General features: G+C 33.8%; 1 protein-coding gene across 2 annotated transcripts; it reads left to right on the top strand.

The window, feature by feature from the left end:
* Positions 1-40,717: 40,717 nt before the first annotated feature.
* On the top strand, positions 40,718-58,010 carry LOC105785544 (protein NAP1). Of its 2 annotated transcripts, XM_012611645.2 has the most exons (25): positions 40,721-40,886; positions 41,069-41,167; positions 41,247-41,688; positions 41,779-41,853; positions 42,167-42,247; positions 42,535-42,615; positions 42,785-42,867; positions 43,364-43,448; positions 44,204-44,329; positions 44,494-44,601; positions 45,195-45,239; positions 45,317-45,459; positions 51,691-51,823; positions 52,122-52,232; positions 52,356-52,434; positions 52,901-53,094; positions 53,730-53,875; positions 54,178-54,259; positions 54,342-54,452; positions 54,712-54,837; positions 54,920-55,059; positions 55,142-55,238; positions 55,459-56,450; positions 56,841-57,053; positions 57,267-58,010. In XM_012611645.2, exons 3-25 carry the CDS (start codon positions 41,272-41,274, stop codon positions 57,757-57,759), a joined length of 4,161 nt encoding a protein of 1,386 aa, XP_012467099.1. In that variant the 5' UTR covers positions 40,721-40,886; positions 41,069-41,167; positions 41,247-41,271; the 3' UTR covers positions 57,760-58,010. The 2 variants fall into 2 exon arrangements, with proteins under 2 accessions (XP_012467100.1, XP_012467099.1); XM_012611646.2 differs by lacking the exon at positions 41,069-41,167 and having other exon boundaries at positions 40,718-40,886.
* Positions 58,011-72,089: the final 14,079 nt, after the last annotated feature.

The raw sequence follows: 72,089 nt of genomic DNA, 5'->3' as shown, positions 1-72,089 counted from the left end.
TCTATAAATAGGAAGGTTATTACTAATTAGTAAGCAAGCCTTTAGGAGCTGTAGTTAGTAGATTTAGGTTTTAATTCGTTTTATTTTCAATTTCTAAACACTTTGTTATTTTCGACTAGGTTCAATTTGAACCTAAGCCCCTTTTATTATATTATTCAACAGTTTTCTTTTATTGGTTTTTTTTTTTGCAAACATCAAGATCAGTTCTTTGTCAAGAGATTCTGCAACTCCGAGCTATTCGATTCATCTAATGGATAAATTTCTCTACTATTCTCTTATTTAATTTAGTCGTGTTCTTTGACATGTTTAAATTAAAATCAAGAGTTATAGCATCTAGATCCATGAGAAGCTAAGTCTCTAGGGAGATTAATGAGTGGATATGGGAGTAGTTACTGAAGGAATGAGGGATTCCCATAGGAATTAGCTGGTTTTAAATTATGTATGCTTAAACCCTAGGAGTGATGGCCTTAGGAAGTAATCTAGGTTAAACGAGGTCGGAAGATAAGTTTACCTAGTAAATAATAATTTATCCCGGTAGAGAAAGTAAGGTCAGGAGATAAGCGAGTATCTGTCGATTAGTTATTTAGTAGAGGTCAGGAGGTATTAATAGTTAATTAATAGTTAATTTCATCTAAACCTGAATTCTAAAGTTAATTACAACCACTAAAAAGAGTTAATCTTTTGCTTGTTATTTTGATTTAGTTGTTTATTTACTTTCTGCTATTTAGTTCAGTTTAATTTAGTTTATGATTTTTTTTTTATTATTTTTCGTAATATAGTTTTTAACTGTTACTATTTAGACTTGTTATTGTAAAAGTAGATTTCTGATTTAATTCATCATCGTTTGGGAATGATCCTCGAAATACTTCCCTATGTTTCGTTGTATACATCTATATTACAATTTGACCCGTATACTTGCAGACACTACTGATTTAATTTAATATATTTTGGTGTGGTATTGTTTAGTTAAACATTCACACATTTGGCAACGATCACCTAATATATAATCTTTTAATCCTTTCTGTTTGGTCCCATCATGAGCTTAAACATCGGGCCATTAATATTGAAGGTTAGGTAGATACATAACAAAGATTTCAAAATAAAGAAAAATAATAATTGAGATTGAAAATTAAGGAATAGTATAATATAGTAAGTATAAGATTCTTGCAAACTTGTGCTTTAATGAAAAAATCAAGTGAAGAAAATCTTTGTATTAAGCGAGAAAATCTCGAATGAACAAAAGCAAATTGAGTAAAAAGAAAAGAAAGAGAAAGAAAAATATATAGAAAAAGAAAAATATACTTATTTTTGCATAAAAGACTTGCCAAGATAATTGTACTCATGAATACTATAGTGTACCTTAGGGAATGTAGAGAAAAAGAAGGTAAGAGAAATGACTATAAGGTAGTGAGCCTGGTTGGGACATTGGGGGAGTATTAAGATATAATGTGCCAAACTATTTTCATGCTTAACCTGTTTTGTCGAGCCTATTCTTGAAATCCAAACCAACCTAAGCCGCAGAATGTTACAAGTCAAAAAGTCCTATGTGACCTATGTGATACACTGCATGGATGAAAATTGAACTAATAATTGAAATTTCTTACCACTTATATTTTTTTGAGCATAAATGTATATTTGGGTATTTGTTTCGATGGATCACTATGCTTGACATTCTTCGATTTGTTTGCTTTTTAATTTAGTGGACTAACCTATCTAACATTAGAAATCACAAGTCAATTACATATAGTGCTAGATTACGTGTTTAGTTACATTATCTGGTTTGTATTACTCTGATCCAATTAAGTATACTAAGCATGCTCGAGTACTTTATTATCTTGTGGGTTTTATTTGTCTTTTATTTTATCTTGTTTGCTTAAGGACAAGCAACGAGTGAAGTGTGGGGGTATTTGACCTGCCACAATTTGTAGTGGAAAATTAGGTACTTCTCGGCACTTAACGAGCTTGTTTTTAAATTGTTTTATGTTATTTTATTGTATTTTTTGTTTTAGTAGCTTAGATTTAATTTCTAGCAAAATAAACATTTTTACACAAAATTTTGAGTTAGTTAACCTCTTGGGCCAATACGAGCCTTAAGGTAGTTTTAATGAGTTAATTGAGTGTGTCAGACACCTATTTGTAGAGCCAAAGGCATCAGGAACAACAATCGAGTTGCAACACAAGCTTCTGGGTCATAACACAGCCGAACGAGCTCCAATTTTTATACTCGAAGTTATGTATCACGACATGCATAAGCCTGTATCACGACACAAGTCTGATGGAAAGCAAAAATTAATCAAGGGTGTTTCATTCACACAATAGATATTTAGCCTAATTAAGGCCTTGTAACTAACCTAAGTGAGCAGCTAACTTTGCCTATAAATAGTTAAGTTGATGCTAAGCTAAGGGGCAAGTAATTAGGGTAGAATTTAGGTTTTAGTTTAGAGTTAGCTTTTAATTAGGATTTTAAAAAGGTTTTTTTTTAAATAGTTTTTTATTTCTTGTTCAAACTTGGATTCGATTTGAGTCCAAGACTTGGTTATTAAGTATTTTGATATTTTTATTTCACTTCTTGCCTACCAACATCGATATCTCACCAACTGTTAAAGGATTTCGCAGAACTGAGCGCATCCAGATTATCAAACAGATCTATCTCTATTTTCCTTCATTTTAGTTTAACTTGTGTTTTTGCATGATTAAATTAATTATTAGGAAAATGGTCTCGAGATTCATGTGTAGCTAAATCCCTTAGGAAGATTAACAAATGGATGTAGGAGTAATTAACAAAAGAACGAGGGTTCCCCATAGAATTAGTTGGTTTAAATTATGTATGCTTAAACCATAAGATTGATGCCCCAAGGAAGTCATCTAGGTAAAATTATGTCGAGAGATAAGTTTGCCGAGTAAGTCATAATTTATCTTAGTTTAGAAAGCAAAGTCGAGAGATAAGTGAGTATTTATCAAGTAATTAATCAGTTAGAGGCTAAGAGGTAATAATTGGTTAGTTATTAGCTAATTCACTAAAACCCAAGTTCTAAAGTTAATTACAACCACTGAAGCGAGTTAATCTTTTGACTGTTAATCGAGATTTCTTTATTGGTTAATTTTATTCTAGTAATTTTAGTTTATTTCATAATATTCATTCTCTTTGATATTATTTATCGTAATATGATTTTTGCTGAGTACTATTTAGACTTATTATTGTAGAAGATAATTTTAGATTTAATCCATCCTCCCTTGGGTACGATCCTCGGAGTACTTCCTATACCCCGTTCTACAAAACTATATTACAATTTGACATGTATACTTGCAAACACCGCTGCTTTATTTCAATTTTTTTGCTATAGTATTTACATTCCAAAGGTTCACACGTTTAGTGGCGGTCAGTATGCCTAGGTGAGACCCAAATGGTATCTTCGGTAGTAATTCTTAGCTAGGATGAGACTGAGAGGGTATTCTTAATTAACAGTGTTAAATAACTCAATTAGGGGAAATTATTACCTTAGTTGATAATTAGGAATTCAATCAATTCTAGGCCGAGTAACTTGTATTATTGAAACTAGAAATAGGAAGTTCTGATAGTTTAACTTAGGTTTAGTTTTAATTAATTAGTTTACTGCAATCTTAATTTAGAATTTGCACTACTAATTCACAACTCAACTTGACTAATAATTGTTTTCAGATAATTGATTTAGTAATAAATTTCACCAACTTAGCAATCCCTTTAGTACGATCCTCGAAAGTTTTTTCATTGTAAACTTAACTATATTACAATTTGACATGTTTGCTTGCAGATACCACACTTCACATACATATATTTAAATGTAATATTTTAATCCCTGATGCACGCACTCTAAGGCGTGGTCAAGTTCTTAGCGCCGTTGCAGGGATTGCAGTAGTGAAGAATTGTTATTGAGTTGGTTATCTAGTAAAATAATACTAATTGAAAGACGAACGAGCCAAATTGTGTTTTGACTTTCTTTATTATTTTTAATACTTTCACTTTTAGTATTTTTGCTTATTTACCTTGTTGACAATTTAACTCAATTATGGATGATGGTGAATATAGGTGGTGTGATGAATGATACGTATACAAAGGGGGATTGAGTTGGTTGAACAGAGCCTCAAAGAACCAGTGGAGTTATGATGAAAAATATGATATTAACGAGTAGTTGGATGAACCTTTGTATGATTCGTGTGGGTATGTGATTGAGAAACAGAGCTACAACCGAGGATGGTTTAAAAGCAATCCAATTTATGACCCACAGTCTCAGTCTTACCCACAACCTCAATATAAATATCCAGAGTGGAGTGCGGATCATAGCATTTATGAAAATGAGTCCAAGATTGATCAAATTGACCATCAATGCCAATATACGTTCGAGCAAATCCAAAACCAGTTGAATTAGATGATGGAATTGCTCCAACATCAATTAGAAGTACAGACACCAATGGAAGAGGTTGTGCATGCTGTTTTCAACCCTTATGATGAGGACCACTATATTGCCATCAACCATGTCTAGTTAAATGGTGAAGTTCAGCAAGATTTTGGAATCGAAGACCATTATGAGGAGTTGCAGATGAAAGAATGTGTCTCGGACCCAATTGACATAGTGGTATATTTAAAAGTAGGAGTGGAGGTAGAAGTAACTGGTGACATTGAGGTTGAATCGTTCCTGCATGAAAATGTAAAGAGTTGATACAATTTTTGGACATAGTTGAAGAGATGCCAATCGAAAGAGTCGATGAGTTCATTCCGTTCTCATTCGATGATGGAGGCAAAGCTTGAGCAACCAGAGCTCTACAGAACATTGGGGTGAGGAAGCTTGAGGTAATAATACCCTGGAATACAATTTGGGGTTGGCTCGAATTCGACATCAAATACCTTGTAATGTGGACGTCACATTAATTGAAGATAAGCCATTACCTATGGATTTTATTAAGAAGTTTGGTTTGTATTTATCGATGGAAGAACAAACGAAGGATAAAAGTGTTGAGAACCAGTTGGAAGTTCTTTTCTGGTGGCGATACAGATCGTCTTAGTTTTTTTAAAGGACTTCTATGTTACCTTCGATTTTGTTTTAATTTTTGTCTTTCAATTTATTGTGTTTATTTATTTTATTTTTAATATTAAATTTCATGTTTTTATGTGTTTTCCACAGTAGGTACGGAGATAGTGAAGTGGCAAAACTGAAGAATTGAAGAAGTCAGAAACTGGACTCAATGTCGTGACATGCGATGTCACGACATTCAAGTCAGTTTGCTACATCACGACGAGGTAAGGTTGGATGTCGTGACTTTATCATATGGTGTCACAACAAACACTAAAGGGTTATGTTTCTTCCGAAACTCTTTATTTCGATGATCTTCTACCCATTCTCAACACCTCTTCTTTTATTTTTGTTGTACTTTTATATTAGTATGTTTCACGATATTTGTTCGTAATTTTTTCTTTTATCCTTAGGTACTTTTTTGTCCACTTGGAGCACACGGGATCCTAATGTCAGTATGACAGCAAGAATGTGAACTTTTTCAAGGAAGTTTCCTTGTTTACACTTTATGCTTTTATATTGAGGACAATGTTTGCTCTAAAGTGTGGGGGGAGCACGTAGGGTTACTTTGTGTGTTTCCTGTGTTTTGTTTGTTATTTATTTTATTTTATATACTCAAAAAAATTATTTTTTTTATTTGAGGTGCATAGTTCTTGGATTATGTTATTACTGTGAATAATTGTTTCAGAATAATGAAGTATATGTTGATTTTTGTCAAGCATGCAATTTATTATTGATATGATATGATTGGTTTAGTTTTAAGGTAGATTAAGTAATTTAAATTGCGTAATAGACCAGAAGTACCTATGTAAAATTGTTTGAGTGTGTGCCATAGGATACATAAGCATTATAAATATTTGTAGTTACATGATGGTTGAACTGATTACTATTCCTTGGTTTAATTAAAAGCACGAAAGAAATTGTTTGTTGTGGAATGCTTAGGGATGACCTAAGGCATTGTTTGAATAGCCAGTATTTAAATGACCTTACCCATATGTTATGTATCCATAGTTCCCATATTTGAGCCTAATGACTCCTTCTTGATGAACCATTAATATGGAAACTGTGAGCTAAAAATAAATTAAAACCTGAACCTTCCCCTATCTTTGGTCCTTTATTACATTATGAAATAGATGTCAAGCCATAGATATTGAGGGTTTAGGTAGAGATATCTCGAGGGTTTCAAAAGAATCAAGTGGAAAATGTAAGAAACGATAAATATAATGAGTATGGGACTCTTATAAAATTGTGCTTAAAATGAAAAATTAGTCGAGTAAATAAAATAATTGTGAGGATTAAAAGCAAATCGAAGGAAATAAAAGCATAGAATGGATTTAAAGTAGTGTGAGTGAAAAAAAAAAGGGAAATAATTAGAATGTTAGTTTAAGGTTGGTCAGCCTCAGAATTGAGGTTGAGTCAATACTGGAGCTTCAGTTAATATCGCTTTCAACTGTTCAAAACTTTGTTGACAATTTCCTGACAAGACAAAGCTAAGATTCTTCTGTAACAATTTCGTTAATGGTAATGCTATCATCGAGAAACCTTTAAAAAACTGTTTGTAATATCCAACTAGTCCCAAAAAACTACGTACCTCTATGACATTTTTCAGAGATTTCTAGTTCGCAATCGTTGAAATTTTGCTCAGATCTACATGTATACCTTTGGCTAAAATTACGTGTCCCAGAAATCCTTCTTCTCATAGCCAGAACTCACATTTATTGAATTTCGCATACAATTATTTCTCTCACAATGTCTATAGTACAGTTCTTAGATGTTTATCTTGTTCAGTTTCATTCTTCGAGTATATCAAAATGTCGTCAATAATCAAAACAACAAACCTATCCAAGTAGACTAAAAAATTTGGTTCATCAAGTCCATAAATACGACTAGAACATTGGTCAGCCCAAACAACATCACTAGAAACTCATAATGCTTGTACCGAGTCCAGAAAGCAATTTTGGGCACGTTTGGTTCTTTAACTCTTAGTTAACAGTAACTTTATCTAAGATCAATGCATACTAAAATATCATAATATTAACTAATTTGAACATTATTTAAATTCATATTTGTTACTTTATAACACCATGTGTAAAATGGATATTTTATTTCTCAAAAGCACTTTTTGACAGCAATACTAAACACTTAAATCTTAAACCAAACTTTTTAAAAATACTTCTCAAAATCACTTTTCCACAGCACTTTTTAAAAGCATTTCTCAAAAATAATGCTAAACTAGTCCTCAAAGTAATGAACAAGGTCATTCGATAGAAAGTCAAAGTTTACTTAACCGCCTCGTACAAAGCACATGTAATGACCCGATTTTAAATGGTGTAAAAATGAGATTTTGGAGTCTTATTTCCATAAATCGAGCCCATGAAGGTAAAATAGGAATATTTACAAAGTTAATATGAAAATATATTAAAGATCGGTTAAGTAATTTAACCAAGAAAATGGTTAATTAAAGCTTAGGGACTAAATTGAATAAGTCCAACCGCAATTGAGTTTTAATTTAGAAAATTCTTAGGGACCTAGATAGCAATTATCCAAAGGACCAGAATGGTTATTAAGCCATTTTTCTTGTAAAGTAAGTGGATAATGATGATAATGGTCATTATTTGATAAAGTTATAATTAAAGAAATCTAAATAAGATTAATTAAATAAGTAAACATAATTAACTAAGTTTAATTACTTCCTAATCTAACTATATATGTAATTTTAAGTGGATGGAAAGATAAATTCATTCATTTTCTTCCTGCATCATTTTCCATTAAAGAAAGAAAGAAACAATACTTAAGCTCCCTTCAACATTCAACCATCTAATTATGCAAGGTAATCAAACCATTTCTTTAAATTTTTTATAGATTTATGATCATGGGAGCTTGAATAGCTAGCCCATGTATCAATTTGTTCAATTGCTTAGTTTTTAACAAGTTGTCATTAGAGAAAAATAGATGAACTAGGCTTGAAATTGAAGAGATTAATAGATAGTGAGCTTAGATTGTGATAAGGACTAAATTAGAAACCAAATTAAACTTGTTAGTTATCTTTGTAACATTAGGAACTAAATTGAATAGATTAAAAATTTTCCTGAAATTATGTTATAGATAGGAAGTATAAGGTCCCAAAGAAAAGAATGTGAAATCAAATTTTGATCCGATGTTAGATATTGAAAAATACGAGTATCCCGGATATAGGGACTAAATTGAATAAAATGAAAAATATGTTTGACTATATATTTGAATGTTAATTTGATGTAAACTGATGTTGTTTTTATTATTGAATTAGTGAACGTAGCTAAAGACTATGTCAGGCCGTCACAACAAAAGGGAAAGTTAAAAATCATAGACGAGTAGCAAACATTTTCAGTTTGTACATTTATGATTCAATTTCAATATATATATATACATGCATGATTGTTGAATATTAGGTATTGAGGTAATATGAATAAATGTCTCATGAATTGGTTCATGTTTGATGATTTTGAATGTTGAGAATTTAAACGGAATTGAATATAGTAAAAATAAGCATGATATGAATTGATAAATGATATGTGATATGAATTGATGATAAGATGGTATGAGATCATGATATATGAGTTGGTTTATAATATGAATATATATTTATTAATTCATTGGTACCCTATTAACTATTCGGACATAGTTGGATACAGTGGGCATGTCATAAGATTTGGTTGTGTACAGGATTATACTTCAGTTTATCCGATGATGCACTATGTGTGCCAATATGCACTATGTGTTATACACTATATGTGCCAGTATGCACAATGTGTGTCAATATGCACTTTATGTGCCAGTATGCACTTTCTGTGCCCGTATGAACTATTTGTGCTAGCATGCACTTTATGTTCTAGTATGTGTTATGTGTGCCAATATTAACATTTTGTGTTAGTATGCACTATGTGTGCCAATATTGACTTTGAAATTTTTCGATGATGTATTGAGGTGCCAGATTGGTATAGGTTTTAATGAATAAATATGTAATCTAATTGTTATAAATATGGCATGATACGTGTGTATTAATTTACCAATTGTGATAGCATATGAATTGATATATAAGACATGAGTAGGTAAAATAAAATGGTTGAAACTTGATCATATATTAACTATATTGTTATCATGTTAGTGCTTTTTTTATATGACTTGAATCATGGAAGTACCACTAAGCTTTATTGCTTAGCGTATGGTTTGTTTATTATGTACATAGATATTTGTAGGTCTCGAAGACTAGAGGACAAACCCAGCATTCAATCCGTAACTCTTGACTCAATAATGTTTGTAAAGTTTCCCTATGTTTTCAGTAGATGGTTGCACCTATGTTTTAAGTCGGTTTTGTATCGTATATGTCACTTTGCAAAAAAGAATAGTTAATGTCAACTTGGATCAAGTCTATAGTATGTTAAACTATTGAAATTGCATAATGTTGCAAAATGGTTGAAATGATTCATTTGGTGTACTACTTAGGTGTTAAGAATTGGTACCACATGGACCTTATGAAAACAACTAGCCAAGTCATGAAGATGGACCCTTCACATCGCGATGAGGAATGGATAGTGAGTGGCATAGTGACCTAGAACCCTCAAAATCGTGACACCAACTCGATAGTTTTAATTGTTTACAATTCAGTCCTCAATCAATCTCTAGTTATCAAAAGAGCTTTTGTAAGCTCGTTTTAAACCTCGTAATTGTTTAGGTAACATGCCATGATTACATACGGATCATACTAGCATGTTATGTTTGATGAATTGTGTGATATTTAGATTGTAGTTGCTCCAGCAACGAATGTGGCATCTCATAGCTCGAACCCAGCGATAGGGTCAAGTATGGGTGTTATAGCACATGTATAATTTCAATTAAATTTTATTACTATAAATATCACAATGACTCGATTTCAAAAAAAATAAACTTTTTTTGTACTTAAAAATATTGTTTTCTAAACCAGTTTTTCCAATGATAAATTGTTGGGTTTAGGTTGGGCATCTTGCCGTGCCACATCTCATGGAGTCTTAGGAGTTGCCTTAGTTGACACACCATTCAGAATATAACAAGTCGCTTGTAATGCATATCCCTAAAAGGATACCAATAGTTGTGAATAACTTAACACTGAACAAACCATGACTAGTAAGGCTCTGTTCCTTTTTTCTTTTGCAACAAAGTTATACTAATTGCTTGACACGTGAAACTTTATTATATAATAAAGACAATATCAAAATTTGAAGTAACGCCTTTTATTTCAATAAAGTTAAGTTGCTAAACATAAAATATATCCATATTATATATATTTATAAAAATTAAAATTAATTGATGTGGACAAAGATGATAAGATTAGGGATATAAATTGTGTAATGTGTGGTTACATAAATAATTTAGGTTAAAATATGCTTAAAGTGTTTGAAATCTTTTATATTTGGAATTTAATATTTCTACTTTTATTTCTAAGAATTTAGTCTCCTACTTTTTCAATTTAAATTCAAGTTCAATTTGTAACGACTCAATTTTACCCAATGTAAGAAAATATGGTTCTAGAACTCAACTCGTAAATTGAGTTAATGAAATTATGAATAGAAGGATTTTCATATTAAATATGAAAATATATTAATGAAACAGTTGAGTAATTAAATCGAGAAAATCACTAATTATAGTTCATGGACTAAATTGTAAAAGTGAAATCACTATTAAGTTTTAATTTAGAAAACGCTTGAGAACCCAATTAGCAATTAACCAAAGGACCTAATGGATATTTAACCATTATTATTTAATAGTTAGTGGAATGTTATGATGTAATCCAATTAACATTATTATCATTATAATATATATAATGTTCTTATAATAAAAGGTTAATTATGATTAAATTAAGTTAATTAAGCTATTAATCTAAGTATAAATAGAAAATGTGAGTGGGGGATGAAGATATTCATCTTTTCTCCCAAGTTGAGTCGTCCCTAACCTTTGAAAGAAAGAAGAAAATGTTGCTTCTTTTTTACAACTTGGCCCCAAAATCTTTAAGGTAAACATGCTTTTCTTTTGAAATTTTTATGTTTTCGTGATCATCTAAGCTTGATTCTTAATACTCATGCTTTAGATTTCTAGATTAATGAGTTTTATTCAAGTTGCCATTAATGGATATTTGATGAAATTAAGATTGAATTTGATGAGATTGTTGGTTAGTAAGCTTAGGTTATTTTAGGATTAAGCTAGAAGGTAGTGAAAGGTGATGAATTTGATTAGAAATTTAATTAAGCCCTATAATTAACTTTATGACATTAGGGACTAAATTAAATAAATTGAAAGTTGTTAAGAAATTATGTTATATATTAAAAGGACAAGGTATTTAATGAAATAATATGAAATTTTATTTTCATTCAATCCTAAATATAAAAATTATGAACATTTTGGATATAATGACTAAAATGAATAAAATACAAAATATGTTAAATTTATGTGTTTTCATGTGATTGTGTGAAAACTAATAGCATTTCTATAATTGAATTATCATACGTAGATGAGGTTGGGTAATCTCATGATAAAGGAAGGTTAAAGGTCGAGATGAGTAACTATCCTAGTTTGTGCTTTCATGATTTAAATTCAAATTTTCATATATGAATTGTTGCAATTAGCTTGTTTAATGTATGAACTTGTCTCATGAATAGGTAAGTATGAAATGGGTGATAACTTGTGAAAAATGTGATGATATGCATATAGTGACATGAAATAGTATGAATTGATTTGAGTATGATATGAATTGTTACATATTAAACTATGATATGTGAACCTTATACATATATTTGAAACATTGGATACCCTATTAATGGTCTCGGGTAGAGTCAGGTATAGTTGGCATGTCATAGGATTAGTGTACGAGATTTTACTTCGATTTATACCGATGAGGCACGAAATGCATATTACACTTTGGACGTACCAATGAGGCACTGAGTGTCAAATATGATGGTGTGATGGTTGGATAATCTGTGTAGCTATCTTAAGTCCGTGTCCAATTAATAGGGATTATGAAATATGTACTTTGCTTATTGATATTTGACATGAAATGTAATTGGTGAATTATATATTATGTATATGAATGTTTAAGTAATAGGAGATGTTATGTGAAAGATCATATGATCTGATTATTACAAGCCTTGAGGCTAATCTAATTGTAAAATGAATCAATGGATTTGAGATAGGAATGAGAAAATAGAATGAATTTTGTGATATGCTATGACTTACATGTAATTGAGATATAATGATAAAAGGGATTAGATGTTTATGTATGAAATGTTAAATGACATATATTTTTGTTTTACTTTTCTAATTTTATTTTTAAAATTTGTTTTCATTTAATATTTTTAAAACTTTAAAACACATTTGGTAAAATAAAATTTATTTTCAAAATGAAAATTTCAAATTTGATACACTATTTTCATATAATAGAAACATGAGAAAGAAAATAAAAATTACAAGGTTTATATGGATTCAAACTAGGGTAAGATGTTTTGATTTTTTAAAATAAAATGTCGGTTACTTTTATTCATAATGGAAATAGCCAGTCACAGACTACACTACCCAAAAAAGCAAACCTGAGAACTAAAACCAACAGTAAAAGAAAAGAAAAGGTCTCAAAAATAAGGAGACACTCAACTGCCATCCAACCTTCAAGAACCAAAAACATAGTCAGATGAAAAACCACTCGAGGCCAACCAAACAGGGAAACAAACGTCATACAAATTCCCCAAAACAACCCTCTAGCAACCAAAACTAAGAAGGGTCAATCAATCTTCTATCCTCATCAGAAACAGAGGTGGCCAACACTGGGCTTCCTCTACCTAGACGCCATCCTCCTACCTCGACATGTCCTCCTGAGCCACTACATGCGTAGCCCGATTCCCCAATTTGGCAAGGTATATTAATCAACACTCTAGAAATGACATAGAAAGCTCCGTGGCTTGGTAGATGAAGGCACTAATCTCTGAGAGATCCTTAGAGGTAGCGTTAAGTTTATAGATAGCAGCCCGAGCATGAAAAAGGACATTTCTAAATTTGTATCAAAGTGTTTGATTTGTCAACAAGTAAAAGCTGAACATCAAGTACCTTCGAGTCTACTTCAACCATTAATGATTCCTGAGTGAAAATGGGATAGAATCATGATGGATTTTGTGACGGTTTTGCCTCTAACTCCTAGGAAGAAAGATGTTATTTGGGTAATCGTTGATAGACTGACGAAATCAGCCCATTTTATATCGGTACGTATTGATTACTCACTTGACAAGTTGGCAGAGTTATATGTTGCTGAAATTGTCAGGTTGCACGGGGTGCCTAAGTCCATTATTTCGATATAGAGATCCGAGGTTTACTTCAAGGTTTTGGAAAAAGTTGCAAGAAGCCTTGGGTACAAAATTGAACTTTAGTACTGCATTCCATCCGCAAATTGACGGACAATCTGAAAGAGTAATTCAAGTTCTTGAAGACATGCTCCGATGTTGTGTCTTAGAATTTGAAGGCAGTTGGGAGAAATATCTACCATTGGTTGAATTTGCCTACAACAATAGCTATCAGTCAAGTATACAAATGGCACCGTATGAAGCATTATATGGACGCAAGTGTAGAACCCCTTTTGTATTGGACTGAGCTCAGTGAGAAACGGATTCACGGGGTTGACTTGGTGAAAGAAACTGAAGAAAAAGTGAAAGTAATTCGTGATCGTTTGAAAGCTGCTTCAAACCGACAAAAGTCATATGCGGAATTAAAGAGAAAAGAAATTGAGTTTCAAGTGGGCGATAAAGTATTTTTGAAAGTATCTCCGTGGAAGAAGATTTTAAGATTTGGCCGTAAAGGTAAATTGAGTCCACGTTTTTTTGGGTCGTATGAAGTTATTGAAAGGATTGGACCCGTGGCTTATCGGTTAGCTTTGCCAATAGAGTTAGAAAGGATACATAATGTATTTCATGTGTCAATGTTATGAAAATATCGTTCTGATCCTTCACATATAATTTTTCTGACAGAAATTGAAATTCGATCAGATATGACTTATGAGGAGGAACCGATAAAGATTCTAGCTCGGGAAGTCAAAGAGTTGAGGAATAAAAATATAGCTTTAGTGAAAGTGTTGTGGCAAAAACATGGAATGGAAGAAGCTACATGGGAACTGGAGGAAGTTATGAGAAAACAATATCCAAACCTCTTTTCCGGTACGATTTTCGAGGACAAAAATCTCTAAAAGGGGGAGAGTTGTAACAGCCCGATTTAGTTGGACAAAATCTCCAAAAATCTCTAAATTGTAAAAAGTGCAAATGTTGAGTTTTATTTGTTAAAGGTATTTAATTCTTATGGAATTATAAATTAGGGGTCCTTATGTGGTAATTATACCATTAGTTAGTGATGGACAAAAATGGACAAGAAATAAGTGAAATAGGATTTTTTAGGGGCATTTTGGTCATTTAGTAAATAAATAAAATTAAAATGGAAAAATATGTAAAAAATGGTGTTATCATATTTTCTTGCTGCTGAAAATTGAAAGACTCCATAGCTAGGGTTTTGGCCACTTTCAAGCTTGATTGTAAGTGTATTTTAGCCTCGTTTTTAATGTTCTTTGCATTTTTTAGATTCTCGTAGCTCGGTTTATCTATTTCTACTGTTATTTTGAGCTAGGGTTGAAATTTGAAAATTTACCCATGTGTGAAATGTATGTATTTTGATGTTTTATGGATGAATATGAAGCTAGAATTTATGTTAAACAACTTTTGCTATTCGATTTTAAGTGAAACCGAGCAAAATAACATAATCGGTAAAAATATTTAATGTTCATAAGAGTTAGAGTGAGAATTTGATGTTGCCATAGAAGGGAAAAGTGTTCAGCATGTTATAAAAGTTAAGAAGAAGGAATAAAATTTAATTTTTGAATTTTGGGGCAAAAATGTAAATATGCAAAAGTTTAAGGAAAAATTGTAATTTTTCAAAAGTTGAGTCGAGGATTATTTTGATAAATGTGAATATTAAACAAGCTAAATTTTCTATTATAGATCAAGAAAGACGTGGAATCAACCTCGATAAGGGAAAGGAAAAGATTGTAGATTGAATTACAAAATTCTTATATTTTGCACCGAGGTAAGTAATATGTAATTAATACATTGTTTATAACTATTTCGATATTTTATTATAATATATAAGAAATGGTTGAATATGAAATAGTTATATAACAATTAGAAATTTAGAATTTATAGTTGAATCGATTAAAATCGCTTGAATTGTTGATATATCATTGACAAGTAATAAGTGAATTAGTAGAAATGAATTATTAAATTTGTTATGGGATTGGACTGAAATATTGAAATTGTGATTTGTGTACGGATAAATTGTAAATCCTTGAAAAGTAAGAATCTTTGTGGGACTGTCGGAATAAGAAAGGCTTGAATAAAGTGCCTATAAACACGTGTGTAGTACTAAGTGCAGGCTATTACTTGTATCGATAGATAATGGTCACATGTGTAGTACTATGTGCAGGCTACTATGTGTAACGGAAGGTTTTGGTCACATGTGTAGTACTATGTGCAGGCTACTACATGAACCGAAAATTTTGATCAAGTGTGTAGTACTATGTTAAGGCTACTACGTGTATCGAATAATAATAATTACACGGGTGCTACTATGTGAAAACCACCGAATATTCGCTATTATACCGACGTGTTCAACGGGATATGAGTATTGATAAACAAATATGAGTATGTGATTGAAGTGTGAAAATTTTCTAAAGAGTAACTGGAGTGATGAAGTTTCATACTGTGCTTACAAAATAAATTGTTGTAATGTTATGTAAATGAGTGAAATTAAAACAAAACAGATTCGAACAGTGGAAGTGATGCTAGTTTGAAAAATCACCAAAAATTATAGAAATTTAGTTCTTGGTTGAATTAGATATGAAATTAGAGCTTAATGAGTTTACTTTCATATAAAAGAAGCAGATCAAGCAAAAGAATTGTATATTTTGAGATATTTGAATTTTGTGAGGCAGGGTCGGATTGATTTCGGAATCCCTTCTTTTGAATTGAAAAAATCATTAAAAATTGTAAAAAAAATTAATTATGAGATATAATTTATATTATTATAATCCTTAATGAGTATATTTTCAAAAGAAATAAACAAAAATATCATCCGAATTATGTACAGTGAGATAATTCATTTTTAGTGAAGAGAGGTCAGAGATGTTGAGCGGTGAAACAGGGGTGAATTTAAAGAATAAACTGTACTAATTGGACAAGTCAAAAATTTTGAAAATTTTATGATAAGACGGTATATGAGTCTAGTTTCAGGAAAAATTTACAGAACTTAATTTAAAGTTTCGTAGCTCCAGATAAAAATAATTTAGTGACTGCGACGCAGAAAAATAGTTTGTTGGAATTTGAATAAATATCAAATCTATGGTTGATTAAATTTATGTTATCTATGGAAACATGTTTTAAATTTGTTTATCAATTACATACTACTTACTAAGCTATAGGCTTACTTCTCTTTCTTTTTTCTTGTTTTATAGTGTCATAAATCATCTCGGAATTTGAAGAGAGTCGGGGATCATCCACACTATCTACATCTTTTGGTGTTTTGAAACCAATATTTCTGAATTATGGCATGTATAGAAGACTTAATGTTAATGTGACGTGTATATATATACTAATTACTACTTAGCTTAATATGTTAATGTATATTAATTGATAGGTTGTTTTTTTAAAAATGCTAGCGAGGTTACTTTGAATGTCGTGAATGATTTAATTATGTTTAAGTATATAGCTGTATTAGTTAAAATATTGAATTGGTTTGAGATTGCGTTTTGAAAATTTGCAGGAGGGATTAGACATTTGTAAAAGGAATTATGTCAAAAATTTTATAAAAAAAAAACTCTGATTGTATGAAAATGTGTATTTTATGTTTGATAATACTTTTTACCCTGTTTCAGCGATGAACACTGGTAAGAGGTGTTACACTGACCTTGTCCATCCCTTATGCTGACTCCAGAATAGGATTTTCGTAGTGAGAATGAAAAACTAGCATCAACATTCACTTTGACAAATGACTACGGGGATGGGAACCAATGGACAATCTGAGACTGAGGTGTTGAATTAGTAAAACCGAGTAAACCCCCAGTTGATAAAATCTGAAAACAAGGGGCAAAAGATTTCAGGGCTAACATAGATGATGATCCCGAGAAGGCAGAATTTTGGCTTCAGAATTCTATCCGGGTATTTGATGAATTATCGTGTACTCCTGAAGAATGTTTAAAATGTGTCATATCTTTACTGAAATATTCAGCATATCGTTGGTGGAAAACATTAGTATCTGTGGTTCCGAAAGAAAGGGTTACATGGGATTTCTTCCAAGAGGAATTCAGAAAGAAGACATAAGTCAACGGTTCATTGATCAAAAATGTAAGGAATTTCTCGAATTAAAGCAGGGTCGAATCTCTGTGGCAGAATATGAAAGAGAGTTCATTAGACTTAGTAAATATGCTCAAGAGCGTGTGCCCACAGAAGCTATTATGTGTAAAAGGTTTGAAGACGGGTTAAATGAAGATATCAGAATTTTTGTTGGGATGTTGGAACTGAAAGAATTTGTGGTACTGGTTGATCGAGATTGCAAGGCTGAAGAATTGAATTAAGAAAAGAGAAAAGTTGTGATTGAGGCTTGGGATGCAAGAAAAAGACCAATAAGTAAGTCATTCCAAACTCAGTCAAAAAAGTTCAAAGAAGTGAATTCTTGATCGACTGCTTCAACTGGGTATTCTTACCGAGATCGTGGGAGATCATATTCGAATCTGAAAGCTCAAGCTACTTCAATAGCAAGTGTGGGTAGTGTGAAATCTAATAAACCTGAGTGTCAACATTGTGGAAGGCAACATCCTGGTGAGTGCTGGTTAATTAGCCGAGCTTGTTTCAAGTGTGGTTCTCGACAACACTACATTAAAGATTGCCCTGAGAAAGTTGAAGAATAAAAATTTCAGAATGTTAGATCAGGTGATACTGTTAGCAGAGGTAGACCACCAAGAAATACCAGAAACAAAGCTAGCAGTAAAAGTGAAATGAAAGATACAGCTGTGAGACCAAAAACTAGAACACCTGCTAGAGCTTATGTTATACGTACTCGAGAGGATGCATTATCTCCCGATGTGCTTACTGGTACATTTTCTCTCTATGAACCTAATGTTATTGCATTGATTGATCCTGGGTCTACTCATTCTTATTTTTGTGTGAATTTAGTATCTAATAAGAATTTTCCTGTTGAATTTACTGAATTCGTGATTAAAGTGTCAAACCCTTTAGGCAAATATGTGTTAGTCGATAAGCTTTGCAAGAATTGCACTTTAATGATTCAAGGTCATTATTTTCCGGCAAATTTGATGTTGTTACCATTTGATGAGTTTGATGTTATTTTGGGGATGGATTGGTTGACTTTGCATGATGTCAAGGTGAACTGTAGACAGAAAATTCTTGAATTGAAATGTGAAACTGGTGAAATTCTTCATGTTGAAACAGATGAATCAAATAAATTGCCTATGGTGATTTCGCACATGTCTGCCCAGAAATATTTGAGAAAAGGTTGTGAAGCTTATCTTGCTTATGTGTTAAACACTGAGATGACTGAGTCAAAGCTTGAATCAGTACCAGTAGTCTGTGAATTTCCGGATGTGTTTCCAGAGGAATTGTCTCGATTACCTCCAATTAGAGAAGTTGAGTTTGCTATTGATTTGTTACCTCGGACTGCACCAATCTCTATTGCTCGGTATAGAGTGGCTCCAACTGAATTAAAAAAACTAAAATCTCAGTTACAAGAGTTGACAGATAAGGGATTTGTGAGATCGAGTTTTTCTCCCTGGGGTGCTCCTGTATTATTTATGAAAAAGAAAAATGGTTCTATGAGACTTTGTATTGACTATAGTCAGCTCAACAAAGTGACTATAAATAACAAGTATCCGTTGCCAAGAATTGATGACTTGTTCAACCAGTTAAAGGGAGCAACAGTGTTTTCAAATATTGATTTGAGATCAGGTTACTATCAATTGAGAGTTAAAGAGTCAGATGTGCCAAAAACTACTTTTAGAACGAGATATGGACATTAAGAATTTCTAGTGATGCCTTTTGGTTTAACTAATGCTCCGTCTATTTTTATGGACTTGATGAATCGAATTTTCTGACCGTATTTGGATAAGTTTGTGGTGGTGTTCATAGATGATATTTTAATCTATTCTCGAGATGAATCCGAGCACGCCGAGCATTTGAGAACTGTGTTGCAGATTTAGAGAGAGAATAAGTTATTTGGTAAATTTAGTAAAAGCGAGTTTTGGCTTCATGAAGTCAGAGTTTTGGGACACATAGTTTCAAGTGATGGTATTCGGGTAGATCCGAGTAAAATTTCAGCAATTATTAATTAGGAGCAGCCAAAGAATGTACCCGAGGTTAGAATTGGGAGCAGCCAAAGAATGTACCCGAGGTTAGAAGTTTTCCGGGCTTAGACGAGTATTATAGACGTTTTGTTAAAGGATTCTCAATGATTGCTTCTCCTATGACTAAGTTATTGCAAAAGAATGTCAAATTTGAATGGACTGATAAATGTCAACAAAGTTTTGAGAAATTGAAGGCGTTATTGACTGAGGCGTCGGTATTGGTGCAACCTGAGATAGGGAAAGAGTTTATAATTTACAGTGATGCATCGTTGAATGGTCTTGGATGTGTGCTAATGCAAGAAGGTAGAGTAATAGCTTATGTTTCGAGACAGCTGAAACCACATGAGAAGAATTATCCGACGCATGACTTGGAATTAGCTGCTATCGTTTTTGCTTTAAAAACTTGGCATCATTATTTGTATGGTGAGAAATGTTGAATCTTTACTGATCATAAAAGTGTGAAGTATCTAATGAATCAAAAGGATTTGAATTTGTGAAAACGAAGATGGCTCGAATTAATAAAATATTATGAGTTAGTTTTGATTACCACCCAGGAAAGGAAAATGTAGTAGCTGATGCTTTGAGCAGAAAATCTTTGTTTGCTTTAAGAAGTATTGATACAAGTTTAGCTTTCTCTGAGGATGGTTCAATTTTGGCTAAGTTGAAAGCTAGACCGTAATTTTTGCAGCAAATTTGTAAAGCTCAGAAGAATGATAGTGAATTACAAGTCAAGAGATCTCTGTGTGAATCAGGTTGTGATTCAGATTTTCGAATTAGATCAGATGATTGTCTAATGTTCTGAGATAGGATATGTGTAAGAAAGATGATGAGTTAATTCGGACAATTTTATATGAGGCACACAATGGTAGTTTATCAGTTCACCCAGGTAGTACGAAAATGTATAATGATTTGAAGAAATTGTATTGGTGGCCGGGCATGAAAAAGGATATTTTTGAATTTGTATCAAAGTGTTTGATTTGTCAACAAGTAAAAGCTGAACATCAAGTACCTTCGAGTCTACTTCAACCATTAATGATTCCTGAGTGGAAATGGGACAGAATCACGATGGATTTTGTGACGGGTTTGCCTCTGACTCCTAGGAAGAAAGATTTTATTTGGGTAATTGTTAATAGATTGACAAAATCATCTCATTTTATACCGGTACGTATTGATTACTCACTTGACAAGTTGGCGGAGTTATATGTTGCTGAAATTGTAAGGTTGCACAGGGTGCCTAAGTCCATTATTTCGGATAGAGATCCAAGGTTTACTTCGAGGTTTTGGAAAAAGTTGCAAGAAGCATTGGGTACAAAATTGAACTTTAGTACTGCATTCCATCCGCAAACTGACGAACAATCTGAAAGAGTAATTCAAGTTCTTGAAGACATGCTCCGATGTTATGTCTTAGAATTTGAAGGCAGTTGGGAGAAATATCTACCATTGGTTGAATTTGCCTACAACAACAACTATTAGTCAAGTATACAAATGGCACCGTATGAAGCATTATATGGACGTAAGTGTAGAACCCCTTTGTATTGGACTGAGCTCAGTGAGAAACGGATTCACGGGGTTGACTTGGTGAAAGAAACTGAAGAAAAAGTGAAAGTAATCCGTGATTGTTTGAAAGCTACTTCAGACCGAAAAAAGTCATATGCGGATTTAAAGAGAAAAGAAATTGAGTTTCAAGTGGGCGATAAAGTATTTTTGAAAGTATCTCCGTGGAAGAAGATTTTAAGATTTGGCTGTAAAGGTAAATTGAGTCCACGTTGTTTTGGGTCGTATGAAGTTATTGAAAGGATTGGACTCGTGGTTTATCGGTTAGCTTTGCCAGCAGAGTTAGAAAGGATACATAATGTATTTCATGTGTCAATGTTACGACGATATCATTCTAATCCTTTACATATAATTTCTTCGACAGAAATTGAAATTCGATCGGATATGACTTATGAGGAGGAACCGATAAAGATTCTGGCTCGGGAAGTCAAACAGTTGAGGAATAAAAATATAGCTTTAGTGAAAGTGTTGTGGCAAAAACATGGAATGGAAGAAGCTACATTGGAACCGGAGGAAGTTATGAGAAAACAATATCCAAACCTCTTTTCAGGTAAGATTTTCGAGGACAAAAATCTCTAAAAGGGGGAGAGTTGTAACAGCCCGATTTAGGGCTTAGTCAGAACAGTGGTTTCAAGACCACAAATTCGAAGAGGAAAAATTTTTTTTACTATATTTTTATGGTCTACAATTTCACGGAGAGATTTTTTGAAAATTTCGTTCGAAAATTTTGACGTTTGGACACTCAATTTAGTCAAAAGGACTAAATTGTAAAAAGTGCAAAAGTTAAGTTTTATTTGTTAAAGGTATTTAATTGTTATGGAATTATAAATTAGGGGTCCTTATGTGGTAATTAGACCATTAGTTAGTGATGGACAAAAATGGACAAGAAATAAGTGAAATAGGATTTTTTTTAAGTAAGGGCATTTTGGATATTTAGTAAATAAATAAAATTAAAATGGAAAAAATATGTAAAAAATGGTGTTATCATATTTTCTTGCTTCTGAAACTTGAAGGACTACATAGCTAGGGTTTTGGTCACTTTCAAGCTTGGTTGTAAGTGCATTTTAGCCCCGTTTTTAATGTTCTTTGCATTTTTTAGATTCTCGTAGCTCGGTTTATCTATTTCTACTGTTATTTTGAGCTAGGGTTGAAATTTGAAAAATTACTCATGTGTGAAATATATGTATTTTGATGTTTTATGGAAGAATATGAAGCTATAATTTATGTTAAACAACTTTTGCTAGTCAATTTTAAGTGAAACCGAGCAAAATAACATAATCGGTAAAAATATTTAATGTTCATAAGTAAGCGTTAGAGTGAGAATTTGATGTTTCCATAGAAGGAAAAAGTGTTCGAATGTTATAAAATATAAGAATAAGGAATAAAATTTAATTTTCGAACTTTGGTGCAAAAATGTAAATATGCAAAGTTTAGGGACAAAATTGTAATTTTGTTAAAAGTTGAGTCGATGATTATTTTGATAAATGTGAATATTAAACAAGATAAATTTACTATTATAGATCAAGAAAGACGTGGAATCAACCTCGATAAGGGAAAGGAAAAGATTGTAGATTGAATTACAAAATTCCTATATTTTGCATCGAGGTAAGTAATATGTAATTAATACATTGTTTATAACTATTTCGATATTTTGTTATAATATATGAGAAATGGTGACTATGAAATAGTTATATAACAACTAGAAATTTAGAATTTATAGTTGAATCGATTAAAATCTGCTTGAATTGTGGATATATCATTGACAAGTAATATTAAGTGAAGTAGTAGAAATGAATTATTAAATTTGTTATGGGATTGGACTGAAATATTGAAATTGTGATTTGTGTACGAATAAATTGTAAATCCTTGAAAAGCAAGGATCTTTGTGGGACTGTCGGAATAAGAAAGGCTTGAATAAAGTGCCTATAACCACGTGTGTAGTACTAAGTGCAGGCTACTACGTGTATCGAGAGATAATGGTCACATGTGTAGTACTATGTGCAGGCTACTATGTGTACCGGAAGGCTTTGGTCACGTGTCTAGTACTATGTGTAGGCTACTACGTGAACCAAAAAGTTTGATCACGTGTGTAGTACTATGTGAAGGCTAATACGTGTATCGAATGATAATAATTACACGGGTGCTACTATGTGCAAACCACCGAATATTCGCTATTATACTGACGTGTTCAACGGGATATGAGTATTGATAAACAAATATGAGTATTTTATTGAAGTGTGAAAATTTGCTAAAGAGTAACTGGAGTGATGAAGTTACGTACTGTGCTTACAAAATAAATTGTTGTAATGTTATGTAAATGAGTGAAATTGAAACAGAATAGATTCGAACAGTGGAAGTGATGTTAGTTTGAAACATCACCAAAAATTATAGAAATTGCGTTATTGGTTGAATTAGATATGGAATTAGAGCTTAATGAGTCTAATTTCATATAAAAGAAGCAGATCAAGCAAAAGAGTTGTATATTTTGAGATATTTGAATTTTGTGAGGCAGGGTCGGATTGATTTCGGAATCCCTTATTCAAAATTGAAAAAATCATTAAAAATGGTAAAAAAATAATTATGTGATATAATTTATATTATTATAATCCTTAATGAGTATATTTTCAAAAGAAAAAAACAAAAATATCATCCAAATTCTGTACAGTGAGATAATTCATTTTTAGTGAAGAGAGGTCAGAGATGTTGAGTGGTGAAATAGGGGTGACTTTAAAGAATAAACTGTACTAATTGGACAAGTCAAAAATTCTTAAAATTTTATGATCAGACGGTATATGAGTCTAGTTTTAGGAAAAGTTTACGGAACTTAATTTGGAGTTCCATAGCTCCAGATAAAAATAATTTAGTGACTATGACGCAGAAAAATAGTTTGCTGGAATTTGAATAAATATCAAATTTATGGTTGAGTAAAATTATGTTATCTATGGAAACATGTTTTAAATTTGTTTATCAATTACATACGTACTTACTAAGCTATATGCTTACTTCTCTTTCTTTTTTCGTGTTTTATAGTGTTATAAATCATCTCGGAATTCGTAGAGAGTCAGGGATCATCCACACTATCTACATCTTTTGGTGTTTTGAAACCAATATTTCTAAATTATGGCATGTATAGAAGACTTAATGTTAATGTGACGTATATATATACTAATTACTACTTAGCATAAGATGTTAATGTATATTAATTGATAGGTTGTTTTTTAAAAATGCTATCGAGGTTACTTTGAATGTCGTGAATGATTTAATTATGTTTAAGTATATAGTTGTTTTAGTTAAAATATTGAATTGGTTTGAGATTGCGTTTTGAAAATTTGCAGGAGGGATTAGACATTTGTAAAAGGGATTATGTCAAAAATTTTATAAAAAAAATGATTGTATGAAAAAATGTATTTTATGTTTGATAATACTTTTTACCCTGTTTCGGCGATGAACACTGGTAAGAGGTGTTACACTGACCTTGTCCATCCCTTATGCTAACTCCAGAATAGGATTTTCGTAGTGAGAATGAAAAACTAGCATCAACATTCACTTTGACAAATGACTACGGGGATGGGAACCAACAGACAATCTGAGACTGAGGTGATTGGGTCATGCCTTTTGCAACCTCAGCAATCTCGAAACAATACCCTCGAACAAAGGGAACCAGTTCACTCACCCTTTGAACAATTCCTTCATGTAATAATTTATTCCGAGAATACCATAAAGCCCACAACACCACTACTATCTATGTTCTACGACACACGGGGTAATGGGCTAACATCCAAGAAAGCCTGTTAGTAATGCTCAACTGCTCATCGTTTCTCGGGCAATTGTAGCGAAGGGCAACCCGGATAGTTCTTATGAAAGCACAATGGTGCAGAACATAAGAAACATCTTCAACAATAGTATGACATCTCGGGCACTGAACATCATTTGCATTTCTTTTGATGTATATACACACTTTTGTAGGCACAAACTACTTTAGGAATTTCCATAATGCTATCTTGATTTTTGGAGGGCAACTAAGCCCCCATATTTGTTGATGTAATTGCAAATCCGTAGAAGATACAGTAGAAGGGCCAAGCAATAAACGATAACCACTCCAAACACTATAAACACGAGAGTGCTCACCCCTCACACAATACGATCACCCTGATGAAAATTCAATAGTGGGATACTATTGATAAGACCTACCTCTTCAAAAGAGAACATAGAATCTATTAAGTCAAAATTCCAACCCATGGGGTCTTGCACCAAAAGATCCGAAATAGTCTCAATATAACCAACCTGAGGGGTTTGGATCTTTCTAGGAGCAAGTCTTGGCAACCAATAATCATCCCAAATAGAATTTAATTACCCAATCCAACCTTCCATCTGAGACCCGATTCAAGCAGTCCTCTAGCACTCCAAATGCTACGCCAGATCAGAGAAGGATTAGAACCCAAAGGTGCATTAAGAAAATATGTAGAGGAATAGTACTTAGCCTTTAATGGCCTTCCCACTAAAGAAGACGGATTTGTTAAAAGCCTCCTGCCCTGCTTTGCAAGCAAGGCGATATTCAACTTTACTAAGTTCCGAAAGCCAAGACCACCATCACTCTTTAACTCACATAGTGTGGCCTGCCTACACAAGTTTATTCCCCTTTTATTCATAGACTTTTGCCACTAGAACCGAGCCATTAAGCCTTCCAATTCTTTACAAAACAATTTTGGCAATAAAAAACACATCATTGCGTATGTCGACAATGCTTGCAAAATAGACTTTTATGAACAGTTCTTTACCCCCATACAGAGAGACCAAGCACTCCAAGAAAGAATACAGTTGCAAAACCTATCTCTTAATCCCATAAAAGCTCATCACTTGTGTCTACCAATCATAGCTGGTAGACCCAAACACTTTTCCATGTTATCAGAAGCATGAACTCCCAAGATGCGACCCGCATTCGAATGATTTCCTCTAGCCACATTTGTGCTAAAGAAAACACTTCATTTCTCAAAATTAAAAAGTTAGCCCAAACACCTAGCATATTGATGTAAAAGGTCTTTTAAAGCAACCGCTCCCATGGTTGTAGCTTCTCTAAAAATAAGGTTGTCATCAGCAAAAAAAGATCAGTAATCAAAGGAGCTCCTCAAATGACTCTCACCCCCCAAATCTGACCATCTAACGATGCCATTCTCAAAAGAGAAGAAAGGCCTTCCCCAGAAATGAGGAATAATTAGGGGCACAAAGGATCCCCTTGGCGGCGGCCCCAGGTCAAAGTAAACTTTTCTCCCACTTGACCATTCACCACTACAGAGTAAGTAATCGTAGAGATAAATCACAGAATGCCACTCACCCAACTCGAAGAGGAAACCATCTTTAGTAACATAGCCTCAATAAAATGCCACTCCACACGATCATACATATTACTCATGGCCAATTTTAGAGCAAAGGACCCGTGTCGGCCCATCCTTCTATTCTTAAAAGAATGGAGGATTTCATATAATCAACTAGGAACGAACGCACTTTGGGCCTCATCGATACAAAGATGAAGGACTTCTTAAAACATGTTAACCAACATCTTCAAGGCAATCTTGAATAGAACGTTACATAGACTAATAGGGCAAAGATGAGTCATGTTCATGGGATTGCTAACTTTTGATATTAAAACAATATAGGTATGATTAATAGAAGAAATGGGCACATCACCTTTTAAGATGTCAATGTAGAAGCTTAAGACACCCATGCCCACTATATGCCCGAATCTTTGGCTAAACACACTGCCCAAACTATCCTCCCCAGTTGACTTCAAAGGACTCATCAAATTAAAAGCAGCGACTACCTCATCGACTATAAAATCATGACCTAACCACACATTCATCGCATCTGATATACAACACCCAACCCCAAAAAGAATGTGAGTAGCGCCTGCACTACCTTGCGAAGAGAAGATCCCCTTAAAATAGTCATGGGCCACCCATTCCACTCCATTATCAGACTTAACTCTCCTACCATCATCATCCTCCAACCCTTGGATTCGATTCCTATGACATTTCTGAATAGCACAACAATGAAAAAATATTGAATTTCAATCCCCATGTTTCAACCAGTTAGCCCTAGCTCGCTACTCTCAGTAAATCTTCTCTTTATCATAAGCAAGATTCAACGCCAATTTCACATCAACTAGGTTGCCCAAAACCTCCTCAGTGGGATCCATCCCATTTAGAAAATCAAGTCATCTTTGTAAATCTAGCTCAGTCACCTTTTTCACGCTTAAGCCTCCAAGACCACACAAGTAGACCTTCACTAACGGTACGAAGTCTATCCAAAACAAGACCTAACAAGCACTCCCACAGCCTCTTAACTTTAGCTTCACACGAGGCCTCAAGCAACCATGTCACCTCAAATTTGAAATGCCATGCACCAAAAGGTGTACCCATAGATGATCTTGTATCAACCATAATAGGACAACGATCTGAAAAAGGCCATGATAGATGGGACACTTTAAATTGTGGGAACAACTGATAGCGCGCCTCATTCACAACACCTATATCAAACCACTCATGGATGTTATTTTTTATCATTTGGCCTCTCTCCCAAGTAAACTAAACCCATCTATGTCCTAAATCCTCTCAAGAAAAATCCACCAATGCATTTCGAAACGATGACATTTGACAATCACTTCGCAACAGTCCACCTTGTTTTTCAAATAAAAATGCAATTTCATTAAAATCACCAAAAAAAACAAGCCAAGGTACATCTGAACAATCATCCAATTGCCACAAAAGATTCCAAGAATCCACCCATCGTGGCTCTTCTAGTGCCTCGTAAAACCCTGTACACCTCCAACATTTACCATCAAAGTCTTCATTTATTAAAACATCAATGTGATTTCCCGAGTAAGACTGTAAAGAAATACTATAGTTTTTGTAACACCCTATACCTGGCCTAGTCACTGAGCCTAAATATCAAGATGCCACACCACCGTCTCATGTCATTCACAATAATTAAAAGCTCATTATAAAAGAAACGTCATCTATTTTAGTATTTGCTAGAGTTTTAAGTGAAACATGCTCCTAATTACCATTAAATCTTGGTAAACATACCTTAAACATCATATAATAAAATTTGTACATACATAAAGGCCAATTAGTGTAACGGGTTGTAACGTGCTTTACTCAAGTGTACGTAGTCGTTCAAGTAATAACTAAGTAAAAATGAGTTATCATCTCCACAGGGACTGTAAAAGCTTAATCACTTTAATTTTAAAATTATAATTAACAATTTGATGTAAAATAAAACTCAATAATTTTGGGATTGTGATGATTAAATTAAATTAAATGCAAAGAATGATCCCTATACAATTTCTAATCTAAATGCAATTTTACCTAAATGTATGAATGAAGGCTTTAGCAATAAATAATAATCAACTTTAAATGAGCTAGGATAATTATATTAATTAATTCAATTTACTTTCATCATGCTAACATCTTTGGAATTATTTCCATGGCAGCTTGATCTCTTCTATATTTGGAAACCAAACTAAGTCCTCTCGGATCTTATACTTAGTTAAATATGCATTTTATTGATCATATTAGACTAAGGGTTTTGTTAGCATTTATACAAGGTCGCAGGGACATTTAAGTTTGCAACAATTTAATTACATAAATCTAAAAACAATGCAAGATAATAGTGTTAACTAAAGATATTATGAATCTTAACTCCGTAGGGTTTAATGACCTAAATTAAGCATTACACTTTTCAATAATGCGTCTACTAGTCGTTATCTGGTTAGGATCGCTTAGCTAATCTGAGTGCACCCAATCACGTATGAATGAAATGCAACATGATATTAATTGAAAACAAAATCAACTGAGGCACAAAAAATGTTAACATAAATTAAATAAATCTCATTAACTTAATTTAATTATCCCAGCAAATAGGATTTAAAACTTCATAGTTGATGTCAAAAGCATCAAAACAAACATGTTTAAAATAAATAACAAGAGGAAAGAGTAAACTCTATTCAGTTCAGCAGCCTTTCAGGTCTATTATGATTGACTCAGTTCTACAGCCTTTCGGATCTATTCTGACTAAAGCACTCCTCCATTCTGATTGAAGCTTCTTTTGCTAAGGGTTTAGAAGGTAGCCGGCTAAAGAGTGCTTTTGACAAAGCTTTTGAGGTTAAAAAAGGAAGAAGGGATGGATGGATGTGCAAGGGAAAAAGGGAGAAGGATTTGAGAGAACTAACCGAGAAAGAAATGTAGAGGAAATGGGGAATAAGGGATAAGTAATGAGAGATGATTTAGAAGTGAGGGATGGCAAGGTATTTATAGGTGAGGAGTAGGGTTTGAGTTTACTAAAAATAATTTAAAATTACCTTCCTTCCCTCTCTCATGTGGCCGGCCATGTATCAAGGTAAAGGGATGACTAAGTCTTCCATTTTCAATTTGAATTTCAAGCTAAGGATAGTTATGTAGTGGACGGTTTCAACAGGTAAGTTGTTGGGCTGAATTTTGATTGTTTTCCAACTTCAAGGACCTTCATTTAAATATCCCAAAAACACTTTTTGGGCAGCCAATATCAAGTGTCGAAACTAGGCTTTTAATTCCCCTTGTTGGACAGTTCTTCAATCCAAAACTTAGTAGACATGTCCATCTTTCTATCACCTTTCTTTACTAGGTCAAGTAGTCAATCCCTATGCCCAAATTGCATGGTCTTGCCGTCCACATGGATAAATTGTGCATGGCCACCTTTTATTTATTTACATCATGTCTCCATAGCCTACCTATATAGTGAAAAATATATACGTTAATAAATTAACATGAATTAATATAAAATATGCCTGAAAATCATGTAATTAAGCATAATTTCTCATACTTTCTATTGTCATGTCTAAATTTACTAATTAAGTAAAATTCACTTATTTCAATAATAATAACTCAAGATAAACATAAAAATTAAATAAAAAGATGGTAAAAATATATAGAAAAACCCTATATAATTTAAAGTTTACACACCTCCAAACTTAAACCATTGCTCGTCCCGAGTAATGTTCATGCACAGCACAACTATGGCTAAGGCAATTTTGCAAATTGATAAAGTAGCATCACTCTTCGCACATAATCATGCTTCAATAAAATCATGCTCAAAAATACTCTTTATTGACAAGTAGCTCGAATGCAAATACTTTTTCTAACTTTATACTAGGTAGATCAAAATGCCAACATGAGTCATAGTTTGCATGCATTTTCAAAGTCATACATAACATTCACCAATCAACATGCTTTCTTTATCAACTAAACATAGCAATCCCAAGGTTTAATTAGTGTCTTCATATGTTGAACTCAATAATTCCTCTCTATGTAGTCGGTATAATCATCTAATCAAAAGGTCTTTTATTAGGTTATAATGGGGCTGAGCTAAAGGTAGGGATAAAGAGAAGTGATTTTTAGGTTAAAAACATCTTAACCCTAACTTTGTCTCAGATCCTTTAGCATCACAACTTTCATACAAATGGGTCTTTAGAATACGCCCAAACTTATTTCGAACTTATGCTCCATTTTTATTTTTTCGAACCTTGAGCAAACTTTGCTATTTATTTTTGAGACTTTGAGCACTCCTTTATTTGCTCTTATTTTTCTCCATTTGAGCAAGCTTCTTTATTTTTTTTTTCAGAAAGTTGATTAAACTTTTCTTTGCTCTTTATTCTTTTTCTTTTTCTTTTTCTTTTTCTTTTTAAATATGTGAAGAGCATGTACATCTTTTCAAAATTCTCCTCAAAATTTGATCACCAAGACAAATTTTTGGTTAAGATAGGTGCAAAAGAATAGGATTCTAACCTCCCAAATCCAGCCTAGACATTATGGCTAGATTTAGAAGGCTACATTAGCCATCAAAATGACTAAGCTAACTTACGTTACTTTTGAAGACCTTATATAAACTCATTTTAGAAAAAACCATAGTTGTACTTTGAGTTAACTTAGAAGCATTCATTCATTAGGTCGTGTAAACTTAGGATTCATTTCATTGTTGATAGTGTTGTTTTAGAAAAACCGTTTGCTTGTCACTCTTCTTTAAAAAAAACTCAATGTTAAACTAATGCAGTGGAAAAACCATTTTTCAAGTTATTTTGGAAACTTAGTTGTCTTATCAATTTGTTTTTCAAAAATGATTCCTTTGCAATGTAGCGGAAACTAGGGAGCAATATCAAATTTTACTTAAGTCCGATATCATGCATTATCCAATTATTATGCTTGAGTAATTCATGCATGCAAAAATCCCCAAAAGAAAAGTTACCAAGCCACAAACTAGAAATAATTAAAAATTACAAACCAAAACCAATAAAGACTGATTAATACTTATTAAAGATAGTCCAAGGTCTAAGGTGATTCTCCGAATGTCGAGCCCGGTCCTAATTTCGAGATTTACCTAAAAAGTTAAACGCTATTGGAGGTGAGCTTATGAAAAGCTCAGTGTGAGTCGAACAATTATTTAAATAACATAAATATCGAATACAGTGAAACAGATTAGCTTTAATAGAAGAAAATGAAACCATCATAGGAATTTCATATCATTACATAATCATTATCAAATTAATGTCAAATGGTGCATGAGCATGGGACATCATTCATTTGAGTAACAATCATTAATTTCAATACCATTCAATACAACAAACTACAAAAAAAATATCATAAATCAATAACATTTGAATATGTCGTGAGCAAGATGCAATGCAAAAAGGTTCCTACCTATACCATCCGCTACACACCACAAGTTCCCCAGAACCCATCATTCGAACTCCAAAACATTATGGGCTTAAGCCCGTTGTGGTTAAAACCACCAATAACAATATGAAAAAAATTTTGCCAGTAAAAATGCAAACAAGCTACCGGTAAAAATATGATAAATCGTCATTCCCCTCGATACTCCAAGTGCGGTGCATTGACTACGAATAATGCGAACTTAATATGTTGTTGGTACTCCACGAAACTCCTCCGTCAACCACAAAATCCCAACCCAATGCATATGCAATATGTCACACAATCTCATACATAATCATATCTCAATACTTTTCACATTCATTTGACATGCTCAGCATGTCCTCAATAATCACCTCAGTAAATGGAAACAATGTTCCAAACTTTCAAATTACCATTGTGTTGGTATCAATCAATATCGTTCAATTTGACGTACTTTACGAATTTTCCTTTTGCATAAATAGCACCCTTTTTCAGTATACAATATAACAAATATCCCATGCCCTTAAATCATACATAAGCTTAATATCTCAACACATTATATCATTCAATCAAAACTTCTCATATCTCATCACTCAATTATGCAATTACAAACTCAATCAAGTATTCATACTATCAAACAAGCAATTTTACCAACATGTCAATCTTTTAAGGCTCGAAACATACCTGGTTCAGCCACTTACAAAATCAATAATTTGGCTATTAAGCCAATCTAATCAGCAAGCTAATTTATCAAATATAACTTGATATTTAAAATTTTCAAACAATTTTATGAGTTTAGGACCCACATCTTATTTTCCGCTTCCTCGTAGCATACTAGCAAATCTTCCAATTTTCCTTAACAATTCCTTAAACGAACCTAAATCAAAATTTAGTATAAATTCAATCAACTTACCATTAAACCAGCCCTCAAACACCAACTTATGAGTTCAAACCAATCATTGAAATTATAATTATTTTATGAATCCAAACTAGTTAGATTCCTTACACTGTATCGATGCTAACTGTATATACAATCGTTCTTTGCCTTTACAGATGATTTGTGGCATTTAGGTCAGCACCTAATTCAATAATATATGATAAAATCAGTATCAAATTAATTATTAAACTGCTTCATTTAATCAATTCATAACATTTACCCAACAACTATGTCGAAATAACAAACTAGTTATCCATAATTGTACTTACGCTTCACGATTTGTGGGATCTGATTGGCTAATTGAACAAGAAATTATCTCCCTAATTCAAATGTGATTAAAGGCTTATTAGGATGGTTCAAGAACACAATTTAATGTTGGAAAAATATGGGCAAGACCCAAGAAACAAAACAGCCCCCTTTTCTACACATATGCACATGCACCACCATCTATGGTGGCCAAAATTGGGGCTGAATTTTAAAACAGTTTGAGATCTCATTAAAATCTGGAAAAATAACTTTGAAATCATTTAAAATCCACTGAATTCTGAATCTATAAATTTTGGTTTTTAATTGACAAGATTAATCAATAAATTGAAAAGAAAAGAGATCTTACCCAAGCTAGTTGAGAGAAACGGCAATGGTACTTTCTTGGCAATGTTTGGGACCAATCTTGGGGTTCTAGATTTTAGATTTAGGGCTGATTTAGATAAGGATAAATGGAAGCAATAGAGAAAAGGAGATGGTGCACAATCTTGATGCAAAAAGAAGAAGAAAGAGATGGTAAAATGGAAGGTGTAGGCGACGACAACAATGGGAGAAAAAAAAGAAGATTAAAGAGAAAAGATGAGAGGAAGAGGGTGAACAGCTAGGGTAGGGAAAAATTAAATTTGAGGCTGAAAAATATAATAAAAATTTGTATTTATACTTAGGGTTTAAGGGTATGGATGTCACACATATTAAAAAAATAAAGGATTTTGCAAATTTTAATTATTTCGCAAGGGAAAGGATTCGAACTTGGGACCTCATTTAATTTCAATGTTTTCTCATATTTCTTTTAACCATTAAGCTTTTTCATCATTCTTGAAATAATTTTTCAATATTTACTCAAAATCCTGAAATTCACCATTAATGACCCAATTTTTGGGCTTTTATTTAAAACATGCGATTTAATGGCTATAGTTTTAAAGACTAAATAACATTTAAAACTATTTAGGAGTTGAGTCGTTACCTTAGATAACGAAAAATTGAGCCTTTGATTAAAAACCCGAAAAACTCAAAGGCTTAACAATAGAGAAATCTATGGTGATTTTGGGTTTTTTCTTGATATTTTATGAAGGTTTATAGCTTGGGTGAGGATAGAAATCAAAAGGAATCAAGTTTGTAAAAGAAAATTGAATGAGAGAGACTTGGGAGAGTAATAGACTGTAAGACAATTGAATGGGAAGAAAAATAACGTGAAACTTGTAGGTAGGGGAAGATATTAGGTTGATTTTAAAGTTTTGGTTTAATTGCTTCAGAAACACATAGAATTTTGCCCTTTTACAAATCAATCCCTATTTCAAATTTGAAAACCTTTTTAAAATTACTTTCAAAAATTGATTGGAATTTCTAAATACCATAAACAAAAATAGTTTTGAATACTATGCTAACGAAATTCCCGAGCACACTAAAGCTATAATCCCTAAAATACCCCTAAAACTCTTAAGCCCTATTTTAGGGTGTTACAGTTTTGCTTCCAACCAAACAAGAGTCCCTCCTACTACCACTAGAACAAACATCCACTCTATGAGGATACTAATACATTCGACGAACCTTCTCCATAAAATTAATCTATAATTTTGTTTCAGTAAGAAAAATTACAAAGGGGTTAAGATCCCTAAGCACATGTTGAAGGTGACGCACAATCCGAGGATTCCCCAAGCCCCAAATGTTCCAACTTAAGAGTTTCATGGTGACGGGCTGCTCCGCTAAGCAAGGCCTACTGATAAAGAAAAATTCACATCCTTTGATACTAGACAACTAGGCTCCCTTAACTCTTCTTATTGGACCTGATGACGATTTAGACCATCCATATACAAAATTAGTCTATCATCCCCAACATTGCACATATCATTATCCCAATCCACATGCTGAAGCCTAGTTGTATGAGATTGAATTAACCCACCAATTGGTCCAGCAGAGGCCCTACTATGCAACCCCACAGAAGAAGCCCAACCAGTATTATTTTGGATAACATTATTCTCAACCAAATCAGCCTTTTGATTTATCCCCAAAATAGAAGGAGAAAAAAAATAAGACTATCGCCCTCATCCCCCAATTAGCGAGATTTGACACCCCAACAGTTTAACCATTAGAATCTATTTCCTCCCTCAGCCAGAAACTCGATGACGCTGCCACTCACCTAGTTGGAGCTCGTAGAGAAATGCCCTACCCCAATTCAAAGTCTTATTTTTCCTAAAGAATCTGAAAAGGACAAAAGCTCTCCACATAGCCAAACTTCCCACAAAGAAAACAAAAAAGTGTCAACTTTTCATATTCGAACCGCACATAAGCCTGCCTGCCATTTGCTAACACAATCTTTTTCCTCCACTTCAACAGCTTACGAATATCAAAACAGACTCAAACTCTTATGACTCCTTTGTACCCCAACGAGATTGCTTTCATATCATATTCAAGGAAATGTCCAACAAAATTACTCAACTGTTTTGCCACCATCTCAAACATGAAACCGTGAGGCAAATCATGAACTAAAACCCAGAAGTCCACAGTAAACAAAGGCACAACCATAGGATCTCACCCACCTTTGAGCCGATGCATAATAAGAAGGTGAGAGTTGAAACTCCAATAACCCCCGCCGCAATCCTATCCGCATCAACTATATGATATAATCGAAAAAGATAACGACCTTTATTTAGGTTAAAAATTGAAATACCCCCAATCGGATGCCAAACATTTGCCAGGGCCGATCGCATAGATTGGAGATGAACCACACTTGTAGTAAAAAAGAACCCACAAAACAGTTTTCATACGACACCCCACCCTCTGAACCTTTCGAATCCAACTGCAGTGCAACCTCCTCCTTCTCCTCCTCAATAGTTAGATCAACAAGAGTCTCTTCCACATCCGCCATTCTAACCCAAAACAAGGACAAAACAAAACAGGAACCAAAACAAGAAAACAGAAAGAAGAAAGAGAAAGGAAAACGTGCTAAAAAACAAAGGAATATGTGCTAAAAAGTATAGTTAAATTCACTTTTATCATTGTAAAACGAATCATTAGATTCGAGATTGTAATGAGAAAATAGAATGAGTTTTGTTGTAACACCCCTTACTCGTATTCGATGCCGGAATAGGGTACGAGGCATTACTAGAACACATACATTTGCATACGTATTAAACCGAGTTACAAAATTTCATTCAAATTAAGGTTTTCCAAATTATTAACATGCTTTTATAAATCTTTACATTATAACTTCAAAATACTATAATTATAACAAATAGGGCCTACAAGACCCGATACTTACTCATGTAATTCAATGCTTCATTTTTATTTCATTCAATTCACAATTTCTCATGTTCACAATTCAAATCAATTTCTCAATCCAATATACATTTCAGTACCACCATAATTCTTTTAATTCAAAACATATCACTAGAAACTTCCATTTAATTCACGTACAATTCAATATCATTAAGTTCAATACTAATACGTATTCATCATTTAACTCAACGTTTATCGATTTTACCCTTCATTAACACATTTATAAAATTCTTAGTATTGCAATGCAAACATCACTTAAGCTTAAATAACAACATCGAATCAACTCACCATCCTCTTTTTCGTCATTTTATTCTTCAAGTATGAACTTAGTATTTCATTTCCTTTCCACACCCATTTCCTACGAATATTACACAAAACAATAACATATCATTCAACCATAGTCGCAAGCTAGTGCATTTAATCCATATACCATTCATGGCATTACTTCATACCAAATCATATACCAAATATACCATACATACATACTATGAAACTTTATTTTCCAATATGAGCTTAAACCATGATCAATAACATACAAATGTAAGCATCATTTCTATTTCCACGTTTATCGATTATAATCGATCATATAACCAATTATACATAAATAATTCATATATATATATATTTAATTTTCCTCCTCCTCCTCTCCATTCCACATCCTTAGTGTACTTAACATTCTTAGAAATAACATTTTCTATAGTTTCTTTATTCACCCTTATGTATATTCAAAGTTGTCTATCCGAGTCAGTATCACTAAATTATTTTTATCTGGAGCTAAAGAACTCCCAATTAAGAACCGTTAATTTTACCTGAAACTAGACTCACATATCTTATTATCATAAAATTTTCAGAATTTTTGGTTTAGCCAAATAGTACAGTTTATTATTTAAAGTTTACCCTATTACGCAGTCTGACAGTTCTGACCACTCTTCACTAAAAATGATTATCTAATTGAACAGAATTCAAATGGTGTTCTCGTTTGTTTCTCTTGAAAATAGACTCATTAAGGATTCTAAGCATATAAATTATAACTCATAATTATTTTTTAAAAATTTTTAATGATTTTCCAAAATCAAAACAGGGGATTCTGAAATCAATCCGTCCCTGTCACACTAAAATTCAAATATCTCAAAATATATAACTCTTTTGCTTGCTCTGTTTCTTTTATGTAAAAATAGACTCGCTAAGATTTCATTTCATATCTTATTCACTGTCTAATTCTATTTTCACCATTTTTGGTGATTTTTCAAAGTCACATGATTGTTGCTGTCCAAAACTGTTTTGTTACTAATTCTACTTTTTCATAATTTCACTTTTTCACTTCCAATCACTATTCAATTCAAAATTCACTTTGCTATTTTCAAATCAATATTCAATTCAATTCCACACATCCCTCATTTACATAGCACTATAACCATTTATTTTATAACACAATACAAGACTTCATCACTTCAGTCACTCTTTCGCAACTTATCACGTTCCAATCACATACTCATATCTTATTGAACATGTCGGTATAACAACAAATATTTAGGGTTTTTCACACATTACTACCCATGTTACTTTTATCATTCGATACACGTAGTAGCCTTCACATAGTACTACACACGTGATCAAGCTTTACGGTTCACGTAGTAGCCTTCACATAGTACTACACACGTGATCAAGTTTTACGGTTCACATAGTAGCCTTCACATAGTACTACACACGTGACCAAAGCTTTTCGGTACACATAGTAGCCTTCACTTAGTACTACACATGTGACCATCATTTATCGATTCACGTAGTAGCCTTCACACAGTACTACACACGTGACCAAAGCTTCTCGGTACACATTGTAGCCTTCACTTAGTACTACACATGTGACCATCATTTATCGATTCACGTAATAGCCTTCACACAGTACTACACACGTGTTCATCGATACCTTATTCAAATCTTTACCATTCCGATAGTTCCACAAAGATTCTTACTTTCCAATAATTTACAATTTCTCCATAGCACATTATAATATCAATCTTTCCACTCAACTCCATAACCAATTTAATAATTCGATTTAAATCACTTCAACCATTACTTGCAGTTGGTATATCATTAAACCAAGCTGATTTTAAACAAATCAACTATCAATTTCAAATTTCTAACTTCAATATAACTATTTCATATCCAACCCTTTCGCATATATTGTCACGAAATATAACAAAAATAATTATAACAATGTATTAATTACATACAACTTACCTCGATACAAAATGTAAAGATTTTGGAATTTAATCCCCAATCTTCTTTTTTCCCCGATTAAGGTTAACTTCTCGTCTTTATTGATCTATAATGACACATTTAACTTATTTAACACTCACATTTATCAAAACAGTCATTGACTCGAACTTTAGCAAAATTATGATTTTGCCCCTAAACTTTGCAAATTTACATTTTTCCCCAAATCTCGGAAATTAAACTTCATCTCTTATTCTTATGTTTTATGACATTCTGAACATTTTTCCCTTCTATGGCAACATCAAATTCCCACTCTAACACTTACTTATGAAAATTAGGTATTTTTATCGATTATGTCTTTTTACACGTTTTCACTTAAAATCGCTTAGTAAAAGTTGTTTAACATAATTTCTAGCTTCATATTCTATCATAAAACATCAAAATAAACACATTTCACCTATGGGTATTTTTCCAAATATAAACCCTAGGTTAAATTATTGCTAGAATAAGCTAAATCAAGTTACTAGAACTCCAAAAATGTAAAGAACATTAAAAAACGGGGTTAGAATGGACTTACAATCGAGCTTGGAAGCTTGAAAACCCTAACCATGGCTTCCCCCTTGCTAATTTCGGCCATGAGGTTGAAGATGATGATTTTTGGTCTATTTTGTCTTTTTAATACTTTTTAATTACCAAAATGCCCCTAACTTAAAATTTTCCTATTTCACTTATCTCATGTCCATTTTTGTCCACAATTTAACCAATGGTCTAATTCCATTTAAGGACCTCCAATTTAAAAATTCATAACAATTGGACACTTCTAACATGTAGAACTCAACTTTTGCACTTTTTACAATTTAGTTCTTTTGGCTAAATTGAGTGCCCAAACGTCGAAATTTTCGAACGAAATTTTCACGAAATTTTTCCGTGAAATTTTAGACCATAAAAATATAATAATAATTATATTTTCTCTCGTCGAATTTGTGGTCCCGAAACCACTGTTCCGACTAGGCCTAAAATCGGGCAGTTACATTTGTGATATGCTATGACTTATATGTAATTGAGATATAATGATTAGATATTTATGTTTGAAATGTTAAATGACATGTATTTTTTTGTTATCATTTTCTAATTTTATTTTTTTAAATTTGTTTTCATTTTATATTTTTTAAAAATTTAAAAACACATTTGGTAAAATAAAATTCATTTTCAATAATAAAAATTTTGAAATTTGATACACTATTTTCTTATAATAGAAACATGATAAAGAAAATTAAAAGTTACAAGGTTTATATGGATTCGAACTAGGATAAGATATTTTGATATTTAAAAATTGTTGAGAAAATAAGAATTAATTAAATTTAAAGTTAAAAAATTGTTTTCATTTTTTAAATTTTACAAAAATATTATTAATTTTTATGGCTTTCTAATTTTTGATATTTTAATTTTTTAAAAATATTTTCGAAATTTTTAATCAATGCCTTTTCATTAATATCTTTTATTATCTAAAAGGTAAAATGAAACTAAACTCAACCTAAAATCTTAAAAATAAAAGATAAATAGTCTAAGCAAAGATCGATCCCTAGGGGCTTTGGCATTCGCAAAATTTTGAAAAAGGTTTAATTTCTTCTTTGATTTTTTAAAAATTTTAATTAGATGTCTCGAAAATTTTAGAAATTTTCATTTCTCTTGCAATAAAAAAATTAATTATACCCTTTTGAAAATTCTAGTTACATCTTTTAATTTTTATTTTGAGTTTTTAATAAATTTTATTAAAATTTTAAAAATTTCATTTATCTCATAAAATTTGATTTAAAACCTAATTTTTTTAAATCTTCATTAAACTCTTAAAATTTTATATATTTTACTAAGCTCCCAAAATTTAATCCCAAATCCATCATTTGCATCTAAATTCTAAATTAAAAAAAATACACTTAAAACATATTTTCTCCATGTACGGAATGGATAATTAGGATAAAATGGCGATGGACAAGTATAGAATATGAATACGATAAAAGCAGTTAATTTTACTACATTAATTTAGTTTAGTACTGAATATGTGTATCCGGGCAAGGGCAAACAGAAGACCGCCACGTCACCAGTAACGGAAAATTTCGTCCTTCCAACTATTCCCATGTACGCGCTATTTTCACATTATTATTAAATAAATAAAAACAGCAGAAGAAAAAAAATTGAAAATTTGTGAAATTATCCAGATAATAATTTTTATTTTATTTATAAATAAACCCTCACTTGGTTTGGCCTTGACGATTCCGCTTTATTTTCTTTCAGATCTGGAGTTGATGCTCTAAACGACGAAGAAAGACAACCGAACTTTTTTTTTTTTTTTGGCATTCTCAACGACAAATACTAGTTTCTTGTTTTTCTGTCTCTGTCTGCTTCTTCACAAAATGTGGTGAAGCTGAGCACCGGTAAAATCCTTTCAACTTCCTCACCTTTTTTTAATGTTTTAAGTGTCTAATTTTGGAATATCGAAATATTTTTTCTTTTCTTTTTTGGCTTTTGATTGTTGGATATTTTACTTAATTTTTTTTAACACTGGAATGCTCCACGAAGCTAACATTATTTTGTTGTTATTTTGAATATTTGCAAGTACTACTAGTTCGTTTTTCTTTTCCGAGTTATTGACTGAATTAATTCATTGGATTCTTCGTCTTGGAATTGACTGAACTGAAAAAAAAAGGGGGAAAAAGTAAGAGAAAAGAAACTTTTTACAATGCAGTTTGTGGGACTATATATAATTATGGTCCTAATCGAACTTCCATTTGCAGAAACTTTAAGTGAATTGGTTCATCCATGGCGAAATCGCGGCAACACTATTCTTCTCAAGATTCATCCGTATCTCCTAGGGCTGGGAGATCGAGGGAATGGGAGGGTCCATCAAGGTGGACTGAGTATTTGGGTCTTGACACGACTTCTCCTTTCTCATCTAGAAGCTCTAGGTACATGAATTCTGATGGTCAGGTCCAGAGTTTGGGTGTGGGATCGCACAAGGGCTTGAACATGCAGTGGGTAGCGCAACTGGTTGAAGTTGCAGATGGCCTTATGGCCAAAATGTATAGATTGAACCAAATCCTGGACTACCCGGAACCTATAGGCCATGCATTTTCGGAAGCATTTTGGAAAGCGAGTGTTTTTCCTAACCATCCAAGGATTTGTATCTTTCTCTCAAAAAAGTTCCCTGAGCACTTCAGCAAACTGCAACTTGAGCGTGTAAGATCTGAATTTTTTCATGTTGCTGTAGGCCTTCTTCTACTCGTGAGTATCTGATTGTTCTATTGTCTTTGATAAAAATCGGTGCAGGTTGATAAGGCTGCTCTGGATTCTTTGAGTGGTAATGCAGAAGTTCATTTGCAGAGTTTGGAACCATGGGTTCAGGTGAGTTTAATTGCCCTGCAAAAGTATAAATTATCAAAAGGGGATTTAAGGCCTATCAAAATTTCATTTGCTTCCTAGTTTAAGGCTTTAAATTCTAGGATTTAGTGTCTTTGATGTGTGCTGTACGCATCACAGCATGATTTAAGTTACATAATTCCTTGCAGGCATCTTAGCAGCTATATAGGTTGGATAACATTCTATTTCTTGGTTTTCAAATATACTTTTAGATTTCTTTCTTATGTGTATTTAGTTTATGAAAATTGTCCTTTTTCTTTATCTTTGTAATAGTGATTGATTGTTTTCCATGGATTAGCTACTTCTTGATTTGATGGCATTTCGAGAACAAGCTTTGAGACTCATATTGGACCTTAGCAGTACCGTTATCACCTTATTGGTAAGTGTGAACTCTCTCTTCTATGTTGCAAGTTTTATTTTGCTTTTTAGAAACACCAACTTGATCCACCTGCATTTTGGTGTTTGACTATATGGGAGGTACAAAAGAAATTGATGTGATGCACAAAATGTACCTAAACCAAATAGGTCCTTCTGATAGATTTTTTGGTATATCCTTCTTGATCTGCTTAAAAGAATATTGAAATTTTTGTTGTCTAGGTAATGTTGAATAAAATGGTGACTAGTTTTCTGCAGTATACGTGTTAACTTGTTACAGTCTTTTTGCAGCCTCATCAAAATTCCCTTATACTACATGCGTTTATGGATCTCTTCTGTTCTTTCGTTCGTGTCAACCTTTTTTCTGAGAAGGTAATTCTGCCTTGATTATATTTCCCTGCGTGCATGCATTAGTATGCATGAATTTTCATGTAAAACAGAATCGCTGTTACTTGAGAACTTATATCTGTTTTCTTAAACAATTATTAGTGCGGAAAAAGGTGTTGTCGGTTTGCTTATGTATTTGATGCTTTAATAACAGTTACCGAGGAAAATGATGCTGCAAGTTTATAATCTTTTGCATGCTATGTCAAGAAATGACCGAGATTGTGATTTTTATCATCGGTATGAAGTCACTACCTTTTAATCTTGTAGCTTGCTTCTAAGTATGTTGCAATACACTTTATTCAATTTCTGGCCAGTATATATTTAAATGCTTGAGGAATTTACCTTTGTTTGAGTAAACTTAAAGGGTGTTACTTTTTTCTAGTTTTGATTTTAAAATATATAGTTGTTTTAATCTATTTTGCTGTTGTGATTAGAAGGCTGGAGGTAGAACAAAATTCTGTATAGATGTCGCAAGTGTAAAAACTTACTGAGTTATTATAAAGCCTTAATGTTGGTTAGCTAATTAGTTTGTTTAGCACATAATATTTAATGTGAAGGAAAAACCATCCTCGTTAGGATAAGCCAAATGTCCTCCCCTCTTTTATGCTAAGAAGTCGTACTTATGATATGGTTGACACTGCTTTGACTTGAATCTTCTTTAAAGGCAAATTGTGTTACGATTCTTATTCCTTTATATTTGCAAATTGCAAGTAATGTTGGTACTGAATTTCAGGTTGATTCAATTCATTGACTCTTATGATCCTCCATTGAAAGGATTACAAGAAGACCTCAATTTTGTCAGCCCACGTATTGGAGAGGTCATTTACATGCTTTATCAAATTAACATGTTTTTTATAATGGTCGTTGTTTTCTTTTACATTTATTTTTTATATGCAACAAGATAATCATTTTCTATTATGTTTCTGCTCCATTTGTTGAAGTATATACTTTGTAGTATCCTTGCCTTTTATCCAGAAAATTTCTATTAAGATTTCGAGAATACAATCTACTGGCCTGGTTTTTTAAAAGTAACCCTGCCCATGCAATGAGGACATTTCCCCTTCCCTTGTTGTCATCACCTTTTATGTTGATTTGCCTTTTATCAAATTCTTATCTATTTCTTTCAAATGGTTGATATTCTTTGTCTTTTGGAAATGATGAAAGGTTTAATCAGCAATCTTATGAAAGTTCTGGAAGAAAAAATCAGTTCTCCTTTTAAAAGATTGTGGAGGAGTTCACCATCTTAGTCTTGTGTGCATTATATTTTATGTAAATGTTTGTAACTGCCCTTCTAAGGAACAAAGAAATATTAACACTGCCTGAAATGGTGCTTGCAAGTTGTAGCTAGGAAAAATTTCCTAATACATCATTATCCTTTTATAAAGTTTTATTACATAGGTAACTGCTCATCAATTTGAATGCTTTTGTCCAGCTTTTATGTGGTTTGGTGGTTCTTATCACTTAAATGTTGAAAGATTGTTCGAGAACCTTATCTTTCCAAGAGCTTTAGTTCCCAGAGTTGTATACTTTATGTTGGAGATAGTTGCACTGAATTTTCAATCTGTATGTCCAGGTTTTAGAGGCTGTGGGTCCTATTATTTTCCTATCCACAGACACAAGGAAGCTGCGCAACGAAGGATTTTTAAGTCCATATCATCCTCGGTATCCAGATATTCTTACAAACTCTGCTCATCCAATGGTAAATACTGTTACATGGAAAGATTTTTAGATACTATAAGATGTTTTTTGTACTTGCCAGATCATCTCTTTTCTCTAGTTTTTTGGCAATTTTGAACTTTCTTGTTCCTATCAAATACAATGTTTACTGCTACTGCATTTCCAATAACATTTTCTATACTGCAGAGAGCCCAAGATCTGGCAAATGTTACTGCTTACAGGGAGTGGGTATTACTTGGATATCTAGTTTGTCCTGATGAGCTGCTTCGTGTCACTAGTATTGATATTGCTGTGGTAACTTCGATAATTCTTTTGGCTCATTCTTCTCTTGGTGTGTTAACAATTTGGCAGTTTAGAGCAATACTAATGACCTTCTTTAAGCTCTTTTTCTTTTTATCAATACCAAAAGCTTATAAAAATTGCCTTTATTTACATAAAGGATCAAAAATGGGTTTAGCGAAATAAACTGAACTATTTCCCAAAAATGAGTACCTCAACCTCTTTGATTATTAGTCTATCACCACCTATCTTCAATAAACTAAATAATAGTAGTTTTTTTTACTTGAACACAAGTAGTATGAGGGCAGCCACCTGGGGTTTTGTGGATACCTGTATTATGGCATGCATTTTGGCTGCTAATTTTATTATTATTTTCTGGGTGCATATAAGCAAATAGTTATGGCTATCATTTAGATGACAAGGCTGGATTTAGAGTTGTTGAAATCTTAGTAAACCATTTGCACTTCCTTTGGGCTTTGGATTATTCTGCTGGAAAGTAATTTTTTATTATTGGTTGTAACTTCTTCCTTTTTCTAAGCAACTTTTTTTCATTTCAATATTGTTTGTTCTGTCTTTTTGTTTCCTTATTTTTCCCTAATGGCTTTCAGGTTGTACTGAAGGAAAATTTAGTTCTTACATTATTCAGGGATGAGGTTAGTTTTAATTTCTGACGTTGAAACAAAATTCTTATTTTTAATGGCCTACTACTCTTGTAATTTTGGGCATGCAGTATGTACTATTGCATGAGGATTATCAGTTATATGTTTTGCCTCGGATACTGGAGTCAAAGAAGATGGCAAAATCGGGGCGGACCAAACAAAAAGAAGCAGATTTGGAATATAGTGTGGCCAAACAAGTTGAGAAAATGATAGGGTATGATTAGAGCTTGGACTTGAACTATATTCTCATTTTATTTTTATTAGTTGCAACTATAAATTGCAGATGGGAAACCTTATCATTTTATTGGTCTTCCTTTTTTCCTATCTTTGATATGTTAGTTAAAACAAAGAAATAAGTAAACACACCTACTGAATCTAACCACTATAACTATTACCATTATCACTTTCTTTAGACCACTTCACACTCTGCACGATTCCTCCAAGATGTGAATGTCATCCAACATCGGTTTAAATTTCCAATGTACTGCAATTTGCTTTTTCCAGACGATGCTTCCAATGAATCTATCGTTGGACCTGACGATACACGAGGTAATTCCCATTTGAATGGCCTTTGCTAAGGTAAAATGTAACATCAACAATTTTTAGGCTACTCCATCCTCATGTTGGGAATTTCCATCAAAGAACCCACAAGGATATCAAGGGCCATGAGAGCTTCCTTAAGTGCATTAACGAGAGTAATCTCATTGAAATCCCAACGCATGGAGTGTTCACATGGGCAAATAATAGAAAAGGACCGAACATCATTTGGGAGAAACTTGATTGAGCTTTTTGCAATGCGACATGGCTTGAGAAACACCCGAGCTCATTTGACCAGTCTACCCATTATTGAATCAGATCATGGTATGTTGATTTTGGACTCAAATAAAAAGAACAAGTTTTAAAAGACGTCCTTACTGTTTTGAGGCAATGTGGTTGGTTGAACCACAATGTAAACACATAGAAAAGCAAGCTTGGAATCTCAGGGTGGATGGTACCCATCTTATAGGCTCTTGTCCAAGTTGAAGATAGTAAGGGATAGCCTGAAAAAATGGAATAATAAGGAAAGTTTTGGCAACCTACAAGTTAGAAAACAAATTCTTTTAGAGAAGCTAGCTATTGCCCAAAGTAATATTCAGAATCTTAAATCTCTTGATCAAGAGAGAACTATATGGGCCGATATGGCAAAACATAGTTTTTGGCTACAAAAATCAAGGATGAATTGGATCATCACCGGTGAGAGGAACACCATGTACCTTCATCTTAATGCTAATAAGTGAAGAATTAGGACTATTCACATGTTTAAAGATGAGGAAGGAAATCAATGGGAGAATCAAGAAGACATTGAAAAGTGTTTCAGTGGCTATGTTCAAAGCATTTTCACTAGCCAGAATCTAATACTTTGGATGAAATTGAGAATTTCCTTATTGAGTTGGAGGTGCTAAGAATATCAGAGGATTTAAAACATCTTCTTTCAACACAGCTGGGAGATGGTTGGACCTCTAGTAATTGATTCATGCCTAGACTTCCTTTCCATTGTTAGAATGCTTAAAGAACTGAACTAAACCTTTATTCCCGGTGATACCATAATTTTGTAGTTATATTTGTCTGATTGGCATGTTCTATCCTTTAGTATGCATTCAAGAAAATTTTGTTGAAATTTGAATTTAGGTGCAACTATGAATAAATGGGTCTTGCTATCTACAATTATAGCAGCCATTCGGAATCTGGATGTGAGGGACACAGAAGTTAAGTTCTTAAGAATGTGGTGTAAATATGTACTTGCTTGAAGCTTAAGCTCTTAGGGAAAACAAAAATCAACTTCATGGTAATGCCATGTTTAAAATCACATTGCAAGTTCACACAGTGGCAGTGGAAGAAGAGAAGAAAGGTATCTGTTAAGCCATGTTGTTTTAGGTTGAAATCCATGGTTCTACCTGGTAATTATTGGTGCAATTGTGCAAGTCATTGGACATGATGACATATGAATCGGGAGAGAGAAAATAAAGAAGTATTGAAGACTTGGATATACAGTGATATAAGGAGTTATAACAATTATATTATAGTTTTTGTCCCAGCTGCCAAATCCACAGATTCAGAAGGAGCCTCTCCACCTTTGAAAGATAGTGTTAGAAATAGGCTTTTTCTATTATATTTTCTCACAAGGAATTGCACTAATATTTATATACATAGTAAGCCTAACTTAGGAAACTTTAGGAAACTTTAGGAAACAGACTAATTCTAGGGATATTGTCCCTTAAAAATAGCCTTAAAGTTAGAGATAGCAATTAATAAAATATTTATAGAATCCTATTTGATACACTCAGGATTCCTTATTAGGAAACTGTAATCTAACACTCCCCCTCAAGCTGGGAAGTGGATATCATCCATTCTCAGCTTGCTTACTAGTTTCTGAAAGATATTTCCAAATAATCCTTTGGTAAGTATGTGTGCCAGTTAACCATCAGCGGACACAAATGGAGTGCAAATTAAGCCACTGTCAAGTTTCTCCTTTATAAAATGTTTGTCAACCTCAACGTGCTTCGTACGATCATGTTGAACTGGATTATGTGCAATATTGATGGCAGACTTATTATCACGATACAACTTCATTGGACATTCCTACTTGATTTTCAAATCTTTCAAAATAATTTTCACAAATTCCAAGAGCCATCGCCCTAAATTCAGCTTCTGCACTAGATCTAGCCACAACATTCTGTTTTTTACTTCTCCAAGTCACAAGGTTGCCTCCTAGAAAAGTGCGATAGCCCGAGGTTGATCTTCTATCAACCATAGACCCTGCTTAATCTACATCAGTATAGGCTTCAAGTGTTAAATTCTCTCATTTCTTAAATAGGATTCTTTTGCCTGAAGTGTCTTTTAAGTACTGTAGAATCTGATACACAGCTCAAAGATGTGATTCTTTGGGGTTGTGCATGAACTGACTTACAACACCAACTGCATAGGCAATATCTGATCTAGTATGTGACAAGTAAATGAGCTTCCCCACAAGTCTTTGATATGAACCTTTATCAACTGCTGCATCTTCTAGTGTATCTCCAAGTCTGTGGTTCACCTCTATGGGTGTCTCTGCTGGTTTACATCCCAACTTGTCCGTCTGTCAACAAATCAATTATGTATTTTTGCTGAGATATGAAGATTCCTTCCCGAGAGAGTGCCACTTCAATACCAAGGAAATATTTTAACTTACCAAGCTCTTTGACTTCAAATTCTTTTACTAGGCATTTCTTTAAATTTTCCATTCCTTCCAGATCATCACTAGTCACTATAATGACATCTACATAGACTAATAAAGAGGTCATTCCCCCTTAAGATGAGTGCTTTACAAACAGAGTGTGATCTCTTTGACTCTGTTTATACCCCAACTTGAGCATTACTTTGGTAAATCTTCCAAACCAAACTCTTGGGGACTGTTTTAGTCCGTACAAAGCCTTTTTAGTCTGCAAACTACTTGTCTTGTATTTGGACCGAATCCTGGTGGAACATCCATATAGACTTTCTCCTCAAGATCACCATGTAAAAAGGCGTTTTTGAAGTCAAATTGCTATAATTTCCAGCCTCGATTGGCAGCGAGTGACAACAGCACTCTCACAGTGTTGATCTTTGCAACAGGGGAAAATGTCTCAAGGTAGTCTATTCCATACATTTGAGTGTACCCTTTAGCAACCAATCTTGCTTTGTACCTTTTCAAAGAACCATCTTACTTATATTTCATTGTGCACACCCAACGACATCCAACTGGTTTCTTTCTTTTCGGTAATTTTACCAAATCCCATGTCTTATTTTTTTCAAGGGCTTCCATTTCAATCTTCATGGCATTTTTCCAATTCTCATCATCTAATGCCTCGGATACAGTTTTGGGAATGGAGATAGAATTTAGGCTAGTAAGAAAGGCTTTGTGGTTATGGGATAAATTTTTGTAAGACATGAATAAGTACAAGGGATGTTTTGTACAGGCTCTAGTTCCTTTTCTAATAGCAATGGGAAAATTTCAGTAGTATTCATAATAGGTTCAGTAATTACCTCGGGTTGTAGAGTAGCAGGTTGTATATCCGAAGAAGATGATTGAACTTGCACCGGTGCCTTCTTCCTTGAGTAAACCAAGAAGGATTTAGTAGTGTCCTGAATCCCTTTTGTGATTCGTGTATTAGGCTTTATTTCGGGTTGCATAGGTTCAAGTTGGGCAGGCTGGTTGGTAGGCAATGACTGAGTGTTTGGCTGCTGGACAGGAGCTAGAAAATCAAGAATGTTTGGCTGCTGGACAGGAGCTGAAAAATCAAGAAGAAAGAATTCTCCGTCCTTATCTTCTGTGAATAAGCTCTCCCCCTGAAGATAAGGACGAGTAAAGAAATTCTCTTGTTCTGCAAAAGTAACATTCACTGAAACATAAAATTTTTTGGTGGCTGGATGATAGCATTTGTACCCTTGTTGTGTGGAAGAATAACCGAGAAAGACACATTTGACAGCTCGTGGATCGCGTTTTCCCCTAATTTGAGAATGTACATGTACAAAGGCAACACATCCAAATATTTTGGGAGTAAGGTTTGAGGTATTGAAATTAGGAAAGAATTTTGCTAGAACTTGCATAGGACTTTGAGAGATAAGGACTTTTGTAGGCAATCTATTTATCATACGAGTAGCAGTTAAAACAGCCTCCCCCAGTATTGTTTAGGGACATTTTTTTGAAACAAGAGAGCTCTGGTAATAGTTAAAATGTGACCATTCTTTCTTTCGGCAACACCATTTTGTTGGGGTGTGCTAATACAAGATGACTCATGTATAATTCCTTTTTCTTGAAAATATGGGGAGGGAAATTGATTGAAATAGTCCTTGGCATTGTCTGACCTAAACCTTTTTATTTCAGCTCCAAATTGTGTCTTGATCATGTTGTAAAAGGTTGGAAAGACAGACCTTACATCAGATTTCTATTTTAAAGGATACAAACTACCGAGCCCCAGAGATGTTTGAAATAGTGGATGGTTCCCAAATATCACTATGAATAAGAGTAAAAGGAGCGGATGTTCTTTTATTGCTTACCAAAAAAGAAGTACGTTTATGTTTGGCAAGTTCACAGACATCACAATAGAATTTTTCAACAATTATCCCTTTGAACAATGAAGGAAACATAATTTTAAGGACTTTAAATGATGGATGACCAAGGCGGAGGTGATAGAGCCAAATTTGGTCTTTATTAGTTTTAACAGATTTGAATATGAAAGGTAATGGTGAGGAATTTGGAGCACTAACTTCTCCACTGGATTCTTGAAGATAGTATAGGCCATTTACTTCCTTAACATGTCCAATCATCCTCCTCGTATTCTGTTCCTGAAAAAAACATCGATTGGGATAAAAACCCACACTACAGTTAGAGTCTTTGATAATTTTTTGGATGGAGAGAAGATTGGTAAATAGTTTTGGAACGTGAAGGACATTTTTAAGAGTAAGAGTCTTATTTATAACAATATCACCCTGACCAGCCACTGTGATCACAGAACCATTAGCTACTGTTATCTTTCTATTACTAGGACAAGGTGTTTATGAAACAAATTTTTGTGAAGAGTGGGTCATGTGGTCTGTAGCTCCTAAGTCAAGGACCCAAGACCTGTTGGTGACTGTATCCAAGACTTTAGAATCTTGAGAAGAGGATATACCTGAAAAAGCCAAACTACAAGTACCTGTTGAAGAAAATTTTTCCAATGATCCTAGCAAATTCTTCCAATTTAACCTGTAGGCTACTTGGATGTTCTACAACTCACTTGTTGGGTTAGAGTTGTTCATAGAGACTTCTGAAATATCCCCATTGGTATTGGTTTGGACAATTTCAGACATATTTCTTTTGAACAAAATACACAGGCTTGAGGGTTGAGCGGGAGTAAAAAAAATGCCAGACAAGAGAAAAAATTCCCAGAAATCGGGCTAATCTGATACCATGTTAGAAATAGGTTTTTTTCTATTATATTTTCTCACAAGGAATTACACTAATATTTATATACATAGTGAGTCTAACTTAGGAAACTCTATACTGGGAAATAGACTAATTCTAGGGATGTTGTCCTTTAAAAACAGCCTTAAAGTTAGTGATAGCAATTAATAAAATATTTACAGAATCCTATCTGATACACTCAAGATTCCTTATCGGGAAATTGTAATCTGACAGATAGTAATCAACCCGGATCCGCCTGGAGCCCTGGGCTATATGTATATAGATGTGTTTTTGTGTGTGTTCATTAAGAAGACTGTGAATTGTGAGAACAAAGCAATTCTAAGAATTTCAAGACATGAAAACTTTCAGTTCTTTGTCTTTATGCATTTAATAAATATTTTAGAATATTACCATAGTTTTTTAAAGCTGTTGTTTCCTGTTTTTTCTGGTATAGATGTCATATTCAGCTTTAATATTCAATGGTAAATTTGTTTATGGTTTCAGTGAAGTACATGAGCAAGCATTGATATCATGTGATGCTATACACCATGAGAGGAGAATACTACTAAAGCAAGAAATTGGTAGGATGGTTCTGTTTTTCACCGATCAACCCAGTTTATTGGCTCCAAACATTCAGGTATGATTGGTAACATACTCTTTTAAGAAATCCTTCCTACATACAGTTTCTCCTACTTTGCTTCATTCCTTCTAAATCATCCTTCATTTGTGCGTACTTGAATTTTTCTCCTTTCAACTGAATTCTCACAACTATCAGTGGGGCAACATGCCCTGTAACTTTTATTGCTATTGTTTTAATTTATTTAACTCACGAAGAGGATATTACTCACAACGATCTTAACTTTATTGGCCTAAAACTAACAAATTACTCGATTCATTTTCTTGCTGTTGTCTAATAATTTTCTGCTTCATCACAGATGGTTTTTTCTGCCCTGGCATTGGCTCAGTGTGAGGTTATCTGGTTTTTTCAACATGTAGGAATTGCATCATCAAAATCAAAAGTTGCTCGCATGGTGCCGGTTGACATAGTAAGCAAAGTTTTTGGTCTTCGTATCACTAAACCTTTTCCTTGAAGATATTTCAGCATTCTTGTTTATCTTTTTGATCAACGTAATCTGGTGCTTAACTTGGACAGAATGATTTTGTTGCAGGATCCAAATGATCCAACTATTGGGTTTTTGTTAGATGGAATGGACCATTTATGCTGTCTAGTGCGCAAGTATATTGCAGGTAGCCTCTTTGTAGATGTAACAAATTATTTGATAAAGGCGATTAAATGTAGTTTACTTTTCATCTAGAAGATGTTACAGATAGACAACTATTAACTGGTCTCTGAGTTTATGTCGATATAAATGTGTAACTTTCAAGGTGCTGGCATTTCTTGTGTCAAAGGCAGAATCATATATCCATCAAGGATCCATCAAGGAGGCTAACTGTTGCTAAAAGGTTCTAGTGTAAAAAACTAAGCAAAAATCTAAGCCAAAGGTCTACTCCCTTTACTGGGGTAAAATCTGTACAGTCTGTAAACGCTCATGCAATGGCTAATGATGCAGTTAAACATACATCTCTATTTCAGTCACTGTTACAATATTAGCCACATGATTTTGAGTGCTTATATTACACTATGGTGATCTATTACTGAAAGAACTTCTTGATATGTGAACAGTACTTAAAGATTTTACATCTTTCAATGCAGCAATTCGAGGTTATGCATTATCTTATCTCTCTTCATGTGCTGGTAGAATCCGGTTTTTGCTGGGAACTCCTGGAATGGTGGCTCTTGATCTTGATGCAACCTTAAAAACACTCTTTCAGCAGATTATCAATCACCTTGAAAATATACCCAAGCCACAGGGTGAAAATATTTCTGCAATCACATGTGATCTGTCTGTAAGAAACCTATAAAACCATTTTCCCTTTCAAATACAGAGCCATAAATCTATACTAAATGAAAATAGGAATGGGTTTGGTATAATATCTACTTCCTGTGAATCTGGTTATAGCTAATGCGGTCTCTTTTGTTGCATAGCCTTTTGGTCATAGTTAATGATATATGAAGCCAGAAGGAATAGTTTATATGTATGCAATCAACGTATATTTATATTATATATACACATACAGACACGAATAATATGCATGTAAATAGATGTATGTTTGCATTATGGTTTTACTGCGTTAATGTTGCCAAGTTTTACAAAATATGTTCTCTTATGTACAGGTTCCTCTCTGGTTGTGAGGAATCTTGGATATTGAGCTTTTTCTGTCACATAAATAGCTTTGATATACATGTGCTTGAGTACTTTTCATCCTTTTTTTATTAAAGTTGTCTTTCAATCATTATTTATGCTGCTGTTATCACTCTGCCATTGACAAAATGCATCTAGAAGTAGTTTGTTTATTTATCTATTTTTGGTATAATGATGAGTCGAACCTAGGCTATTCTTAGGGAAAGTGAATGTGGGGTTTGAAGTAGCTCGTTTATTATTTGTTTGCCTAATCTAAAATCATTTGTCATTCTTAACCAGGGCTTCCGTAAAGATTGGTTGTCTATATTGATGATTGTTACATCTGCTCGATCATCTATAAACATAAGACATCTGGAGAAGGCTACTGTCTCCACTGGAAAAGAGGGGTTACTATCAGAAGGAAATGCAGCATACAATTGGTCTAGGTGGGCTGACTTTGATTCACTTGATTTTTGAGGCTTAGCTTATATTTGATAGCTCAACCAAGTACATTAACTGCAATATGTTGTGATATAAGCAAGTAAACATTCATTTCATTTCTTGAGAACAATTTGACTTTGGAAAGTGGAATTGTGCATGTCCTGTTTATAAGCTATTATTCATATTTTTCTTTCAGAATTGAATACCTATCAATCTATTATATATAACACCTGATAAACAAATTCATAGAGTTGTATTTTATTGTGTAAAACCTAGTGATCGTATATATGAATCTGTTTCAATGCAGATGCGTTGATGAACTAGAGTCCCAATTATCAAAGCATGGTAGTCTCAGAAAGCTATACTTCTATCACCAACACCTTACAGCAGTATGCTTTGATACTCTTATCATGTTCTTTATTTTGAAATACCCTGCATGCAGTACTGACTTCTGTATACCTGTTGTAATAGGTCTTTAGAAACACTATGTTTGGACCAGAGGGGCGTCCACAGCATTGCTGTGCATGGCTTGGTGTTGCTAGTAGTTTTCCAGAGTGTGCATCTCCAATTGTTCCAGAGGAGGTAATGACATGCTTTATGCTTACACCCGCAGCGTGGAATACCCCCACATTGCATAGTCTTTATCAGCTATTGTTCTAGTGGTTAAATAAACTCTACATGTTGGTGTACTTATCATTCTGATAAGTTATGACTTACTACCCCCATCTTGTTTGGAGTAGTAATGCTTAATCTCTAGATTCAGCCTTTTTTCCCCCCTCATTAGAAGGAAATGTTAAAGTTGGGAAGTTGATGGCTGCTTTGTATTTACCATAATTATCAGGTGACAAAAATTGGACGAGATGCAGTCCTATATGTTGAGTCTCTCATTGAATCAATTATGGGAGGATTGGAAGGTCTAATTAACATCCTTGATTCTGAAGGTGGATTTGGGGCTTTGGAGATGCAGGTTGCTGTTTAATTCTTGTTCCAATGTAAATTAATTGAAAATGATTAACAGTTTGGAAACCTAACTTTTCAAGTAATCTCAGCTTCTTCCAGAGCAAGCAGCATTTTATTTGAATAATGCATCTAGAGTCTCAATTCCTTCAGCAAAATCACCAAAAGGAGCAGTTGCTTATCCTTTGCCAGGCCATGAGAGTTATCCAGAGAATAACAATTCAATCAAAATGTAAGGCGCTTGCCTTTTATTTCCTTTGCCGTGATCATCTAAACCAATAAGCTGAAAGTCTCATAACTTCTGTTTGTACTAGGTTGGAGGCTGCAATGCAGAGGCTCACAAATTTGTGTTCAGTTTTGAATGATATGGAGCCGATATGCGTTCTGAACCATGTCTTTGTTTTGAGGGAGGTGAGTCATGCTGAATCTGCCAAAGGCCCTTTACTTAGATGTGAGCCTGTTTTATTGATTTCCTGGATTAGGTTCCTATTGATATGTTCCAAGTTGGCTATTTATATCCTGTAAATTTGTGTTTAACATACTAGATGATGTTTCCACTGAGGTCAAATATTCCCAGCAGGCCATTAGGTATTCATGTTTTTTAATTATAATATTCTCATTATACGTGCAGTACATGAGAGAATGCATCCTTGGGAACTTCAGAAGGAGATTACTTTCAGTGCTGAAAACTGATAATGATCTTCAAAGGCCATCTATCCTAGAATCACTGATCCGCAGACACATGAATATAATCCATCTAGCAGAACAGCATATTAGCATGGATCTAACACAAGGAATCCGAGAGGTCTTACTCTTGGAGACCTTCTCTGGACCAGTGTCTTCCCTGCATTTATTTGACAGACCAGCAGAGCAACATACTGGATCAGCCACTGAAGTTGTCTGCAACTGGTACATAGAAAACATTGTGAAGGATATGTCCGGTGCTGGAATTCTCTTTACTCCCATGCACAAATGCTTCAAAAGCACAAGGCCAGTTGGTGGATATTTTGCGGAGTCAGTCACTGATCTTGGAGAATTGCAGGCATTTGTTCGTATTTTTGGCGGTTATGGAGTTGACAGACTAGATACAATGATGAAAGAACACACTGCTGCCCTATTGAATTGTATAGACACATCATTACGGTCAAATCGTGAGTTGTTAGAAGCAGTTGCTGGCAGCATGCATTCTGGTGACAGAATAGAAAGAGAAGCTTGTTTGAAGCAAATTGTGGATTTGGACACAATAATTGGTTTTTGTATCGAGGCAGGACAGGCTTTGGCTTTTGATAAACTTTTGGCTGAAGCTGCTGGAGCGGTGCTTGAAGAAGGTGCACCCTTAATCTATTCATTGCTTGCAGGGGTAGTTAAGCACATACCTGAAGAAATACCTGAAAAGAGGGAAATACGAAGAATGAGAGGGGTTGCAAACGGTGTTGCTCTTGCCGGTGATCATGACTCAGAGTGGGTTAGATCTATATTGGAAGAAGTTGGAGGTGCTAATGACGGGTCCTGGAGCTTGTTGCCTTATCTATTTGCCACTTTCATGACGTCAAATATCTGGAACACGACTGGCTTCAATGTTGACACAGGGGGTTTCAACAACAATATTCATTGTTTGGCAAGGTGGGTGTCCTGTCTGGTTTTCTTTTCTTAGGAAAAAAGAAGTGTTGACTATGAGTTCTAGAGACCAAGGGGACATTACAAACTGAATGCCTTGTAGATGGCATGTCTAACCATACAAATATGACTGGTTAGTTTGTCATTTAATATTTCGAAGCCTCTCTTAGAATTTTAAAGTGAGAGGATTGAGGAGCCTCATTTATTTTGCATGCAATTCATCCTGACCTGTATACCAGCTTTGAAGTTGTTTTTGTCAAAATTGTGGCTTCTTGATGAAGTAATTGAGGAGACAACTTTTCTACTTTCTAGTACACACTATCCTTACTGCTCAAGCTTTGCTTGTGTGTTGTAAAAGTAGGGGATTGTGCTAATTATCCTGCTTTAACCTGGCAGGTGTATTAATGCTGTTATAGCTGGAAGTGAATATGTTAGATTGGCACGGGAACATCACCAGAGACAGTTGCTTTCAAACGGTCATGTTGGTAATGCTGACAGTTTGGACCCTGATATGCGTGTGTCAGCAGAAGCTAGTATAAAATCTGCAATGCAGCTGTTTATTAAATTCTCGGCAGGAATTGTACTAGATTCACTCCATGAATCTAACAGGTAAAGATATTGACGTTCTGTTTATTCTATAAAATTTTACAAGCTATATTACGCGTGGGGCTCATAATAAAACTCACGAGAAGTCAAAATTGACCTCTTATCAGTACGTGTATCTTGTTATTATAATACTAATTCAAAGTGCTGATGGTCATTTGTACCCCCAAAAAAAAAGTGTTGAGGGTTATCCTTTTTACTTTTCTGAAATATTTGCAGATCTCATCTCGTTGCCAAGCTTGTATTTCTGGACCAACTCTGTGACATTTCACTATACCTTCCAAGAAGCTCTCTTGAGGCCCATGTTCCTTATGCTATTCTCCGTTCAATATATAGCCAGTACTACGCGAACTCTCCTTTGATGCCAATGGCATTATTAAGTGCTTCACCACGCCATTCACCTGCTGTATCATTGGCCCATGCGTCCCCTATAATGAGGCAACCCCGTGGAGATTCGACTCCACAGTACAGTGCTAATGATTCAGGTTATTTTAAGGGTTCATCATCACACAGCCAAGAGCAGCTTTATGATGCTGAAAGTGCAAATCTACGAGGCGTTGAAAACAAACATAGAAATGTTCGCCGCTCCGGGCCTCTGGATTACAGTTCAAGCCGTAAAGTCAAGTATGAAGGATCTTCATCAGGAGGTACAGGTCCCAGTCCGCTGCCAAGGTTTGCAGTATCGAGGTCTGGTCCCATATCATACAAGTAGGATGAATTGATGGTCCACTTCAACAAGGAATATTACTTTACTAAATTATTCATATTCTTCTGCTCAATGATAATGTTTCAATTATTAGGTTATATATAATATAAGGTTTAGGATTTAGCTGATACAAATTTTGCCAAAAAATGTATATGTGAATTTACTTTACTGCTTTTTTTTAAAAGATTTACTGCTTTTATTTAAACTGCACTCTTTTCTTTTACTGTAAATTAAAGAAATTTTACCTGATTCTCTTATTTACGTTTATGTTATTTGGGTTTTTTTTTTTGAATATAATATGGCTGGGCTATTATTCAGTGCAAAAATAAACACCTCTTTCCCCGTGCACAAGCTCATAGGGAAGTGAGATCAACAAATAGAGTAATAAAACACTGAGAATAATAAATGAACCCAATAACCCAAAAGCCAAAGATCCCAGAAAACAAAACCCACTTCCCTTTCTTTCTTTTCATGAGACGATTCATTTTTACCTCAGTGATATTTGAGGTTTTTATTTGTTAATTTTAATTCCTTTTTTTGAAGGAATGTCTAATACGTACTTAAGCATCGATAAAAAGGCATATTGTTTCAAATATAAGAAAAATTGTTTTATTTTTGTTTTTCATATTTGACTATCAAAATATTCAGTAATAACCCATAAATCATTGCTCGTTAACAGATTTTACAAAAAAGCAAAATGTATGTGAATTTAGTTAACGTTTTTCATATTTGATGGAAACTAAGGCGGAAGGACTTGAGACGAGATTGGGATACAAGGAGGGCTGGCAGGATGAACTTGAATATTCAAGTGGTGGATTGTCTGTGTTGGAGATCAACCCGTATAAACAACGAAATAGAAAAAGTAGAGAGACCGAATACAAATTTTGCGTGAAAAACATTTAACTAAAAGGATAAAAAACCACAGGCAAAGGAGACTTCACTAATGAGAGAGAAATCTAAAAAGTACAAGATGGAGATAATAAAAATAAACCCTAAACCCCGAATACAAAGCCCTCCAACTAAAACACAAAATTCTCTTAAAGCTCTGTTAAAGCTATTTCTTAATTGTGTTATGTTGTATTTTTCATCAACTTTTCTAGTTATTAAGGTCCTTTTATAGGCTAAATTTGGAGGTCAAATATGACTAAAACGTCATGAATAAATCAGAGTTCGATTAGGGAAAAGATAATCAGAGTTTAACTAGGAGAAAAAGCCCAGTTAAGTAGGGAACATGTCGCCACATCGTGACGTCGTCCATCGCGTGGTCGTGATGTCGTGTGTCGCATCATAGGGATGTCGACTCTTCCTTCTAGGGATATTGACCTTGTTTTGTCCAAAATACGAGACACACTCCAAAAATTTCCACCTTGACTCGCATTTCCTAACGCCTTATTTGCCGAGCCCAGTCAAGGGCCTAACTCGATTTTTGCAGGATACTAACCAAATCCAAACAATGTTTGAACTTAGAAACTGGAAGGCTTTTGGTCATCATATTGGCTGAATTATTTTCTATGTCGATTTTATGAATCTAAACATCTCTTTGAGCGACCACCTACCGAACAAAGTGATACTGTATGTCTATTTGCTTTTTTCTTTCGTGATGCATCTGATCCTTAGTGAAATGTATGACATTTTGACTATCGCAATATACAACAGCTGCATAGTGTTTAACCAGCTCCTCGAGTAGACTTGTCAACCAGATGACTTCTTTCACAACTTATGTGATTGCCATATATTCAACTTTGTTAGTCAATAAAGCCACTGCTTTAGCATGGCTTTCCAGCTAATGACGCATTTTTCGGGAACAAATAGATATCTCATGAGGGATCTTCTTTGGTCTAAATCTCCTGCATAATCTAAGTCTAAGAAGCCCACTAGACCCTCTTAACTTCTTCCAAACTCAAAACAAGTATTTGATGTCCCCCTCAAATATCTGAGAATCCACTTAACTGCTTGTCAGTGTAATTTGTCATTTCTAGTCGTGTATCTACTTACGACACTAGCAACATGTAAAATATCAGGACTAATGCAAACAATTACGTACATTAAACTTTCGACTACATTGGAGTAAGGAACCGAGAACATATACTTTTCTTCATCTCCGGTTTGTGGTGACTCTGAAGTCAAAAGTCTAAAGTGTGCAACTAAGGGAGTACTAATTGGTTTTGAGTTTTGTATCCCAAACCACTCAAGAATTCTTTCAATGTATCTCTGATGAGACAAAAATATCTTCCCGAAACTTCTATCTCTGAAAATTTTCGTCCATAATATTTTCTTAGCCGCACCAAGATCCTTTATCTCGAATTTAAAGTTAAGCATGGTTTCTAACCGATCAATTTCAGATGGATTCTTAGTCGCAATTAGCATATCATCAACATAAAGCAACAAATATATAAATGTTCCATCTTCAAGATTATGCAAATACACACAACTATCATACTTACTTTGGATAAAACCAATGCTAGACATAAAAGAATCAAACTTCTTATACCATTGCCGAGGAGACTACTTCAGGTTGTATAAAGTTTTTTTGTAGTAGGCAGAAATGGTCTTCCTTGCTTTTGATCATGAAGCCTTCAGGTTATTGCATATACATATCCTCCTCTAGGTTGTCATGAAGGAATGTTGTTTTCAACATCTCAGTTATCTAATTCAAGTTTGTGTAATGCAACAAGAGCTAACAATGCCTGTGTCACACCCGATTATCTCAAATACTCAGACTCAATGAAGGGTCGGGATCTAGCCGAATAGGGGTGAAAAATTCAGGGGCACTAATAAGGCACTTAGAAACTTAAGTGAGTGGTTAGGAAAAAATTGAATCTCAAAATCATTCGATTAAATTAGAACCGGCTGGTTCCATAGTGGAAGATAAAATAATTAGGATTGAATGGGAGCAACAGTCTGCGGAGATCACGCCAAGGGAGTATAAATAGGATGGGTTGGGAACAAAACTCTTCATAATTTTGTTTACATATCTTCTTCGTCACTAGAATAAGTATCATCTTCTTTAGAAGACCTAAACAAGAAGAAGATGGTGTTGTTTTAGAAAGCTTTGCATGTTTTTGCCATTGTGAGAACCCAAGTTTGGCAGTAAAGGAATAAGGAACTGCAACCAGTACGAGGGAAAATCTGGCTAATTTGAAAAATTGGGTTACCAAGAATAAGAAAGCTATGTGAGATTCTATAGTCCACTATGGCTGGTATATTAGAGTATGCCCAAAGACCAACTCTGAAATGATTGTAATCGCATACTCGTTTTACCTTATTTGTTAATATAAGGCATTCCCATTGTTATTTCAGTTTCTTTTTCTGTGTGTGTAAATAAACTGATTAGTAATAAAGTCCTGAGAATAATATAATTTTATTAAAAGGTCCTTAGTCAAGTATTATTGTGGGTTTCGAAAATAATAATGCATTGAGACTAATGAAAAGTTGATTGATGACAAAGTGTTGTCTGTAATACCCAAATTTTGCCCGGCCCGAGCCCAATTATTAAAACCCAGATATAAAATAAATATATAAAATAAATAATAATAAAATGTTCAGTTTTTTTATTACAACAGCAAACCCAAAATACAAGCCAAACCTATTTACAATAGGGCCCAATGACCAAAACAGTTTTACAAACCCTAGAGACCAAAACCCTAAGCCCTCAGCCGCCATTGCCCTCACGTGCCTCACGAGCCATGCCTCCGAGCCGCTCCACGTCACCGCGCCTCCGTACGGCCGTACCTACAACAAACAAAAATGGGCAACGCAGCATCAAACAGAAAAAGACAGATAGCAATTGGAAAAGGGGAGGAAATAGAGGATTTTGATTGTATTTTATTTTCATTTTTCATTTTTGGCTATAAAAAAGGCCATTCAAATCTGTAAAAGTTTCTTTTTTCTCTACACACAATATCAATACATAGAGAGATTGAATACAAAAAAAAAAGGGATTTGAGAGGTATATTCGTTTTTTTCTTTTTCGTTTTTCTTCACTGTTCTTTTTCTTTTTTTCAGTTTCTTTGTTTAGGAAACATTAAACAACAGAAAAAGAGAGGGTTAAGGAAGAGAGTTTACCTGGCTTGCTGGACTGTCGCTTGTTTCGTCACAGTCGAAATCAAGCGGTGGTTTAGGCGCCTCCAGATGTTCATCGTCGAACGGCGCAAAGAGAGAGTTTTTCTCTCATTTCTTTAGGTTTTTTGTTAGGTTAGGAAAATGTTTAATAGCTTAGGGTTTTGTTTTTTTAACCACGAAAGAAACGGCACCGTTTGCCCACAGCGACCAGCGCGGTGACCCGATCCTGGGAAGGATCCGCGCATTTTGGTCGTTTGGTCTATTTGCGTATAAGGTCTCCCCTTTCTTCGTGGTGTTTTCATATCAGTTTTTTCTTATTTATGAATTTCATGCTTCATTTTGCTTTTTCTACATTTTGGTCCATGTCACTGCGTTGCATTTTGGGGAAGCGAGATATTTCCCATTTGGCTCTCCCCGTAATTCGCGAATTACAGTTTGACCCTCTATTTCTTAAAAATCATATTTGTGGCCTATTAATTTTGTTCTGTCTGCAGTCTAGTCCTTTTTGTTTTTTTACTATTCAGTAATATTATTATTAATCTATTATTATTAATTTATTATTATTATCACCGTTATTACTACTGATATTATTATTGATATTGTATTATATTAGTTTGTATATTTAATTTCCATTATTTACGTATAAACTATTTTATGTTATTATGTAATATTATTTTAGGTTTTAACATTTTATACAATACTATTTTATATCTATATAAAATTTATATTAAATCATCTTATTAAAACATATACAGTATATAATACATTATTATATCTTTTATTTATCTATACATATATATAATTTATTTTTAGGACCCTATTTTAATTCATTTTGTTTATTTCAACTTTTGTATATATTATTATATATTTTTACTTATTCCTATATATACATATAATTATTTTCTTTTAAAACCCTACTTTATATATTTCGCTTGTTTCAACCTTTTTGTATATTACTATGTATACATTATCATTTATATTATTATTAAAATTTTCCTCCCACGTGTATTATTTATTTGAATTAATATAGGTATATGATTTAATGTATTTTGATTGATTTTTTTATAGTATTTATTTTGAATGTTGATGTTGACATTGGCATAATGGAGGCTATGGGTTCCAATTTTCCTCGTTGAATCTAAATAATCGAGGATATGCTTTAATCAAAACACATAAATAAAAGCTCATTCTCGAGAATTCGATACGTTGTGTCCTAATGCATTGGATATGACATGTTATTTTCTCGAGACGAGGATTCTTCTAAAAAATAAAGGCAATATGCAGTATTTAGGAATTTTGAGAAATTGAACCCTAACTTACTGGGTTTTGATTTTTCATTTTACCCAAATAACCAAATAGCCTTCTTAAAATGCATAGGTTTTGAAAATCAAAAGATAGATTTAATTTTGAGGATTTAAAATGTTGCACTCTAACTTACTGAGTGCAACAATTTATTTCTTCGAAATAAGTGAGTCTCATCATCCAATTTATTTCATTCAAATTGTATTTTCAAAGGATCGTATTTTAAATTTTTTTCAAATTCTCGATACTAAGACATTAAACAATCAATTTGGTACCCATTTTGGGCGTTACGAGGGTGCTAACCCTTCCTCGTGCGTAACCGACTCCCGAACCTATTTTCTCAAAATTTGTAGACCAAAATTATTTTTAAGGTGAACCGATCACACCTTAATAAAAGATCGGTGGTGACTCTCATTTCTATTTTCAAAGTCGATCCCTATTTTTTTAAATAAAAAAAAGTGGTGTCAACATTGTCATTGACATAGGGATGTCGAAATCAATACATGAGTATGTGTTAGAGAACAACATATTGGAAGTATGTTTCTTGGATTATTATGTAATAGTCATAATATTACTCATAGTGATAACTATGTATACGATCCTCTGACTTGATATCATCATTGTCTTAATATCGTGCGTCGTATATTTTAATACAGTCAAACGTCTACCGTAACAGATTGTACTATAAAGACTGATGTTGGGTATGCCACAATCTAAGTAGTGGGATATGATTGGTAAAGATTGGATTTGTCCCTTCTACATAATGGGAGTAATACCTTAGGCCACTTGATAGAGTGAGATTAGAAATGCATAGCCATAATCCAATAAGTTGATAAAAGATATCACACTTATTCTTTTATTATAGTCCAATCAAATATGGGAGGAAAATTTACGAGCAATTAGAAACTTAAGTAGCTGGTTAGGGAAAAGTTGAATCTTCAAACCAGTTTTGTTAGATTAAAACCGATTGGTTCTATAGTAAAAGACATAATAATTAGGACTGAATGGTAGTAACGGTCTGTGAAGATTGTGCTAAGGGAGTATAAATAGGATGGGTTGGAACAAAATTATTCATAATTTTGTTTATATATCTTCTTTGTTTCTAAACTAAGTGTCATCTTTTTAAAATGACCTGAACAAGAAGAAGGTGTAGTTGTAGAAGGCTTTGTATGTTTTTGCCATCACGAGAGGCCAAGTTTAGTAGTAGAGGAATAAGAAAGGGCAGCTTCGATGAGGGAAACTCTAGCGAATTTGACAAGTTGGGTTACTAAGAATAAAGAAGCCATGTGAGATTCTATACTCCAATATGGCTGGTATGCTCCCTACTAGGTTAGTATGACTTGTATGCCTGATAAAATAAGTTTCTGTCACGACATGACAAAGTGAATGAAATTATCATGGTATGAATTAAGGGTATGTTGTACTTCATGCCATCATGTTGGATGACAATATGTACATGTTTGCATGACTGTAGGAAAAACTTTTATGGGGATAGATGAAGTTAGGATAGGAAATAGGGAGTGACCATTAGTTACCGCCTCGGGTGAAGCTTTGGAACTTGTGGAGGGAACACTACGGTGTTAGAACATCAATGTTAAGTGGTGTAAAGAAGGTAATGGGAGGAGGATTCAAGAATCGAGATTATGGAAAAATATTTACCACGACAGTAGTATCGACTGGTCCTTCGGGGTGACACCATGACAACGATATATGGAGTAAGACCATAGATAAAAGAGGCTATGACGGTTTAGTATAAAGTATGTAGTGTAAGGTCATGCATAAAAGATGGCATGGTAGCAAGGTACAAGTGATAATATATACGTTGTAAGACCATAGATGAAAGATGCTATGACAGCTAGGAATGATGGGTAAAACCATGGATGAAAGACTCCCTAGCATCATAAAACAATACGCTAGGATGGAAAAGCAGTGTAAGGCCATGGGGGAAAGGCTCTATGGCATCCACTGAGGTGATTTGTTGGGATAGTAAACACAAAACAGATAGTTCATCAAATAGGAATAGGACTCCTACTTTTTTCGACGGTAACAAAAAATCTTCGTCGTATGTGGGTTTTTCCCAATATTTTATTGTTAAGTATAGTTATGATTTTTTCATTCGATCTGTCTATTTAGCAAATAAATGAAAGTTCTATTTATCAATATGTATGGTCTTGGACCATCAATAATGATTTTTCTTTCGAGTTTGGGTACTTTATTAATTCACTTACCTCTATTATGTCAACATTAATCACTACAGTTGGAATTTTTGTTCTTATTTATAGTGACAATTATATGTCTTATGATGAAGGATATTTGAGATTTTTTGTTTATATGAGTTCGTTTAATACTTCAATGTTGGGATTAGTTACTAGTTCAAATTTGATACAAATTTATATTTTTTGGGATAGTAAACACGAGGTAGTTTGTCAGGACCAAAGGAATACGTGATGAAAAGGGTGTAAGACCTTAGCTTGGCTAAGGAAGCCAAAGGATTCCACTGGTACGCGAGTGTAGATAGTCCATCAAGATGTTAAACAGGAGAATTATACTAAGACAAACCATGGTGGCATAGCATTACGACACCACGGAAAGTATATTGGGATAGTAAAGATAGAAAGGTTTGGCAATATGTAAAATGTAGGACCCCAACGGGGGAGCTCGCACCATAGGAGGTATGCCATGGGCCAAGATAAGGAGAGCACATAAATGACACGCTAATCTACGGGTAGGCATAAGCGTGGTATGCCCAAAAGGCATAAACCCCAAGACAATAAGGGAATTTGTCGAAGGTGGCGTGGACTGGGACCATGGGCACGTCAAATAAATTCGTCAAAGAAAACCTGAGGAAAAGTTAGCAGTCGGGTACGGTCCAACTCCTCAGAGACGTCATGAAAGTAAAATAAAAGAAGTGAGGGAAAGCCTTATAGATTCATTATTGTGAGTACAAAATTTCAATGAATGAGAAGTTTGTTTATTCACTAAATCTCTCAAATAAGATGGCCGATGAAAATGATTGAAAAGAGGGCATTAACCCGTAGGAAGGCTTAAGCATTTGTCGCAATAAGAATGCGTCAATTTGGACGGATCATCTGATATGCCACCATTATAGAACAAGGAACGCTAAAAGCTTGCTACGCTAGGGAACCTAAGTGGTTTTCGAAGATATACAGGGAGTGTTAAATCTTACATTTCATATTTTATCTCTTGGGTTTGGAGAAAATCTATGGCTTTACTGTATAGAATCTCACTAAGTTTATTTGAACTTACGTTTAAAATGTATGGTTGTAGGGTCAATGGTTGACTCGAGGATCATGATAGGGAATGAAGCTAGACATGACGAGGCCCAAGTGAATGAGGGTAATGTTTCATGTATATAGAATGGCAACCCTCGAGGTCACACCTCAGGGATTAGTTGAATGTAATCGAAAAAAAGTTTATAAGGCTCATTAAGTTGTAATAATTGTTGAGTCTCTTGAATTGAAAAAGGTGACACGAGCCTAGTACATGTATGAAATAGTAATTAATTCACTTTTTAGAATGAGAAGTTATTAATATTACTCATGTAATTGAATAAGGGTGGTATAACGAATAAAGATAAATATTTGTTATGAATGAAATTAATAGGTTAGGTACTTATTAAGAAATAATGGGTAATTGTGGCATCTGGTACTCAGACTTGATGATCGGGTCGAGTATGGGGTATTATAGCTCGAATGGATGCCTTCTTCACAACAAGAGAGAAAACATCGTTAAAATCAACTCCCTCCACTTGACTGTAAAAGGTATAATGCACTTGTATGTTTGAAGCACTGTTCCAGTTAAGATACAAAATAACCTAGTTAGAAGTCAACAGGATTGTATAACCGAGTATATAAAATATTGAATTTTTATTTATGTTTTGTCATATGTTGTAGGCCATTATTAAAGACAATTCTGAATGAAAGTGACACTTGTCAAATGCTACTTTAAGAACATAGGTCTTATATTTGTAAAGGTCTGAGAAAAGGAGGGTGATTCTTTTTCTTTCTTTTTTTAAAATATTGCTATCTGATTCTTCTGGAACCAAAAGAATTTTCTTATCCGTTAAGTTGGAAGCCATAATTTGGAATCTCATTAGTATGCACTACATGTCTAGTGGTTGCTACAATTTCATAATGGATGATTGAGTTGGTAGTTCAAGTTGCTACTTGTGCTTGTTAAATGAGTTCTATGCTGACTCCTGGATGTATATTGTTCATATCATGAGTCATTTACAGGAAATTGATTGAACTATGGATTCGAAGTCATGAAAAGTATAGTATGTGATGATTAGAGTACAAGTATCGAAACATTAAGGTATGACTAAGTATGTATATGTCTAAAATGTATGCTATGTAATGTGTGTTCTAATTGGGTGTATCTTAGTGAAATAAAATGTTGAATTTAGATTGTGTTAATGCATGAAGAGCCTGTCAAAAGAGTCTATGTCTGGTCATCCCAGTGGTGTCTGATGAAGTCTGTCGGGACAAAAAACACGAACTCTAATATAAAACTTTGAAGGAAAAGTTCATGGTCATGACACCCTCTGAAAAGGAATTAATGCATGGTGATTTTCCAATGAGGTTCTCTGTGTGCCCCTGGACGATAATGGGAAAAGCTCACATAATGTGATTTTAGGCAAATCCATATCGTAAACATGACAAGTAAGAATAACCTTTGTGGCGAACTCTAAAAGGAATGCCTTTGTAGAAAATTCTGAATGGAATGCCTTGGTGGCGTACTCTATATGATTTCCTATGTGGCTTGTTCTGTTAGGCCTATGTGGCGTAAATTATCAAAGAGGCCTGGTAAGATCTGAATCTAAATGTCTATCTTTATTGTAAGGTATGAGTAAATTCTTTTAGTTCTATAATAAGTAAAGCTAATGTGAAGTATTGATATGTTATAGGTATGAGGGACTAAGTCTTAAGGGTTTTCTATGAAAAAGATATGTTTATCTGTATGTCAAAAAGGGTACCCGTTATGATGATTTGTAAATATAAAAAGTGAGGAGCATTATATCTTCTTCTAAAATTATTCTGAATTAGAGTTAATGTTTTCTTGAATTATGGGATTTTGATATATTACGTCATGAAATTTGACAGAGTGGTCTATGCAAATATTTAGCAAGATGGATATGTGTGATACTGAATCAAGATATGACTGAGTATGAATAGATAGTATTATTCTACGTGATTAGTGAACAACTATTTTAAATAAGAATATGAGTTAAGGCATGGATTGTTAGAAGTGTTTTCTGAGGATATATTCTGTTAAGAATGTATTATAAGACAAGAGATTTATGAATCGATTGAAAGGATTCTCTAATCAATTAGATATGAAAGATTAAGTATAACAAGGGTGTGATAATTGGCACATATATGAGTGATAAGACTGTATGGTATCAGCCGAAGTAAATGATGCAGAGGAGTAGTTGACTCATAGAAATTCCTACAAGATTGCAAAACATCCATCAAGGTATGGTTCATGAGCTCACTAAGTACTCTTGTACTTACAAAATTTATTATTTCTTTTTAGGAATTGAGAAGGTACTTTGGCTAGAGGGATAACGCTAGGAATGCGCACCAAGTTCGTGGCAAAGTGGGCTATTATGCATACATATGAATGATGGCATAGTCTAGGAATACACCCTTCTAGTATGTTTTTGATAAGCTTTCATTTTGTAAAGTAAATTTGATTTTGAGCTGTTGTAATTAAATATATTCTAAACACATCCCTTATTTTCTTGTAATAAACATTTAATTAAAATACCACAGTACTTGTTTTAATGAAATAGGTAATTGTAAATTGTTTTTGTTAATGTTTGAGTTTTGTGTGGTAACACCCAAATCCAGACCTGGTAAATTGGGTCAGGTTTGGAGCGTTACATTTCTCGAGTGAAGCATCACATTCTCATCAAAGGTGACATCTATGCTGACTATAATTTTCTTGGTTTCCAGAGACCATAGCTTAAAACCTTTCACACCGGCAGCAAAACCAAGAGAGATACATCTCACAGCCTTCGGTTTGAGCTTTCCCTGACTAACTCGATTATAAGCAGAACATCTAATTACTCTAAGGTTAAAGTATTTTGCAGATTATCGGACCATATCTCTTTAGGAACCTTTCCATCCAATGCTCAATGTGAAAACCAGTTCACAAAATAGCTTGCATTGGAAAACGTACATCAAGCTTTCTCAAGTAAAGTTTTGTTTCTTCTTTCGGCAACACCATTCTATTACGGGGTACCAACAACTATTCAATGTCGATCAGTTCCTTCCCATTTGCAGTAATCATTAAACTCAGCAAAACATAAATTGAGACCATTATCCATTCTCAACTGCTTTACGGGCTTTCCAGTTTCCTTTTCTAATAAGGTCTTTCGTTGCTTAAAGATCTCAAAGACTTTATTCTTGTACTTCAGGAAATAAACCAAATTTTCCTGGAGTAGTCGTCAATAAAAGTTAAAAGATATATGCTACCTCCTTTCGGAAGCGACTGGAGCCGGACTTTATAGATCGAAATGAATGTAGTCAATGGTTGCTTTTGTCCTATACACTGCCAAATCGAAGTTGTCTCATTTCTGCTTCTCATAAATGCAGTGCTCGTAGAAATCTAGCTTTCCAACTCCGATACCTGTGAGAAGACCTCTTTTATTGAAAATGGTTATACCTTTTTCGCTCATATGATCGAGTCATATATTCTACAACTGAGTTGATTTAGAATCCATAAAGAGGGGATTTTGTTGCATCGTCGCAATATGATGGGAGTTCTTGTCGTGATGTGGCGATGATTTTATTTTTTCTTCTGTAATTACTGCTGCACTAGTCACCGTTGAACCTTGCAAAATGTATAGGCGACTAGTTTTCTATCCTCTCATCAAAACAAGAGCTCCATGAGATATTTTGACACCGTTTAACTTGATGACGATCTTACAACCATTCAAGTCTAAGATACCTAAGGAGATGAGATTTTTTTTCAAATTAGGCATGTGCCTAACATCTAATAGTTTCCTCATAATTCTATCATGCATCCTGATCTGAACCATGTCGATACCAATTATCTTACAAGGTGAATTGTTCCCCACAAGCAAAAATCCACCTTCAAATGGACTATATGTGGATAACCAATCCTTGTTGAGACATATATGGTAATAACACCCTAAATCCAAGATCCACTCAAACGTAAGTTTAAACCCTTCAATTGTAGACACCAATAACAAGTCATCTCATTTGTCCTCAGATACACTAGGTCGGCAATATCAGCCCTCTGCTTCCCTTTCTCATCGTTTTCAGTAGCCCCTTATTCTTATTTTAGAGTTTATAACATTTTGCTTTAATGTGACCTAACTTCTTATAATAGCCACATTGTTTATCTCAGCTTCTTGACTTTGATCTTAACCTAGGCATGTTCTGATATGATTTCTTAGATTGCTGTCTACCCCTTGCAACCAAAATCGAGGCTTGCCCGTCTGACTTGCTATTAGAACCTAACTCGTTGTCGATTTTATCTTTGCTCAAAAAATTTCCTTTCGTATCCTCGAACGAAAGTTTGTTCCATAATAAATCAGGGTCTCCCTAAAAGTTTTATACAAAAGGGGTAAAGAACATAATAATAGGATAGCCAGATCTTCATCATCTATATTTTTTTGACGTTCTTCAAATCATCCAAGAGTGTCACAAAATCACTGATATGAGCCTTAAATGACGCTCCTTCAACCATACGGAACATGTATAGGTGCTGTTTCAGCACCAAACGATTCGCGAGAAACTTTATAATGTAAAGAGTTTCAAGCTTTTTCCACAAAGTTAATGTTGTTTTCTCCATCAACACCTCCTGCAACACATTATTCATAAAGCACAACTGAATTGCAGGCAGGGTCTTTTCATCAAGCTCTCTCATTCTGACTAATGTAGATTTTTAGGCTTTTGCCCGATAACAACCATTTTTAAGCCGTTCTGAACTAGAATTGCTATCATCCAAACTTGCCATAAATTGAAATTTGTAATTCCATCGAACTTCGTTGTTGCCATCTCTGAACGTGTCGATTTTGAAATCTAAACCAAGCTCTGTTACCAGCTTGTTAGGGATCGATCTGTATAAACAACGAAATAGAAAAGGTAGAGAAGATCAAACACACAAATTCTACGTGGAAAACCCTCAATAAAAATGAAAAACCCCACAAGTAAATGGGACTTCACTAATGAGAAAGAAATCTGAAAAGTACAAGATGGAGATAATCAAAACAAACCTTAAACCCCGAATACAAAGCCCCTCCGACTAAAACACAAAATTCTCTTAAAGCTCTGTTAAAGCTATTTCTTAATTGTGTTATGTTGTATTTTTCATCAACCTTTCTAGAGTTATAAGGCCCTTTTAGAGGCTAAATTCGAAGGTCAAATATGACCAAAACATCCTGGATAAATCAAAGTTCGATTGGGGAAAAAATAATCAGAGTTTAACTAGGAGAAAAAATCCAGTTATATGGGGAACACGTCACCACGTCGTGACGTCATTTATTGACTCGTCGTGACATCATCCGTCGCGTCATCAGGACATCGATTTCTTCTCATTGAGATGTCATGTGTTGCATCGTTCGGACGTCAGCTCTTCCTCATGGCGACGTTGACCCTATTTGTCCAAAATGTGAAATACAAGACACCCCACAGTATGTTTGGTGGACTGAACATTGGAGAGTGAATATCTTTGAGCATAATAAGAAATTAATTGATATTGTAGTTTCTAATTTAAGTACTTAAGAGGACATAAAGATATTTTGGATTTATAGAGCTCCAATGTTTTAAGAAGGGTTTGGGAACATATTAAGGAAAAGATTATTAGGATAAAAGGGGGCATCGATGTTCTTAAAGGAAATGATATTGTTGGGGCTCATGAGGAAAACTAAAAAAGAGGAAATTTGTTTGTTGTAATGATATGATAAAGGAGTATAAGTT

This window comes from Gossypium raimondii, chromosome 1 (assembly GCF_025698545.1).
Source record: "Gossypium raimondii isolate GPD5lz chromosome 1, ASM2569854v1, whole genome shotgun sequence".
Taxonomy (NCBI): Eukaryota; Viridiplantae; Streptophyta; class Magnoliopsida; order Malvales; family Malvaceae; genus Gossypium; species Gossypium raimondii.
The sequence above is the reverse complement of the archived record's forward strand: the minus strand, read 5'-3'. Positions and strand labels throughout refer to the sequence as shown.

Coding starts and splice junctions, on each gene's coding strand:
- LOC105785544 (XM_012611646.2), top strand. CDS start 41,272: ATGGCGAAATCGCGGCAACACTATTCTTCTCAAGATTCATCCGTATCT. Junction 52,435..52,900: donor AGTGCGCAAGTATATTGCAG/GTAGCCTCTTTG, acceptor CTTTCAATGCAG/CAATTCGAGGTTATGCATTA. Junction 56,451..56,840: donor AATATTCATTGTTTGGCAAG/GTGGGTGTCCTG, acceptor TTAACCTGGCAG/GTGTATTAATGCTGTTATAG.